The 67,121-nt window shown below is 46.1% G+C and overlaps 3 protein-coding genes across 4 annotated transcripts in view; all 3 read right to left on the bottom strand.

The window, feature by feature from the left end:
* LOC137868100 (kalirin-like) overlaps positions 1–202 on the bottom strand; it is a 55,143-nt gene extending 54,941 nt beyond the window's left edge. Inside the window, 1 exon segment of the mRNA XM_068704625.1 lies at positions 1–202. This exon segment is cut by the window's left edge and continues 131 nt beyond it. The gene's annotated coding sequence lies outside the window, so the exon portion shown is untranslated.
* A 9,971-nt stretch (positions 203–10,173) lies between these two features.
* On the bottom strand, positions 10,174–41,841 carry LOC137868092 (aryl hydrocarbon receptor-like). Its single transcript, XM_068704617.1, has 11 exons — positions 41,623–41,841; positions 36,595–36,782; positions 22,371–22,495; positions 19,597–19,686; positions 18,720–18,852; positions 17,133–17,266; positions 16,711–16,913; positions 16,402–16,511; positions 14,412–14,553; positions 12,531–14,160; positions 10,174–10,323 (listed from the first exon to the last, which is right to left on the bottom strand). The coding sequence occupies exons 1-11, from the start codon at positions 41,661–41,663 to the stop codon at positions 10,174–10,176; spliced, it is 2,946 nt and encodes a 981-aa protein (XP_068560718.1). The 5' UTR covers positions 41,664–41,841.
* Positions 41,842–48,404: 6,563 nt separating this feature from the next.
* LOC137868111 (aryl hydrocarbon receptor-like) overlaps positions 48,405–67,121 on the bottom strand; it is a 21,491-nt gene continuing 2,774 nt past the window's right edge. The window contains exons 2-11 of one of the 2 annotated variants that reach the window (XM_068704639.1): positions 63,980–64,170; positions 54,720–54,823; positions 53,780–53,869; positions 53,544–53,658; positions 53,319–53,446; positions 53,001–53,197; positions 52,771–52,880; positions 52,525–52,666; positions 50,754–52,431; positions 48,405–50,667 (exon numbers count right to left, since the gene is read on the bottom strand). In XM_068704639.1, the coding sequence (XP_068560740.1) occupies positions 50,590–50,667; positions 50,754–52,431; positions 52,525–52,666; positions 52,771–52,880; positions 53,001–53,197; positions 53,319–53,446; positions 53,544–53,658; positions 53,780–53,869; positions 54,720–54,823; positions 63,980–64,170 (2,833 nt within the window). In that variant the 3' untranslated portion in view covers positions 48,405–50,589. Of the gene's footprint in view, positions 50,671–50,753; positions 52,432–52,524; positions 52,667–52,770; positions 52,881–53,000; positions 53,198–53,318; positions 53,447–53,543; positions 53,659–53,779; positions 53,870–54,719; positions 54,824–63,979; positions 64,171–67,121 lie in introns of both variants that reach the window. The other variant, XM_068704638.1, reaches the window with a different exon arrangement.

The raw sequence follows: 67,121 nt of genomic DNA on the forward strand, positions 1-67,121 counted from the left end.
GGTCCGAGGGGGAAAAAATAAAACCCTGGCGTCTCGTTGTCTTATTCCTCACATGTTCTCCGTTCGCCTCTCTCTCCCTCCATCCCCCCCTCGCCGGGCTTCGCTTTCTTTCTGTCGCCCTCTCGGTTTGTTTGGTGTTTCAGGGGCTGGCTTCGTCTCCCTCTATTGTTCCCGGTCCAACCTCCCTCTCTGCTGCTGTCCGCCAGGGTCTCTCTACCTCCCTCCCTCTCCCCCCGTACCTCCCCTCCCTCTGGCTCTCTCTCTCTCTCTCTCTCTCTCTCTCTCTCTCTCTCTCTCTCTCTCTCTCAATTCCATTCATTGAGCTGTATTGGCAAAAAAATAAACGTTGTTGTTGTTAAAGGATATATACGTTATTGTCAAACCATAATTAGTATTTTTAATAATAAAATACATCTAAATAAATAAAGTATTATTTATTTATGTATATATTTTTTATTTTATTTATATATTCATTGATATATTTATTTATTTATATATATTTTTTTTATTTATTTGCTTGCTTATTTATTTATTTTATTTATGTATTTATTTATATATTTATTTATTCATTTATATATTTCTTTATTTATTTGCTTGCTTATTTATTTATTTATGTATTTATTTATTCATTTATATATTTATTTATTTATTGACATGTTTTCCTGATGGTGGCACTACAGGAAATAAAGGTGCCCAGATAATAAGGGTTCATCCTCTGGGGAGCATCAGAACATTCATTCTTGTGTACAAACACAAATTGTCCTCCTACATGTCGCCGTGTTTGTTCATACATACGTGTCCATGCATCATGTGTGTTGTCAATATATATTACTCATTCATTTTATATCATGTTCATCACAAAATAGCATGTTTTCTGGTAATGCGATGACGGACCACATGGTTTTTGTGTACTCCTGTGTGAAGTAAGTACTCGACAAATGATAAATACTGAGTATTTTCTCATTTAGTTAAGAAATTCAGTGTCAAATATTTACATTTTTCAGAGAAAGTTGAGTTAGCACGTGCTTTTTATGATCAGTTTAGACGAGGTCATTCTTTGTTCCACCGTCACATGTTCTGATCCAAACAACATGAGACACAGAATACCTCTGTGCGTTCTCTCCTCTGTTGTTCTTCCACTCAACGCTGTTCCTCATCAGAACCGAGGTTCTAGAGACACAGTAGATGCTGCGCATAGAAGAACGCCTCTGAAAACAATCGCCGTGATTCTGGGCTGTAAAAGTAACCGTGACTGAAAATGGAAACATCCTCTGGAGACCATGACCATATTAAACAGTATCGTTCTCTGCTGATTACAGCTGCTGTGGAGTAAACATAAAATGTGAATCTCATCGGTATATAATCATAATCATATCAAATATATAGTAATAATAGTAAGAAGAATAATACTGAGAATGAAATCAATAATAACAATAAATAATTCATAGATTAGAAGACATAATAGCGTGACATTTAGAAATGTCAGCTATTGTAGGATGGGGGGGGGGGGGGTCCCTGCAGGGCTGGAGATATAACATGTAACGGCCCGAGGAGGCGGAGTCACTGGGGCTCTTACTGGGTGTGTCCACGTCAGCCTGTTGGTGTGTTTTACACAGGTGGGCCAGTCAGTCAGATGTCTCCCCCCCCTTGTATTCGGACCACGGTGAAGAGCGTCCACATCATCGACGGTTCTTATGACCTTTGACGCCCAATAATCAATACGCGATCAATAAATCAAGTGAAAGGAGGATTGTTAGAGGGACTAACTTACAGATGGTGATTACCAAAGTCTGCACTTTTACCGAGCTACATCTTTAGCATCTTTTGAGGGAAGCGTTTTGCTTTTACAGCACATTTACTATCGAACACCCATTAAACCCACAGCTCCAGTAAATCAACGTTATGCTTCCTGCCAGCAGCAGCAGCAGCAGCAGCAGCAGCAGCAGCACACAAACAAAGGAATCAGTGAAGACCACACCAGAGCTGCCGGGTCATCTGCAAACAACACACATGCTGTAATCTGTACCGCCTCATGGATACAGGATAATGGGTGCTAACATGTTGAACCTAAGCAAAGTTGTAAATGGAGAATGTATGTTATAGGATATGAATATGCAATCATTTGGCACAACGAAAGCAGAGTGGATGAAGAGGAGCTTCAGTCAGGAGGAGGAGGAGGAGGCCTGTGTGTTCATTGTTGAACGTGTCCCTTTAACTCCCCTTTGACCCTCCTCCTCCTCCTCCTCCTCTTCCTCCGGTGTACCTGCCGGCGTGGGCTTCTCCTCCTCTCCCTTGAACACATCACCTTGTAAAGGCCTCCTTGTAAAAAAGCTGCTCCAGTGTCCTGGCTCCTCTCGCTGTGTGCTGCTGCCACCTAGTGGACAGCGCTGCACATGACCTCTCTAGTTCCAGAGAGGCCCCGTTAATAAAAGCCCTGCTCAGGCCACTTTTAATGGATGGCTTTTTGGGGCTTTTCAAAATAATAGACTTCTTGCACGCTGGCTCGTTCACATGACACAATCACAAACCCCCAATCTGTCCTCCCCCGCTCTTTGTTTACTGATGTCGTCTTTACATTAGGGAATATACACGGTGGTAGTAGCTAACAGCCAGAAGCAGCTGTGTGTTTAGAGAGTAGAGAAGAAGGGAAGGTGGGCGATGATGACCTCATGTAGTACTTGTGCACAGGGCATTTGAGGACAGGAGGCGTTTAGAGAGCCGGTGTAGTACCCACAGTGAACCACTGAGGGAGACTCAGACCACTGATTCAACCTGCTTCACATGCAGACGTGTTCCCAGTGCAATTACTTAAAGCTGCTACAAGGAACCTTCATGCTGGGTTGATTTTGGCGGTCCCTGTGGACGACAGTGGTAGTGTCTCAGAGCACCAGACTCCCTTTAGAAAAACTCTCATTTTATCGCAGCAGGATCTGACAGTCTGCTCCTCTCAGTCCTGGTTCTCCGGTGCCTCCCTTCCCTCCAGCGGGTCCAGCACAATACGTCCTGGGTCTCCAGCAGAGAGGAGAAGCTCTGCTCCTGGAGGAGGAGGAGGAGGAGGAGGAGGAGGAGGAGGAGACGCTGCTGCTGCTGCCAGGAGCTGAGCTCTCCTCCGCCCTCCGGAGCTCCAACTGCAGGTCCAAGGCTGCAGGTGAAGCCGGATCTGGTTCTGATCACGGTGGACCAGGTCTCGGCTAGAGGATCTGGGTCTGTCCACAGTGGACCTGTCTCTGCTGGAGGATCTGGGTCTGTCCACTGGTGGACCAGGTCTCTGCTGGAGGATCTGGGTCTGTCCACGATGGACCTGTCTCTGCTGGAGGATCTGGGTCTGTCCACAGTGGACCAGGTCTCTGCTGGAGGATCTGGGTCTGTCCACTGGTGGACCTGTCTCTGCTGGAGGATCTGGGTCTGTCCACTGGTGGACCTGGTCTCTGCTGGAGGATCTGAGTCTGTCCACTGGTGGACCTGTCTCTGCTGGAGGATCTGGGTCTGTCCACGGTGGAACAGGTCTCTGCTGGAGGATCTGGGTCTGTCCACTGGTGGACCTGTCTTTGCTGGAGGATCTGGGTCTGTCCGTCTGGCCCCGTTGACGCATGATGTCATCTGGTTTCAGAGGACTCATTTCAGCCCCGAGGCTTTGAGGCAGAAACATTCCTGGTGTATAAGCCTTCAGCGGCGATCATGTGTCTACAGCCAAATGTTTTAAATTCTGTACCTGGACTTGGTACACACACACACACACACACACACACACACACACACACACACACACACACACACACACACAGGTGTTTTCACTTCAGTGCTTGAGATTGGTTGACATCTTCAATCTTCGCTCTCCCGTTAGTTGCGCTGCACCTGTTTTCATGAGCTCATGTAATTCCCGGCAAAGCTCCGCCCCCAAACTGCGACCGCAGCAGAGGTCTGATCGGCCCGCAGTAAGTGGAAACACCTGCGAGGGTCGGCGGGGTTTTTTTTCAACGCACCGACGCTGTACCGTGGCCAACGTTAACGAGGCAAACCCCCGTTTCATGCAGCAAGGCAAATCAAAGCATCTGTACATGAAAACATCAACAGACACAAATGAAATCCAATAGAAAGTAAGAACACGCTGAGGACAGGTGGAAAATACAATTTCCCACATTTTGCATGTGGGAAATTGACTGGTTTAATATATGAAGATGCGTTATGTTTGATAAGCTTATCAAACGTGTTTTTTTTTTATGTAAAAGCTTGAAACTGAAGACTAAAAGGTGCATTAATAGTGCGATATTAGAAGTATAAAGTAGCACGACATGGAAATAACATAAAGAAATACTTTAGCTCTACTTTTTAATTAAGATAAACTGAGACGGACCACACGTCTCTGCAGGATGTTGTTTTCTGTCTGACGTCCGTGGAAACCACAGCGCGGTCTTGTCGGGCTGAGAGAGAGAGAGAGAGAGAGAGAGAGAGAGAGAGAGAGAGAGAGAGAGAGAGAGAGACAGAGAGAGAGAGAGAGAGAGAGAGAGAGAGAGAGAGAGAGAGAGAGAGAGGGGCGATGAGTCACTCGTCCCCCTTCTCCCTTCCACTTCAGAGGGCGACTCTCTAAAAACACTGGGCCGGTTTATTATCTAAATATGTCTGCAGTCATGGCAATGCTCCCGTCTATAACAATACGCCTCGGGCACATTTAGTCCCATTGTTCTCTCTCTAAGGCAGAGATGTCTTTGCATAAACAAGGAGAGGTTATACACCCCCCCCCCCCCCCCCCTCCTCCTCCATCCATCCCCCGCCTTTCCAACCACCATTCAGCCTCACCCTGGAAATAGGCCGCTACACCCACTCAGAGTGACGTTCCCACTGCCGCCTCTCTCTCTCTCTCTCTCTCTCTCTCTCTCTCTCTCTCTGCCTCTTGCCTCTCCACGTATTCATATTAATGTTGCTATAATTGGGTTTGTCTTAAAATCTGCTTATCATCTGTTCACTTTTTGTTGTCTTCTTAGAGACTACCGTGCTGCTGATGTGCAGGCTGCAGTTTGTTCTTGTGTGTTTGTTAGTGAGACACATTTCCAGGAACTCTAAATGAGTCATTCGTTTGTGTTGCAGCTTCGGAGAGACTTTAAACAGAAAGGGTTCCCTACAGGTTGTGTTTCGGGCTGAGCTGTTTACACGTCTTCATACGGAGCAGGTCCTCTTCAGTGGCCCGGAACGGACAAAGCAAACAACATCGGGACACGCTGTTTCTTCTCATCGGTCACTTCGCCTACATTGTTGGCACACAGGAGGTTTCCGTTGTTTGCAATCTGCATTCTCACTAAACCTTTAACGTTGTGAGAGAGAGCGTCCATCATGTTTTAGAAAAGAATTCTCTAAAACAAATACAGAATTTACTTTAATGGACAAAACCGTACGCATGTATCCTTTAAGGTTCTACAACTATATGTATGTGATGCAGGTCTGGAACAACGTCTGTAAATATCAAAAGGTTATTATGAATGCTGTAGATTTTGCAGCCTTCAAATAAACTGAGAACTCTCGAAAGTCTCGAGCATGAACAGGAATCTAGTCATCTTCCTAAAAATCCAGGAATGCATCAAAACACATTAACAGGAAACAGGAAACAGGTAAAAGCGTCATATTTTGTCATTGAAATTGGTGGAATCATTATTATCCCAGAATCCCAGAACGGCCATTTAAAACCTGTGTAATCCTAAAACCAGGGTAGTTTCCTCCTCGGTGGAGTAACACTCGTGAGTTCACCTGTGACAGTGACTTTCCACACAGCTGAACCTCCCGATCTTCTAACAAGTGTCTCCCCTGTGTGGAGGGATCTGGAGAGACACCACACAGCTCCTCAGCACTTTTTTTTAAACTGTGACTTGACACGGCCTCTTCTGCTGCCCCCGCTACGACACGAAGAGCAGCGCGCGCGTGCGTGTGTGCGTGTGTGCGTGTGTGTGTGTGTGTGTGTGTGTGTGTGTGAGACGGAGTGTAAGAAGCCCGCTAACGGTGCGGGGACCATATTGTGACTGCGTGTCCCTCGTCGACCTATTCAGAATGCCAGCGCTGCTCCCCCTCTGGCCGCCCGCAGATCACAAAGCATTACGGTGAGGTCGGCAGGCGTGAAGCGTGGGATGTCAGGCCGAGTCCCGTCAGCAGCCGCTGCGAGGATGCAGGAGTCTCTGCTTGTTTGACGGGGAACGTAAGAGGCTCTTCAAGGAGCAGGGCTGATGCAAACCATCTCACAACTGACTGATGCTGAGGAGGACGACTCTTTGGATTTTCAGCTGGGATGAGCTCCAGTGATTCCTGGACTGACGTCGTGAGCCTTTTGTTGTGAAGCAATAGTTATAAGTGCAGCGTGGATTTAAAAGCCATCAGCAGGAAGTAAAAGTACTAATACTACACTGTACCAATACTGCTTTACTAGTAAAAGTCATGCATTGCAAATGTTACTTCAGTAATAAAGTATAAGCATGAAAGTGTTAAAAGTAAAAGTACTCAATGCAGAAAAATGGCTATTACAACTATAATATAATATGTTGTATCATTAAATTATTATTACTCATGCATTGATGTAAAATCTGGGTTTTTACTGTTATAGTCTTAAATATAAACTTATTTTATGGATTAATCTGCTGATTATTTTCTACATTAAAGGAATATTTAACCCTTAAAATGTCCATTTTGTACATCAATTACTTACCACATGTTACCTTGAATTTTTTAATAAACTTCTTGAATGTCCCCGTGATGAGTGACAACTTTAAATAGCACAGTGAAGTCTTGATGAACTGAAGTAAATGAGGGCTGCGTTTAACAAAACTAAAACACTATATGAAAACATACAGTTTCTGTAAAAAAAAACAACTGAAAATAGCAAATCTAAAAACACAATTACCCAGAGTGCAAAGGGACACCTTCACAATGTTTGTTGTGTCCAAACCTCAACGTTATTTCAACTGAATAAAAAGTATTAAAGCAATCAAAAGGAAAAAGCAGCAAATGGAACGCATGAAAAATTACAATAATTGAATTTAAAGTCAATTAATGAACGTTTCCATATGTTTTGTGTCCAATAATTTGCAACGTAACTAATTAAATAAATGCAGTGGAGACGAAGTACAAGTCCCTAAAATTAGAGCTGTACAGTACGTGAGTAAATGTACTTAGTTACATTCACTCCACTGATGAAGAGCTCTTAGAATGAGCACTGAGCATCTGTGCGCATTGTTTCCAGTTAATCACGCAGACGTGTCACAGTTAATGTGGTAATGATTTATTGATGTTAAAACGCTTCACATAGCACCTTTAACAGGTCAGGAGCCGGTGACACAGGTCGTCCCCCCCCCCCCACCCCACCCCCCCGCTGTTAGCCGTTCATAGAAGACCGGCGCTCTCAGAGACGGAGACGCATGAGATGTTTGTGTTTTTTTTTTATTTTCTTCACTTTTGTGATCGAAGAACTCCTTTTTATTTAAAAAAAAAAAAAAAAAGGAAGAACAAAGAATACATTTGAAACGAGCAGTCAAAGGTCACGGGGTCGAAGCTACGCCGCGTCCCGTTAGCATGTTAGCGTTACCGTGGCTAAACCAAAAGACAGAATTAAAACTCTCCGACGTCGCAGCCTTTCGGGCGAGCCTCAGCGGTATGGCACCATGTTTCAGGCTGTCATAGAGTCCAGTGTTTCGTGACGAGAGTACTATTTACAATTTAAAAAACAAAAGAAGACAAATCAACGAAGGAGATTGATAAGCATGTGTTTTTAAAAATAGTGCTCGAAAACGGGTGACTCGACATAAAACTATGTACATACCTGTATTTGTCAAAGCTTGTTCGCTTTTATATACACATCTTCTTCTTCTTTTTTTTTTATCACATCGTCAATAAGTCACATCAATCATATTAAATATAGCAAATGTTTCCGCCCGTAGCAAAAAGAAAGGGAGAGAAACGAGTCGACTCGAATGACATGTAACCACGCGTGTATCACATTTCAACATAAAACATAGAACAGTAATATTAATACCAATAGTCATGACATTATTTCAACAATTAAAATGGAAATCTCTTTTCAGCATCTCTTCGCCATTGAAATAATTCTACTCTGCATCACTTTCCGGTCGCTTTGCTAAATACAAGAAAACATTCAGATCTGTGTCCGTCCAGTAGAGATCTCTCTTCTTCTTCTTCTTCTTCTTCTTCTTCTTCTTCTTCTTCTTCTTCTTTTAAAACATTTGGTTTGTTTTCAGTGTTTCGCCATTCTGTAACTGCTGTAGACCTGAAGCCACCGACCTAATATATATATATATATATATATATATATATATATATCTCGCCAAGCTTTCTGCCATTTAAAAGGAGAAGTGGGACGAGAAGATCGATATAAGTTCATCATGAGTTTGTACATCCACCTTCGTCCTCGTAGACGTCACACTTTTTCCTTTAGTGATCTGGGAATGTCGCTGCGATGGACTCGTTGTTCCGGATTCACCAATTCCCTCGGGAGAGCAAGCGCAGCCGCCGCTCAGCGGAGAGAGGGGCAACGGAGCGGGACATCTTCTTTTTCTTATTTCTGTACGAGAGAACGTCTCGCACGTCGACTTCAGAACAATCAAGAACGCTTCCTTGCTGCAGGAATAAATACAGAAAAAAAAAGGAACTTCTTCTGTTCGAGTCGGTTCAACTTTTAACAAAAAGTAAAAGAAAGAAAACTCATCCAGAGGTCCGACATCATCGATGACAAAATAATAATAATAATAATACTTCAAGTGGAGGAAGATAAAAATGATGACACTAACAATTGTACTGGAAGTGTTTGTGCTTGTGAGGACATTAACCCGTCACCTGAAATGTGCCTCAAAAATAAGAATAAAATAAAAATGCAAACTGGTTCCATGTTGCATCAGTAGCTTCAGAGACAGCGTCCCCGACCACACGTCTGCAGTAAGCGGCTGCTCTTGAAATAAAGTGCAGGATATTTCTAGCCATAATTTCCATCTTCTATACTTAAAAAAAACTAAAAAAACATTTATGGATTAATCTCGTTGTTGACGAGTTCAACGAAGAAAGAAATGAAAGGTTACATTCTCGTGACACGACGGAAAAACTTGTGAGCGATGCTGCCGACTGCCGGAAACCGAAAAACCTGCAGTCACGTTGGGAGTCGTGTGTGTGTGTGTGTGTGTGTGTGTGTGTGTGTGTGTGTGTGTGTGTGTGTGGTTTACGGTGCGTTCAGGTACAAAGTGAACCGAATGACCCTAAAACCAAAACGATGATTGAAAACAGGAAAGTTCTGATGGGAAACAATGAAGTCACAACATTAAAAACTGCATTTGATGCTTCCTCAGATCTTCCTCGGCGACGCTCCTCGGTACATTCATGACGTGGAGATGGACGACCACCTCGCCTTCGCCTCTTTTTGCTTCTCTTTGACTGTTCATATCTCGGGGCTGCAGAATATGCCGACGAAGGAATTCTTCAGACGTCTCGTTCTGTCCAAAACTCAAATATGTCCAATTCCATGTAGGACGAAGAAAAGTCAGCAAATCCGGATCCAGCAGACGCTTTTGCATGAAAAAAAATTACTAAAAATAATAATACATTTTCCCCATTGATCGGCTGATCCCTTCATCTACTAATAAAGTGGTATTTAACAATTTATATTGAGCTTCTACTCATAAACCGATATCCGTCATTTACCCAATAACACACAATATGAACCCGTTACTAATGAATACTTTAGGACACGTCTTCCTTGTGTTATCTTGTGTTTTCACTGCGTACAAAATATAACAAAAAGCCGTGAAACGACAGATCAATAACGTGTGTTAAGACTTAAACACCGGATAACAGAACTATCCTGACTCTAAACTCTGCTTCGTGTTGTATCTGAACGCAGATTTGTGAAAATCATCTTTAAAAAAAACCAACTCATATTTACCTTTTCTGCATTACTTCAAATAAACTGAGCTCTCTCGACTGCATTATTGTAAACAAAGGACTCGTATGATAATATGACTGGAAATACAACAAACACACAACAAAAAAAAATTACAAATTGGAAACAAAATTTAAAAAAAAAAAAAAAAACGAAAACATATAGGCCTACGTTTATTCAGCTTTGTTCGTCGTGTTATCTAGAAGTATAAGGCTGGTCCAGTCACTGTGTGTCTCCTGCTGCGGGGCAGCCGGTCAGAGGTAGAAGCCGGTGGCCGGCGGGTCGGGGAGGCTGGACAAAGTCTCGGGGACGGGCATCTGGACAGCAGGGGGCGCTGCTCCGTTCCTAGTGGGCAGAGCACAGCCTCCTGGGTAAGTACCGGTCAGGAGGCACCCGTTCTCCATCTGCACGAGGCAAGGAGGACGTCATGAACACAGACAGCAGGAAGTGATTCTGTGATATACAGTCATGTGTGGAGGAAGAGGAAGAGGAAGCTCAGGAAACAGGAACCCCCTCAACACCCAGTTCATCATTAAAGTTAAATATATTTAAAACCATGTTTTTATGATAACCACATGGGGGAGGTGTGGTATTAATACAAGAAAAAACTCCAAGATTGAAGTTCTCAGCAGTATAGAGTCCAGTGTTCCGTGATGAGAGTACTATGTACAATTTAAAAAACAACAAAGGGGATTGATAAGCATGTGTTCTTAAAAATAGTGCTCGAAACGGGTGAGCTGACGTAAAACTATGTACAGTACATGCCTGTATTTTTATCACATTGTTAATAAGTCACATCTATTATATTAAATATAGCAAAAGTTTAAAAACAAAAGGAAAAGGAAAGAAACGAGTCAACTATGACATTTCAACATAAAACATAGAACAATAATATTATTAAAGTTGTTCATTTACAAGATGTTTTTTTTTATATTCTCTGAGATTAAAATGTCAAATTACGAGAAGAAAAGTCACAAATTTACGGGGAAAACCTTCTATATTATCTAAGATTAAAGTGGCATATTAAATATATAAAAATGAATTTACAAGAAAAAACACACGATTATTCTCTGAGATTAAAATGTCGTACATTTATGAGGAAAAAGTGCAAAACAACGGTGACGCCAGGCGCCGTCTGAATGTCGTCGTTACGGTCAGGAGCGAGGCGAAGGTCCTGACAGATACATATCTAGTGTTTCCTTTCAGGTCCTCTCTGTGTTCTTTTGTTAACATAATGCTGACATCGGTACTCATCCTCATGTCAGATCTATATTCTGCATCATATTTTGCAATATGATTTATCAGATAAACCCTAAAAGTGTTAAAAATGTTTTTCGATGTCCTCTCTGCCGCTGAGCGAGGTGGAGGTCCTAAAAGATGCATAAACGCTTTTAATCCAAGTGAAGCTATGTGGTCCATTAACACAAACCCCCACTATTTTTCAGACTTTGTTTTCAGGTTGTGACCATAATAACAATATTATAGGAGCAACGGCATTTAGACATTTTCTCCGAAATGACCTTTTAATCAATTTCTTGCAAATTGTTGTTGGTTTTTTTAAGTAAAACTGCCAATTTAATCTCAGAGATTTTCTCCTTTTTTTTCTCGTAAATTTCCGACTTTAATCTTGGAGATTCTGAGTTTTTTCTCCAAAATACTGCAACATATTAAACTGTACTTCTTGCACCATTGTTTCCGTGTTGAGTTGAGAAACTCTGCATCTCGTCTCATTCTGTCCTGCAAAACACTTTCAGTCGCTGCAGAAAATATAAAAAAAAAAACAAGAACAGTGCAGCGCTTCCATCTTTTGCAGGTCACAGCACATCCCGTGTTTTTAACCTCTGAATATGGAGCAGTGACCCGAAATGAACAACACAAACAAGACACAGATGTAGAAAAAAAGACAGCGCTGCTCCTCCTCTCAGGCCTGTTCCTCAGAACTATCGTCTATTCTGGTCATAGACATGTTAGTCCTGATACGCGATGTAGATATTACTCTAATTTGATCCATAAACAGTAAGATTTAATACCTTTTTTAAACTGAATGAATAATGCATGTTATTATATTTACATACACATATTTTACGAGATAAAAGAGAACTATTTTACCCCAAAACCTGGAATCACTGAGTAAATCACGATATTATGCTACGCACAGTTGGAAATTTGAGGTCCACCACTTAAAGGAAAGGTCAGAGTGTGACCAAAGTCATGAGGACTCATCCTCTCATGAATATTCACAAGCACATTTGATAAGAAGTTGCCATTAATTCGCAAAAATGTGAGCTCTTGGTGGAGTTTGATGAAAATTCGGCAGATCACCAAAGTGGTAGAGTTTCGTCGTCTGGGATCATAAAATGCTTGAATCAACATCTCGCTTAAAAGTCCAGATGCAGGCTGAACATCAGACCAAAATAATAATTCCACTATAATATTAGACCAAGAAAAGCAACACATTCTCATATTTGCGATATGATATTGTTTGGTGCGAGATGCAGTTGAAAGCGCCAGAAAGCATACCTTTTGATATTACAGAGCTTTGTTAAACATACGATTCCCAAAACTGCCAAGTTCAAACCGTGACAACATGTCGGCGTTTCAGCATCCTCACCTTATTGGGACCGGGGTTGTGAGGGATCTCAGAGGCCACCATGCCATAGTGGTCCAACTGCCGGCAGGGCTTGCCCACTCCCAGGATCTGCTCCAGGGAGGCGTTGGGGGGAGGGCACTGCGACAGGCTGGAGATGACCTGCGCCAAAGGGACTGGGATCTGCTCCTGCTGCAGTTTGTGGTTCATCCCCTGGAAGGATGAGACTGTGGACTCGGCCCCGCGCCGTTGCCCATTCCTCCCGAACAAACCGCCTCCGCTCATGGTGTAATCCGCATCGTCAATATCAGGCATGCCGTAATCCATGCAAGGGTCCAGCGAGGTGTCTGTCGGGGGTTTTCGGCCGTTCTCTAGGCAGGGGTTGCCTCCCAGACTCTGACTGAATCCGTAGTCCTGCCACTGGGATTTTCCCGCCACGTGCTCCGTGCTGGAGATGCCACACAGTCCGTTGAGGTTGGCTGCCTTCTGATCGGCATGGCACTGCTGTGAGAGGTGGTTCTGCACCCTGGGTTGCTGCAGCTGCAGCTGCTGCTGCTGCTGAAGGTAGCGTTGATGCGTTTGCTGCTGCTGAAGCTCTCCGTCCAGCTCCGAGGCCTTGCCGTTGAAAACAGTCTGTTGCGTTTTATAGTGTTCCAGTTGTATCCCTGCACCGACTAGAATGTCCTGGGCTTTCCATTGTCCGTTGGCGATTGATTGATTTTGCCCCAGCAGCTCTCCGTTAACTACGGTGCTGGCCAAGTGGTTGCTCTGCTGGTTCCAGTCGTGCACCACTTTGTCTGGCCGCATGTTGAGGTGCTGCTGCATCTGCTGGGACAGCTGGAGGATGGGAGCGTGCCCCACCAGGGGAGGCTTATGGTGAGGAAACTGCATTTGAACGTTAGCGTCAGAAGAGGCATTGCTTTCGGGTAGCGACGCTGCGGCGGCGGCTGCCTTCGAGGCAGAGCTGAGAGGCACCTGCCCTCGGTGCTCTGTGGGCTCCGTCTTCCCCTCTATGGAGTCGTAGATGTATGAAAGGATCTCGTCGTTTGTCAGCAGGTCGTCCAAGGTGGGCACGCGCTCGGGGTCCATCTCGACCCTGATCATCCGCTCGTCCAGCAGCAGCAGCTCCAGGTCCTCGGCGCTCAGCCCCAGACCTTCCAGAGCTCCAAACAGATCGCCGTTCGAACAACCCCCCTCTTCCGAATCCACGACCCCTTGGCCCTCCAGAGAGAGGGAATCCAGAGTAGCCAGCAGCGGGTCGAAGCTGTTGCCCAGCTCCGCGAGGCCCGGACCCAGCGCGCCGTTGCTCGGCTCGTCCCAGCTCCTGTGCTGGCCGGAGGGTTCAGAGTCTGAGAAGCCCATTTGTTCTCCAAAGAAGCTATGGAACGTCATTTTGGGCTCCGGGGCGGGCTGGCAAACGTACACCGACTCATCCTGACTCATGAGCGCCCCGAGAAGAGAGCCGGGGTCCAAGCCATCCCTCACCAGCCTTTCAGTCCGGCTCTTCTTTGACTTACTGCCATTTTTCTCATGGCTTCCGTCTCTAAAGGCTGCTATGGGATGGTTGGACTGGTAGAGCAGGGCCTCACCTGTAGCATAGGTGAAGGGTAGATGCATGGAGCGCTTACGCAGGTGTTCTCCTCCCTCTTCATCCCTGTAAAAGACGGAAAACACGATCATTGTCGAGACACAATTCATTTATTTAGGACGCTAGCTTACCCATTAACCCGGTCTGTGTCCCATCATCTATACATGCTTCGACTCATAGTTCACATGACTGAATAACTGAGCTAAATTCCCTGCTTAAATCAGATTAAAACACATGGGAACCCCTAGAAAGTTTTATATCATATCAAGGTTCTTTGGTTGGTTCACAACACAACAGAAACGGACAGTAAAACATACAGGAGAGGCCTCTGGGTGGCGATGATGTAGTCTGGTTTGCCGTTCTTGTACACCAGCCGGGCGTTGGCCTGGACCCATTTCCAGCGATTCTCCTTGGTGAGGAGCCTGAACACCGTCAGACCGCTCTCTCCAGTCTTCATCACTACAGATGCGGGACGCAAAACACACTTAAAATGACTGAACTGTGTGACAAAAATAAATAGAAAGCCGCTGAAAAAAAATTAAAGAGACAAAATGACCATTTGTATATAAATGACTCTTGAAAACTATAACAAAACATACAAACACTAACAGAACTTGTGTACTGTTTGGTAAAATCCAAGTATTATTTATCCAGTCGTATGCTGAAACTTCATTATTTAAAGCACTACCACATAAACGGTCTTGCCTGAACAAGTGAGATGTCAAAGATTTACAAAGTTTTTGGATTTTTCTTTTAGATTAGATTAGATTTCTTTGCATTTCATTGCATGTTATACAACAAAATTTATCATTTAAACAGTCTGTTCTGTTTAGCAGCATATTTACATATAGTAAAAAAAGTAAAAAAACTGTAAAAAGCAACAGTTATTGCACGTTTTAGTCTGGAGGCATGCGAGAAAAACTAAAGTTTTCCTCCAGAATTTAGAGTAACATTCAGTGAATACTTCAAATAAAAACGGTAATTTTGTGGGTGAAGTTTTCCGTTAACGGTAACTAATAAATCAATCAAGAGAAATCCTGTAAATCTTTGGGAACAAGTGGAAGTTTGTGTCTTGCTGAATATCAACCAAAATGTTCATTTAAATCTGTCCAGTAGTTTATGGTTGAAAGTGGACCAACGTGTTGACTGCCGGACATCCTCTCTCGACTTTTTAGGTTTCAGAAATATATTCGGTAATATGCATTCACTGCTTTATATTACAAATAATATAAAAAAAGCTCCTTAAAAGCCGTCTTAAAAGCCGTCTGCCAGAGCCCAGTGTTCTCTTTTCCTTTTGTTTTGTAAAGAAAGTGACTCGAGAGCCACAAAGCTCCCCCTTCAGCAGCGACGACGTCGGGCTGAACGGAGGAACTTCTAGTGGCTTTGACGTCTCGATTAAACCACGGCTAACGGCTGCACTCCCGTTGACCCCTGAAGTGTTTTGTGTGTTGCCGTATGGATCATCTCCGATGCTTCTGCTTTGTGGGCGCTATCCTCTCCTCTGGCAGCTCTGCAGCTTTGCTCAATCTGCTCCGTAATCCAGCGGGATTACTTGCGAAAGCCGTCTGAACTCTCTGACCAGGTTTGGAGCGGCCCTCCTCAACTTTTATCAACGGGACTACGTTTAAAAATAGCAACAACTTTCTGTCAGATATAAACGTCCGAGATTAATGGATTGTTATTTCTAATAAAATCAGCCGAGTGGCTGGATTTGGCATTTTTCGTCCTCGATATTTTGCATGTAAGGAAGATTAATGGTTACAGTGCATTCCAAAGAACTGCCGCCAGACTATCCAAAAAAGGATTTTTATTGACGTTACTCAATAAATTCTTTTCCAACCGAGATTTTATTAGGGTCAATAAATCATTTTGCAAAATGTCCTCATTGAATTTCTTCCAATCTGTAATATCTGCAGAAGAACGAGATAACTCTGCCTGAATGCATCACTTATGAAGTATTTGACACGTGTGTATGTTTTCAATAACACATGTTGTGATTTATTGAACGTATATCTGCTCTACATGGCTGCTTTACCTCCTCAAGGTAATATAAGGTGATGTGGAAATGTCGGTTAAGATGGTCAGGAACATTCACTCTTCTCGTGATTTATAGATATGGCTTGTTGTGAATCGGGTTGTGCTGCTTGAACGCTTTAATAGGAAGCTCTAGTGGAGAGACGAAAGGGGAACGGAGGAGAGAGATTGACGCACTAAAAGCCCTCCGCCAGACTCGAACCCGCGAACGTCGTGGTTCCCGGTCGGCGCCTCGACCCCCATGAACCGCGGTGGCGAGCCGACGCGACTTACTTCTGACGTGGTTCTCCGCGCAGTACAACATGTCCGCTGCATGGATGAACTGATAGCCAGACCCTCGTACCCGCAGTTCAGCCTCTGTGTACCCCAGCACGATCTTCCCCCTGCACAACAAAAAGACCGTGATTACACAAAGACACATCAGTCATGGACCACGACACGTCTTCCATCTCATCTATGATCGTCTTCTAGGAAGTGTCTCCTACAACGGAACGTTAATTTCCTGCTACGATTGTTTCATCGTCCAGTGACAAGAAGATAACAGACATTAGGACATGCATGTTGTTTATGCGTCGGCGTTACTTTGCATCGCAGGCCAAAGGTGTGAAGTCCAGCTTGTGTTTGGTTCTGAAGATCATGTTCTTGGTCCTGATCTCCAGGATGGACGGCGGCTGCAGAGGAGTCGCGATGGCGAAAAGGGCGAGCTGAGGCGGCGCCTTCCCTCCGTTCTCCTGCCGCTGGTTCTGTCCGTGCAGGAACTTCAGTCTGCCCTGGATGTTCAAAGCCTGGAGAGAGAACACAAAACCACAAGATCAGGTCTCCGACGTGTGTTGATGTAGTATTTCTACGATCTATAAGTGAAGAAACAGTGCGGGTGGGAGCAGGTGGAAACGTTGGAAGAGTGGACCCAACAGTCCCCTCGCAGACATTGACTATAAGTCACAATGCCGTCATCCTGCAGCTTCTCTCTCTCTCTCTCTCGCTCGTGTGAACATCTGACCTACCAGGAAGCCCGAGGAGTTGTCCAGGAGGCAGCGGAAGCGACACACGAAGCTCCTCTCCAGGAAGGACGAGTTCTCCGGGGGAAGCTGCTCGGGCTTGTAGGTGACCACGGCCGAGCTGCTGTCCGGTTCCATCTCTGTATTTCCAAAAAAAAAAATATATATATATATATATATTCAGGCACATAACAGAGCCTGAATCTTAAAATGATGTGTGCACCTCTGAAGCAGTGCTTCTTGATTCCTGGAATGCCTAAATAATATTAAACACATTTTTAAAAAACACCTAAAAGCACATTTTAACAGTAAACGTATCATGCCGCCCGCTGCATTTACTCTTGAGCTGGACTTTAATCTTGTCTCATATCATCAGCTGCCCTTCATCACATGAAGCAGAGTTATGTAATGAGGCCTGCAGCGAGCGGTCTCAACACACCAGGTGGCGGAGGGAGGCTGTGAGCGGCTTTCTCGGCGCAGGAGCGGGTGAGTCGAGTCAGAGCCGCGGGTCCCGGTCTAAAACACGCCGCTCAGAACCGCACGGACGTAAGCAACTTAAAGCCCAAATACAGATCTGGGGCCACTTTACCTCCTAAGCCACCACTGAAGATTACAGAGTCATGTGACTTGACCTGAGCGTGGTCTTACGGCTTAAAGCCTGAAACTGTGTTTGCTTACCCGTCTCATATTGATGTCCAAATGTGTGTGTGCTCACACAGGCTGTTGGGCTGCAGCACTATTTTCACACAGAACTTTAGTTGACGATTGGAAGTTTGTAATTAAGCCGTGATAAAGTCCAGATATAGAGTGACTTGTAGGAGGTTGTGACGATGCAAAAAGAGGAATCGATGCGTGTTCAACCAATGCCCGCAAAAGGCCTGCAGACGTTTGTCAGTATCCCCCAATTTCCAGAGAGAGATTAGTGAACGGGCCTAGGGGGCCCCAAAGTGTCAGGGGCCCCTCTGACCTTTTACAAAATATCACTCGAAGAGCCACGCACCGACCAAGAGACGCAAAATGACCAAAACAGAAACATGAGACGACAACAGAGAGAGACTCAGACATCAAAGAGACACAAAACGTAAACAAAGAGACACAAAACGAGCAAAAAAAAAATACACAAAATGACCTCAAAGCAACTCAAAACACTACAAAGAAACAAACACAAATAGACATCAGACACACAAAACGACCGAAAGACACAAAGAGACAGAAAACAACTCCAAAGAGACAGACAACAAAAAAAGACATAAAGTGACCACAAAGACACACTTAATCATGAATAGATGCATGACGACCACAAAGTGACACGAAACATCAACATAAAGAGGCAAAAGCATCACAAAGTCTTCATGTCTTGGGGCCTTTTGCTTGTCATAATGTCAGCAAACTGCACAGATTTAACCGGCCTTCTGGCATTAGATAACCCACTGAGAACACTAACTAGGAGCCACGATGAGACAAAGTAGAACCCTCATCACAACAAACCAACTTCCTTGCAAATACGATATGTTTCCTCTGTGTTCAGTCCCACCAGGACCTCTGGGTTCCTCTTAGTAACGGTCTCACGTGGGAGGAGGGAGGAGTCGTCACCTTGAGGGGAGTCCTGGGCGATGGCCGGCGCGGCGGCAGGAGGAGGATTCAAAGCCCAGTGCAAGTTCCTCCTGAGCTCCTGCTGGTCCTCCGTGTGGACCAGCTCGTACACGCTCTGGTGCATGACATCGGTCTGAGGAACGACAGCGAGAGGAAGAATGAAGACGTTACACGCGGGATGTACGCGGGATTACACACCTGATCCAAAAGCAACAAACCCATCGTAGAAATACAAGTAATACCAGGTTGCATGCTTGCTGGGTTTGGCGTTTAGGGTGTTGCATGATCGTAACTAGTAATCTGAGCGTGCTACTCTCGTGTTTTTGCAGCCACAGAGGTATTAAGGTAGTAGATGTAGCTGCAGCATTAGTGGCGGTACTCCCACACGGGTAAACTCTCTCCGTAGTGTGTACTTCTGGTAAACGCTCAGCCGTCAAACGGGTCTCAGCGTGTCGCCGCTCCGTTTCGCTGCGGCCCCACCGCCGAGACCGCCGGCTCGTGCTAAAGGCTAAGCTATAAATAGGTCAGGTCCTGTTCGCTGGTGTGCGAGCCTCTGACCGCGCACCATGCAGAGAGCAGACCGACGGGTCAAACGAGACCCCCCACCCCCCACCCCCCCCACCCCCGAGCCGCTCCCAGCAGACGCTGCACGCAAGGCTGCCACCCGGACCCGGTCTTCATGGTTTGTAGAACATAAAACAGAGCCTCTGGTTGTTTAAAACGATCAGAAATGTGCATCTACAGGTTCTACAGAGATGACTGTTCCAGAAGACTATTCCTTTCCTTCCCGATACAGATTCCCACACCTGAACTTGTGTATCGTCCGATATTGAGCTCTATTCTTGTACTTCTAGCTCGTGAATTTAGGGGTACCTACCTGGTGGAAGCCCAGGTAGTCCTGGATGGTGTGAGAGGAGTAGAAGATGGTCCCGCCGGCTGTGAGAACCATGACGAAGCCGTTGAGAGCCTGTGAGTCACACGAAGGATGCAGACATTCAGCAGAGGCATTCAATTATTTGAGTTAAGAAAAAGGAAAACATATTGTAAGAAGCTTTGCCTGCGCTTTGTTGTAGTCAGTAATGTTTTTAGGGGCTCTGATCGACCAACATATTATATATGAGGAGGTGGTCTGCAAGTGATCTTGATAAGAAGACACAAAAGACTACAAAGAGACACAAAAACACCACAAAGAGACAGGATGTGCATGTGGTCGGTTCTGCACTTCGATATCAAAGAAGTGAGGAATATTGTCACAAAAGTCTGCATCCAAACTTGTATATTGGAACAATGTTGAGGGTAAATATCTTTAGTTGAGCCTGGATGCAGAACGTTAGTCAATAAAGACGTGATATGAATTATTTAATTTGTGCAAAAGGTAAAAGAATATGTATAAAGTTCCTCAATTTGTTAGTAACAGCTGCAGAGCGGCGGGTCGGGTGTGTAATGTCAGAGTAGATCGGAGCGCTGCGGCAAAATAAAAGCTTGGATCTCAAAAGGAAGTATAGCAGGAAGGAAGGAAGGAAGGACACGAAAGGAGGAGACCAGGAAGGAAAAGGAGGAAGCATGCTAAGTGAAATGGAGCACAATGATTGTTTCTCTTCAAAGGGGAACAGCTGGTGCAACGATTCCACCTCACTAAACGCGCCATGCCCTCCCTCTGTTTACCAAATGTTACCATACAAACACACACACGCACGCACACACACACACACACACACGCACACACACACACGCACAGCCACTGTCCTCACACATCCTCTCAAGCACAGTCATCTTTTTCCTAAATCAGCCCACGCGGTGCAGAGATGACTAATGCTGGAGATGTTATCCTTTTTTGATTCACCACACACACACACACACACACACACACACACATATATACACACAAACATCCAAATGTCATGATTGAGCATTTCACACAAATTCCATCCCATGATATTACTTCTGCACTGACTCGTGTTGCACTAATCTTGCAGCAATCTGAACCTCTCTTGTGTAATTTCCCCACAGTTCAAATTTATGAAAAGAAGAAAATGCTGCTGTCAGCTATTGTCAACAACGACCAATGTTTGTTTTCAATAATGAAGACGGAGTAAACCATAATTAAAACTTTCTGCCGTGTTTCCTCCATTTTCCCGGGCGTGAATAATTGATGCGCTCACATCTCGTCTATAATTCACCAACGTCTGACGTGAAAGAACGGCAAGGAGGCCGACTCAGACTCAGGCTTCCGAAATAAACCTCGCATTCCTCAGCCTGTGACCCGCTCTCATCCCGACTATGAGGAGGAGGAGGAGGAGGAACACTCACTCGCTTTTCCTCCAAATGAGCTTTCATTTCTCATTACCGACAAGCCGGGGAAATGCAGGCTTATCATAATAACGAAAACCTCCCCCCGGTCGGGTCGGGGCGCGGCGGGGCAGGCTGTTTCCTCTCCTTCTCCTGGAATGCCGTCGCGATGCACATTGGGAGGAACTGGACTGGAAAATCGATGACTCCGGCGGATCCCAAAAAGATCTGGCAGCGCAGGGGCGAGCTCGCTCTCCGCTCAGCCCCACGCTGTACGCCGCAGAGATCAGCTGTCGATCGACCTTTTCTTAAAAAAAAAAAGGCTCAACTGTGACCTTGAAGTCTGGCAAAATGTTTGAGATTTTCAAAGAGATGATTTCAAATTATGATTTTTTTTAGAATTATATTACATTATATGCTCATTAAGCATTTTTTTTTTAAATGACAGATTATTAAATATCTGAAGGTCCTTGAACTCATCGTGTGTCATCAAGCGAACGCTTCCGTTAAGCTTAAAATTGTTATTTTTTTTCTTAATGCTTTGTTTAAAATGTCCTCTACATGTCTCATAAAGGACCTTCACCCTGGTCACATGACTTCACGTCGCCACCGTCAAGCTGAAGGCGAACGAGTCGGCGTGAAATGACGTTGAGAAGTGTCAGTTAGCCACTCGCTAGCGACGGAAAAAACACGTAAAAAGCTTCAAAATTCACATTTTAATGTCGTAGAACAAAACCTTAAATCTCTTATTTCAAAAAAGACTTGGAGACGAGGGAACAGGAAGTGACAAACTGCCGACTCAGCTAGCTATTTTACCCCGCTTTCAGTTTGAATGCTAAGCTAAGCTAACCAACTGCGCGTATATCTTCTCATCTATCTGGCAAACTCCCAAAATGTCAAACGATTCCTTTAAATATGAGCACGACGTAACTGACGGGAATCAAGTCAGAAACTACAAAAGTGTGAGAGTTAGGTCGGCAGTGATCGCGAGGACTGACTCTCGTCTTTGAACCACAAACCATGCTCTGCAATGTTCAAAGGAATCCATGTTTAGGCAGATAACTTATCCCAAAAACGCGGAGCTCTTTCAGATTAGGCTCTTTCAGACAGCGCCAGACGTATTGAGCGCTAAGCTGCCCTGAGCCTCTGAGCCTCGCTCATTGGTCTAAATAGATTTTGGGCACTTTGTCAGGAAGACAAAAAAAAAAAAGTGAAAGCACGAGAGCGGTCCAGACACACACAAAGTGAATCAGTGCAACGAATCGCTGTTTTAGGAAATGAAACGTTGATATTTGAACCTTAAAATGTGTAAAAGAGATGATTAAAGATGAATGAATGTGACGTTGATAGAAACTTTAGTACCTGCAGCAACAGTTCGCCTTCAGGAATCTTGGCCTCCACCGCCGCTGCTGCTGCTGCTGCTGCTGCTGCTGCTGTTTTGCTGTCGTCATCGTTCACAACAGCTGGAGTCGCTCCGGTCAGGGTGACTGTAGAGAGGGAGGAGGAGGAGGAGGAGGAGGAGAGACAGACAGGTTTTTAGTCCTGTGATGATGTTTGCAAAGCACCGCTGCGACTGTCAGGGTCGCTTTATGTTCAGCGAGCTAAAGATGCCCCCCAACCCCCCCGACCCCCCCGACCCCCGGCTCCTTAAACATTCATCACGTGCGACCTGAAGGTCTACCTCGCCAAACGCGGAGCTTTTATTTGGTCTGACTCGCTCACATCCTGGTCTTTACGTCAGCGGTGATCTACACCAGAAACAGGGAGACAAATCCTCTTGTTGCTTCTTTCGGGTCTCCTGATGAAGCTCTGCAGCCCTGAAGCTTCACTCACTGAGCACAGTTTGATACAGACTGACTGACAATGTTAGTCTTTTACATCCTCAACACTGGAACTAACTACATAAGTAAATGTAGATTCATTTATCACCACAAATGAATCATTCTGTCCTTTTTTTAAATGGAGTATTAAGTGAGCTTTTTGCTGCTTTTCTTCCAGTAAACTGGACATCTTTGGGGTTTGAACAGACCATCATTGAAGATGATATTATATTTGGTTCTAATATATTCATATTAGAACCAAACAATCATCTGATTGAGAGAATAATAATCAGTGGATGAATCAGTCATGAAAACAGTGATGTACAGGCCTCCAAAACGAACAAAAGAAAACCTCTCTAAACCCAAACGCTCTGACTGAGGTCCAGGAGAAGCATGAAACATGGCTACAATACACACTTCATATGCTCCACACACACACACACACACACACACACACACACACACTGATATGGGATAGTGTTATGCAGCACTACCCCCTCTCCCAAATGCAAAATATGTCAAAAATGTGATTTTCCTTATTGGAGTTTTGTAATCGTTTTCTTTCTGTCGTTCTCAGAGATGAGTCGTCGCCACGCGAGGCGACAGTTCCTTTAAGCGACACGAGATCTGCACTCTACAGCCCCCCCCCCCCCCCCCCCCCCTCCCCCTCCTGCTCCCAGTCCTCCTTCATTGGCTGGTGGCCCCAGCTGTTCTCATCCTAATGGGATTCTCCTTCTTTTTTTCCCAGCGTGACATCACAGCAGTTTTTTTTCCCCGGTGCTCAAGGCGCGTGAAGCGGTTAGCGGGCCGGTGGGTTAAAGTTAATGTGACGAGTTGTTATCTTTGCATTCAGAGCATCAAAAGACCATCATGTGACCTGGAGGATGATTATATGTGCATCAAGTCAATTAAGAAAGATTTCTACACGTCATTTGTAAAGAAAAGACGTTTTTTTTAAATCCTCTTGTTTTGCAATTTTACCCAAATGAGGAGATATTACAATGATATTAAAAAAAGCACTGCACAGTGTTATTCCTCCATGTGCACGTTAAAACTCTGACGACATCCCTTTGTCTTTATTGTAGAGGCGATCTTTGACCACTAGTGGCGCTGCAGAGCGGTCTTTAGCAGCAGCTCTTCGGGTTGTTTGTGTCCCAGCATGCTTCAGGGGATGCAAATGCGAGCCAGCAGCAGCAGGGAGGTGACATGACACAAGTGGGACTAACACACAAGCACCGGGGGTTGATGTTAAACTGGTAAATCTAGGATAATGTTTTTTAGGAAAATGTCCCAGCTGAGAGTCCAGAAGAGGAAGAGGATTCTCTATTTGAATGGTTTTCTTAACTCGTTTGCTTTTCTACCAAAGTGTAATTGGTGCCAAAGAGTTATCTGGAGAGCTTTGCTGAGAAAACACTGAACAGTGACTTCAGTCCAGGTTTAAGTGGATTCCAGAGAACTCAGGAAAAGCCTCTTCTTGGAGCGGATCCCTGAACACCAGCCGCACGTATCTATGAATGAAAGGTGCTCAATTTTTACAATCTGACGGCCAAATGAAGAGTAGAAGAAGACTGCAAATGTAAACAACGTGCGTTTAAAATGTTAGTTCCACAATGAAACATCCGGATTCACAAAACAGGAATGCTTTCAGTTCAGATTTAGAACATTTAAAGGGAGCGGTGTGCTTCAGCCTCTAGTGGCCAAGATCAGTATTACAACAACAAACAAGAAATACGTTGTTTTTTCCCACTTTTTTAAGCAGATAAAAATTTAAAAAACTAAGAAACATGATCCTGTTCTTTAGCTGTTCTTAAGTCATAAACACAGGAATGAATATTTACATCAGATAATGGATCACCAAGTACATTTTCCTCCCTTGCCTCTCAGGTCTCCCGTATTTAACAAAAACTAAATATAAAATGTAAAGTGGACCTAATAAGCTGCAGACTCCGTCTATTAAATTAATTTTGTTCAGTAATAACTGCAGCGGAGTTATCTCCACTCTTTTGTCTCATTGGTACCGTAGAGGATGTTTAGACTTATAAGACAATAATTTACTTTTGCAACAAATATCCCAACATCGATTACTCGAACGACAGTCCAAACGACCGATTGTGTCTCCAGCGGGAACATTTGCTGCTCTTCTGTGAGTGGAGGACTTTCGGGCAGTTGGTCGGACACTTGGCTGATTCATGACGATCAAGCAAATCGTTAGTTGCAGCTGATCTCATCGGCATCATTCGCCCGTTTCTCTAACGTGAGACGATGAGTGTGTGTGTGTGTGTGTGTGTGTGTGTGTGTGTGTGTGTGTGTGTGTGTGTGTGTGTGTGTGTCGGCCACGTTAATCTCTGACCCCCGCGGGAGCGCCGTGCTGCGACCCGCGATCACCTTTGACCCCCGAGGGTGGTGTATGGCATGATTGGGTGACTGGGTTCTGGGTCAGATCTTTTGTTGTCTGCCAAAAAATGGGGGGTTTAACACGGAGTCCATCGGAGGGGCGGGGGGGCGGTGTTTTCGGAGTGTCGGGGCGGACGCTGGGCACGGCGTACGGGCTTTGTTCGGAGGTCCTCGTACCTTCACACGAGGCACGGCTTTGGCTCGACACCCCTGACCTTATTCCCAAACACCTTGGGTCGACTCTTCGGAGGAGAACAATGCGCGACTTAATCCAAACGCATCGGTGAGGAGATGCCGTGGGCATCGCATATGCTAGATATGTCCTTCAGTTTATTAACAGCACAGGCTTCTTTGTTTGCGTCTCCCTTTGTTCGCCGTCTGTCTCAATTGTCAAATTTTGATTAGTCATTTATCGTAAAACAAAAAAAAAGACGACCATTTGCTGCTTCCAGCTTCTTAAATGTGAGGATCTGTAGCTCAGCGATAAATATTCCATACGTCATATTTCGGAGTATTGCATTGTTGTGTGAAGGCTTAACGTTGGGCTCTTGGAAACTGGAGTGGCCCGTTGCAGCCCAACTGCTTAACGTCTAACTCCTACGTTTTTATAAGCAACAAAAATAAATCATTCAACAATAATAATTCATTGGAAAAATATCGTTAGTTGCCATTTGTTCACCAGTTCAAGTTGCCCTGTAGAAGATTATTTTCTCACTTTTGAATATAAGTATTCATAGATATGTACTCGTGCATCCTTCAGCATTAGCGCAATACTTTGGAGTATATTAACTGTTGTTGTGTACTACCTGCCAAACGTGTATTGTCAACATGTCAACTGCAAATTGTCCCCTTTCATACTACATATTACCGCCATAAGAAACACAGACCTCAGGCATCTATAATGTCCAAAAATAAAAAGTATAGAATCACTTTAGTATGGAAGACTGGAGACGACAAAGACAAGTGTTGTAATGTTTCATTTCCTTGTGATTTCTTGTTTACATAATCACAACATTTTAATTTAATAATCATGACGTTTCATTCCGCTTCTTGTGATTATCATAAAAATAAACCACTTGTGACCCTCTGGTGTGATGAAGATATGAATTGCTTTCTGCCAGAAGTTGATTCATGTGTAATCTCACTAAGTGTTCCCAACCGCAGACATGTCGAGTCTCTAATCATATCACCGCCGCAGGGCCTCGTGTCCGTAATTTGCTCTCACCATCAATCACTAAAGCACGATGGGACATTCGGTTGGGTTGCAGCTCCGGCTTTAATAGCGAAAGGTCAACTTCTGACCGGTGACGTCTGCTTTATTTCAGAGCGTTACATCACCAGCGGTTAAAGGCGAGACGGAAGTGTTTTGTCGTGTCGAAGAAAACAAAAAGGTTATTGCGTCTTGATTGTATGATAACTATTCCCCGATAACAAGAATAGAACAGCTTGGCTTTCCCGAAACGTGCTTCTCTTTGCATAACGGAGCTCCGAAAGTGACTCAAAACACGGAATATGACACGAGCAGGTCGGCGTCCACGACCCGCGTGTCCCAGATGAACCCGTCCTACCTTTGCTTCTACTGTCCCGCCTCATCGTTGCTTTGATTTAACGTCAAACCTTCTCAAAACGGAGCAGGTGGCGCCGTTCAACTGGGTTTTTAAAAAAAAAAAAATCCGTGTTGGATGCGATGGGATCACAAGTAGACGCCGCTAAACTCAGAACGCGAAACTTCTCCGCCCAGGAAAGGCGTTACAGGCAGTAACCACTGTTTGAGGGCTGCCAAGATGAACCAGCCAATGGGTCTCACACACACACACACACACACACACACACACACACACACAGCTTCCATTCACGTGATGGGTACTGGATGAAGTACACTATTGGTGATGATGTCACTTGAAGGGTACCGGTAGAGGCCCTTCTTCTCCAGACGCATAAGGAGACACATTCTAATGCATTAGAGATGCCCCACTTGTGATCGGGTCACCCAGGCGTGTGCAATGGCCATTAGGTCGTCCTCTGTTAATTTGGCTGAGCTGTATCTTCTTGTAACGGTGATGAAGAGGAGGACTTTGCGGGTCTTCTTCTCACTGGGCCCCCCCCCCCCCCCGTGTTTGGCCCTCGGCCTCTGCTCCAGCGTCGTTTTGACAGATCCAACGTGACAAAGGAGCAGTGACCCTGAAAACCAAGACACTTCAGCTGCCTCCGGCTGCTATTTCTTTTTTATTTGCACAGTGTCTCAGCAAGCTTGAACCGAGCTGCATCATATCTATTTCAAGCCAAAGAACGGCGCCGTCAAATCCAAAATACTTCATACTAAATAGCGGGGGTCGATATTTCATATTACAGAACGAGACTTCTCAGAGCGACTGAGTTGCGCCGTTGCAGCGCTCTCCTTCAATACTGGACCAACCAGTATGCTGTCCTCATTAATCTCAAGGTCCTGCACTTTATCGCTCCAGAAGAATGTGACCCTGGGAGGAAAAAAACGTTGCCAGTGGACGTAATCCCAGCAGGAATTTAAGTTTTCTTCCTAGATTATGAATGTTATCTTTTTTTTTTTTTTTTGGAGACAAAGTTTCAGAACGGCGCAGACCTTGCAAAACTAAATGATGTCCAGTTGTCCTGGGACTGTGACCCAGAAGCCAGCTTGGCTCCGGTCCCGGACCTTCATCACGGGGGCCTCCGGCATGAAGCTTACCGACACCGAGAGAGAGAGAGAGCCAGACCTCCTGGGGTTTATCTCACAGGGGGGGGGGGGGGGGCTTTCGCTCCACTGGAGGCTGAGACCCAAAAAAAAAAACCATTTAGCTCGCTACCAAACATTTATCAAATATTTGGCCATTTTCAATTTGTCCCATAATGCTATTTACAACCGGATTAGCGGGGATGTTCTGTGCTTGTGCCGCCTCAATCCCCTGCCCATCCTTACATGCCACCCTGGCCTCTTTCCAGAGCGTCGTTACAGGTCGCCGTGTACCCTCGATGACAACCAAAACACACACACACACACACACACACACACACACACATGACGCTGCCAAAAAGAGACTTAACAAAGCTTTTGCGACCAATCACAGGACAGATCTGGGATAAAGTGTTACTTAACACCGAAGAAGCCGCTGGTAGAACCAACGGCGAGGGATACTTTCTCTTCTCCGCCGCTCGTTACGGAGTTATTTTAAGACCGATGTAGTTCTGACTTTAGTGATATATATCGTTCTTTACATAACTAATCAAATTAAAAAGAACCCGTTTTATCTATCTATCTATCTATCTATCTATCTATCTATCTATCTATCTATCTATCTATCTATCTATCTATATATATATATATACACACTATTCAGTCGGTGACGCGTCAGAATTAACTGGTTTGTTTACGCCACACATTGCACGTCTGTGGTCACATGATGTGACAATAGCAGGAGTCTGAATCATGAAACAGTGCTATATTTGGACAGCATTAACCCAGCGCATTAAGCCCTGTAGAGGGGGGGGGGGGGGGGGGGGGGCACGGTGACAGGGACCCATGGTGTTAATGTTGACGATTAAAGGACACGCCCCCCCCCCCCCCACACACACACATGGCCCATACTATACTGGTTACGTAGTTTGTTTTGGACCCTTGCCAGGACCGATTCAGGCAGAGTAAATCTCCTGCACTGTCTGTCTGCTGGGTTTGCTGTTTCCTCCATATTACTGATGTTTATTCTCTCACTTTTTGTTTTCCTCCTACTTCTATGTGCCTCGATCCTGAACTGCACCTGCAGGAGAGTTTGCATGCTTTACCCGTTTAGGCTACAAAAAATGCATTAACATATTTGACTAACGCGTCATTTCAAGTCAAGTACAATAGAAAATCAACTGTTATTCTCTCTATTATAATAAAACTGGACACTCTGGACCTGATTGGGTGAACGCTTGTATCTGCAGGTCTGTCATTGGTCCATAACTCTCCACAACAAAGGGCCTGCAGCTGCAGAAGCATGCTTCATTTGAGGCCCGCAGCACACTGCCTGCTTTGAGAAGCTGCACATTTGGACAATCGGAGTGACTTGAACACTTGACACAACTGATCAAAACATTGAAGTACAAATCGATCGGTCTTTCCGGAGCCTTTTAAATGGATCGTGTGACTTTGCGTCGGCCCTGTGGGGAAGTAGAAGCAGCAAATAGTCGACGGTTAACGCGGTGCTGGGTCTGACTCTCATCTTTCGGAGCGAGAATGAAGCAAAAAAAAAACGACGGAGAGAGTAGCGCGACGGCGTAACCAGGTGCTTCTTTTAGCATCTCTCCGTAACCAGGAAGTCTCCAGTCACTGCAACACGCTGTAAAACGTGTCCGCTCAGCTCAGGTATTATTAATCTGTAACAAGCTAGCAGCTAATCAGGAAGTGCAGTTCAGAATGCTGACAGCGTGGAGGAAGGCAGATCAAGCTGTGACAAAACTGACGTGCAGTTCGTGGCGCGTTGTCGTTTTTTTTACAGCGCCGTGCTGTTTTTAACTCAACCGGAGCGGAAGTCAACGGGTTCCGAGTTGAACGCTGGAGAACGCTCACAGCTGCTTTTGCTTGCTCAGCAGGTACATTTACTGAAAGTACCGCGCTTAACTACGGCTGTGAGGTATTTGTACTGCAGATGTATGTTGAGTGTTTTCATTTTACTATATTTATCTGACAACTTTAGTTATTTTGCAGATTGAGACTTGATAATGTAAGATAATCAACACATAAATGATGGTGCATTGTTACAGGTTAAGATAACATAAAACTTTATTGATAATGTTTGGGTGGAACATTCACAAACTACCCTCAAGAATATAAAATCATTTTCCACATTTACCATCTGCAATTAGTGATGAACACATTAATGCATGAATAATTACAATATTACCAACATACCTTATGAAATAGGCCATTCTGCGTAATAAGTATGTTGTACTTTTGGGTCTTGAACGTCTATTTTGGATGGACGTACCTTTATGTTTAGTTGGTGAAAGATGTGCCTCCACCTCTGTTCAGCGGTGCTATTTATAGCGGCTATGCTACGGGTAAGTCTACCAACATGTATGACATTGAAGCGCTTTCTGACCCGGAACGTTCCAACGTTCAGAAGAACAAAAAGCTGAGAATTTGTCTGCATCGCAAGAACCCCGTTGTCGTCACGTGACGGAACAGAAGCGTCCGTCGTCTGAAGGTTAACAAGCTACACGGCAGCGATTGTGTTTCTCCATCCCCTCGCTGTGCAGGACCAGCGACTGTGTGCTTCAGCATGTACACACACACACACACACACACACACGCACACACACACACTCATTGTGTGTTAATTATTCTACCAAAGTGTGAATAGCAGGGGAGTAAATATAGAACGTTTCAACTCCTTCACCCCCCAAACACTGCAGTAAATGAACACGCGATGCAAACATACCACCCCCACATCCACTAACATACACATGGATGCACGCAACACACACACACACACACACACACACACATGGCCACACATATAGAGGCTGAACATGAACACGCGGTCACTAATGCAGGAGGGGAAAGCACGCACCCTGTGCTGCGTTCGTGTCTCCCGAGGTTTCTCGATCACATGGTTGCATATTTGCTTATGGGAGGCGAATCCAGATAGGTGGGAGGAGGAGGAGGAGGAGGAGGTGAGGAGTGATGGGATTTGGGGCGGGGTCACTACTGATTACCAGGTTTTCCCCCCTTTGGTGGCCTGCATTCCTCACTGTGCCGTATCGTGATCAGCGGGGCTGGGGGATGGGAGGGTTAAGCCCTGTAGGGGAAGGACGGAGGGAAGGATAGGCAGAGGGAGGGAGCGAGGGAGGGAGCGAGGGAGGGAGGGAGGGAGGGTCGTCATGAAGGGATGACCCGCTGATGATCATGTAACCCAGATAGCTCTGCCTTTCGTTTGTGTGCACATAGATGACCTACAGGAAGGAGGGGGAAGGGGAAGTGGCTTCTTTTTTTTTCCCCAAACAACAAATCATCGCCCTCATTCTGACCAAAACAGAGATGTAGGTATCATGACGTGTCACAAGAGTTTCACAACAGCTTACATAACCAATCCCGGAGCGGCAGCAGCGGCGGCGGCGGCAGCGGCGGCGGCAGCGGCGGCCGGAGCGGCGGCGGCCGGAGCGGCGGCGGCCGTGGCTACATGCTACATGCTACATGCTACAGTATAGAAACACTGCAGATATTTCCAGCTGCGTGTCGTTGGCAGCGATGTACGACGTTCATGTCATGAAGGCGTCAGGCCCGTAGCGACGCGTTCTGCAGAAGAACCCGCGGCGAATTCATTTTGAGTTGATTGACATGAAATTCAGCCGCATTCATTTTTTTTTTCTGCCAATAAAACGTCTCACAAGTTAAATCAATCTACAGCTCCACTCTACCGGGATCAGCGCAGCGTTTTACATAATTCATTTTTCTATATTCATGTCCTGATCCAGCGGGAGTTGTTGCGTAACGCATGCGACGTGATGTGCAGGTCCATGTTTGCCAACTCTGTTAATGGAAGACATTCGAAGCCGGTGCTTTTATAATAGATATGATGGTCTACCTTATGGAAACTTGTGAAAAATTAATGCCTCCTTCTGCTGCCGCTGAAAGGGCCAATGAAACAAAAGAATGAAAAGTGGCTCACGGTCGTTAGGGGAACCCGTATACAAACACACACATATAGAAATATGACTGCAGCTTTACACTCCAGGTGAATAGGGTGGACATTTTAACGAATAGGTATCGCCATGAAACTTCCCCAGTTGACGACTGACAGTAAGACAATTGTTTTTTGTATTACAAGTTTTCTGAAAGTTATGTTTGAATATGCAAATGAAGCATTACCTTATCAAATGATGCGCTACTTTGCATATATTTCCAGAGCTGATATCTGAACTTTGGATGAAGCCAGGTTCAGAATCCTTAGAGTCAAAAGGTTTTTCACAATTTTGCATATTTCCATAACAATAAAGACCAATTTTTCGCCATGTTTTTAGTTATAAAATGTAGTATAAATCAGACTATGAATGATATGTGAACAAACCCGTCTGTAGAAAGCTTCAGAACACAGAGAGGAATGAACGTGTGAAGGTTGGTGAGCTGCTGAAGTGGAGATTTCTGGATCAGACTTAATCTAATATTAACTTTTGTTGACTTTAGGAGAAATCTACAGACACAAACTATTTAAACATTACAGCCTTGTGCTGCATGTTGACATCAAACACGAGTAGGAAAAAAAGTTCTACACCCGGTATTGAGATTCTGGTAAAACCAGAAACAATATTTTTTGACACTATTCAAGCGTTCCACACACTAACCCTGCAGTGTCACACACACACACACACACACACACACACACACACACACACACACACACACACACACACACACACACACACACACACACACAGCCAACACCGAAACCACGGCAGAGTGAATCCCTCTGCAGTCACGGGGATTATTTCTTCTAATCTCCATCTATATTTACAATAGAGTGCATCTCCAAAGAGCTCTCTTTAACAACAGACTCGCCGCTGTGGGAGCATCACAGGGATTAATCACAATGTCATATCCTGTGACCACGGCGATACGCCAAATACAGTGACATCTGACGCTCTGAGCACAATCATGACCTTCTGACAACTGAGAGGAAGAAGAAGAAGAAGAAGAAGAAGAAGAAGAAGAAGAAGGAGGGAGCGAATGAGGACAGGAGGGAAAAGGGACAATCAAGAGGTTTGGCAGCTGCGAATGGCGACTCTTCCAAGAAACCCAGGAGAGTTCTTATTGGCTAATTGTGTCATCCAAGATCCTGTCAGGGTTTTCTCTCCACCGTAAACACCGGAACGATGGAGCGATTCCTCACTACGGAGATGAACCGCTGCTCATCTGCTGGAACTAACAGCTAAGAAATCCATAACGTTCAATGCTGTCGTCCAGCATCTTTTTGAGATAACGCTCAACGCTGTCTTTTAGGGTAAAAATAAGCCACTCCCACCAGTCCTCCCGTTGACTTCCTTGCTCTTCACGTCGCTCTCGCCGTCTCATATCGAAGATGTTGGACTTGCGATGCGTCTCATTCAGACACTAAGAGGTGCCTTTTGTGCTTCGGTGTCAGGCAGCCTACAGGGCCACTGACCAAGCATTGGGTATTCTGAGTTGGGAGTGAGCACAGGTTGGCATCGCAGCTGCTTTTCTATACACACATGGGTATATATATGTATATATATCGTGTATTGGACCTTACCAAGCAAATTGCCTGCAAATGCAACTAGAAGACATCAAAGATTCAGCCTCTGCAGGACATGAATGTACTAAATCAGAGCTTCAATGTGCCACTAGTCTCACCGCTAGTTGTTGAGACGTCTCTCTGGACTAGAGCAACGTTTGACCTCCCTGACAGTAACACACACACACACACACACACACACACACACACACGTCGATACAGAGCAGAGAGCAAACTAGTGCCAAGAAGCATGTCAGTGATTCTCCACACCAAATGATCTGTGACACGCCGCCGCCGCCGCCGGAAAACACCGCATGTGGCCTTTCAGCGCAGAACACCGGTAATGTGGCGCAAAGCTTTTCGGCCAAAAGGGTTTTAGTCTTGCAGGATGTTGACGGTTGCGTGCAAAACGGTCGACGGTGCAAACCGCGGCCACAGGAAACACAAAAATAATTCACTCAGTTTGGCAACCGTTGTGAGAAATGAATGGCGCTGGTTGCCATCAGTGGCATAAGCCATCGTTGGCTCTCCCGGTCTCTCCAGCTGTATGGGAGAGGGGGGTTCAGGTTATCAACAAGCTGATGTTGGTGTCACTTGAGGGACCCACAATGCAACGCTTCAACGCTGAAGGGTCAATGGATCTGTGATGGGAATCTGTTTTTAAAAAGACACAATGCTGCGTTCTATTTCAACTATTAAAAATATGAAGGTGACAAAAAATGGCAACCGTATTTGAAGTTTCAGCAACCTGAAGCTGTTGTCTCCAGCCCAGCAGCCACTTTCAAAACTCTGAACACAAGTTCCCGAGTGGACTCGTCGACTCAGCACCGCCCCCGCCTCTCACGCGTGGAGCGTGAACGACCCAAAAGGCAGACGGCAGCTGCGAAGACGGGTTCTTACGGCCCGAGAGCGGCAGCCTCCGCACCGCAGAGCCGGGGTGATCCCGGGGGTTACCGGTTTTAAGAGAGTTCACGCCCCTCTCCTCAGACTGGCTGAGAGGGACGAGCCCTTTGTCGCTCCCGACAACAACAAAGATGGCAGCTGGGCCGGATAATACGTGACAGCCAGATTAGCCGGGGCTTTTGTGTTCGACACCTACGACGTGTTCAGCTACACGCACGGCCATGAATGACCGCGAGTGTTTTTTTGGGGCCCCTCGCCAAAAAAAAAAAAAAAAAAACCTTGCCGGAAATTTAGCATCCAGCAAAAAGAGCACAAGCAGTTACCAACACATGCTACTGCTGCGTGTAGGTGAGCCCGCCTGAACAGTCCAAACAGAGCCGAGGGTTGAAGCAATGGCAGCGTTCCCAGAGTGTACTGGAGCTAAGTCCTCGCTCCGCAGACCACCCCAACATCTAATACCTCAGACGAACGCGATTCGCTCTGTTTACATGCAGCCAACAATGGCTGACCACGGGAGACGGCCCCCCGGAGCATCAGAGCTCCCCCCCCCCCCCCCTCGGGGTCCGCGGAGCCGCTTCCTTAATGCAAGAGCCCTGAGCTCGTTAATTACTTAGAGACCGTCCAGGAAGTAGGCTAATGCAGTTAGACAAGAGGGCCTGTCTATAGGCCACACTATGACCTATTGGTGCTGAAATCCGTTATCAATAATTTACCCTGACAGGACGAGAGGCCGACGAATTGTTCCATATGTTATTGAAAGGGAGCGATAAACATAACTCGAAATACAGTGGAAAATAGAAAGTGGGCTTCATTTTATGTCCTCAGGGCATCAAAAGCCTCTACGTATACACAACATGTGAACCCAACACACACACACACACACACACACACACACACACACACAATAGAAACACGAAACCGCATTTGCTACATCCGGCGGTATCACCGGCGCTGTATGCCGTCCGTCTCACCCCAAACTGCCATCTCAAAGAAGCCGCTGCCTTAAACAAACATTGCTCTGCCTTTCATTTCATGAATTCTTTAAACTCCGGGGGTTTCTCTCAATTATTCATTCAAGAGCATCCGACGGCCGCATTGCAGCATTCTCCGCGAAAGATCACCGCCTAAAATAACAACGTCTCTTCACTCTGGTGGAGAAGACCGTACAACGGCCATCAGGTCGGCATGCAACTCTCTGTTTTCTCCATGATTTTGCCGCCAAATGGATTTTGCCGCCAAATGGACGCCATGCAGAGCTCCATCTCCTGATCCTAGAATAAGTGATGCCCCCCCCCCCCCCCCCCCCACACACACACACACACACACAGATGCACAGACGTGGGTCTGTATGAAATATTGAGGAGGCCCTTCTCTGGGATGAACTCCTCTGAATGAGGCGGCGGCCGGTTGCTCCTTCTCTCGCCGCGGTGGCGGTCGCCACATCTCTGGTTTGACGAGATGAGCCGTGAGATGTTTGGGGGGAAACAAGCAGAGAGCGAGCAGCTCGGCTGTTGTGACGTTCTCGTAACGCTCGAAGGGACCCGAGCGACGGCTGAGGGCATTTAGGAGCAGCCGCTTCCTGCTTCCTGCGGCAGCGCTTGTGTCACACAGCGTATGTGTGTGTGTGTGTGTGTGTGTGTGTGTGTGTGTTTGTTTACAACTCTCATCTAATGTCATTATTTCCAGCTTTGTGTCTGTAATCTCTGCCCGTCCGGCCCTCCCATCGGTTCGTGGACTGACGTTTTGACGGCTCGAGTTTAGGCATTTTGGCCGTCGCCATCTTGTTTTTGTTCTTTTGCGACCAGACAACAAAACAAGAGGGAGGAGCTAAGTGCAGATGTTTGGTTTTTTTTTTACTTCTGGAATAGAACCCGTAACTATAAACTGTCATCAAGATGAAAGAAGACAACTGTGGGATTACCAGAACATGCATTTGTCCCCCCCCCCCCCCCCCCCCTTATGATAGAGCTAGGCTAGCAGTTTCCACTTGCTTTCAGTTTTTGTGCTAAGCTAGGCTAAACCCTATCGCAGACCTCTCTCTCTCTCTGTGTGTGCTGGACTCACACAGTAGCTCATTAATTTGATATTGATCTTCTCCATGTGACTGCTGTTATGTAAAAAGGACTCAAACCCAAGAGCAAAAACACATTCAGGAGAGCATTGGACCGCGTGACGAGCGATATGAAGCGGCACAGCGGTTCAATACAGATCCAGTGAGTTTACCAGAGAAGAAGTTCTTGGCCCGCAGGTAGCTGACGCTCAGGCGGAGGATGGAGAGTTTGTCCAGACTGGCGGTGACCTCCTCGGGGAACGGCAGCAGGCTGGCCAACCGCTCCAGCTCCCCGTTCAGCCGGTCTCGGTGCCGTTTGGACGGGTTGGACTTGGCCCCTTCGGTCGGCGCCTGCTTCACCCTGACGAGCACGACAAACGGAGAAAGAGGTCAAGTTTGAACGTCGTGGTTTTGGCTCAACATAAGCATGTGCGTTACGTTTTTTTTAAGTCACTGATGGAAACGCAGGCTGTGAGTAAGAAGAGACGTCACCCGTCGGTTCGTGGACGTTATGAGGCCTCGAGTACGGCCGTCGCCATCTTGTTTTTTTTCCCGCAACCAATGAACAGAAGTTACCGTATTTGAACGGCGAAAGAAGCGACGTAGAGACCTGTCAATCACTGTGTAGCCCCGCCCCCTAAAGCGTCCCCTGCTTTATGGTCTGTGTGACTCTAAATGTTCCATAATGTACTAAATGAACATCATGCTGTATTGAAGAAGACTGTAAACTAGAGATTGAGACCATAAACTCATGTTTACAATGTTTACTGAGGGAATAAATCAAGAGAGAAGTAGAGTCATTTTAGACTAGACTTCTATACAACCAGAGGAGTCACCCCCTGGTGGACACTAGGGAGAATGCAGGTTTTAAGACACTTCAGTATCGACTTCACTCGGCAGAACCGGAGGTTTCCGTCTGGATGTAAATTAAAATAAGTCAATATTGACTTTTTGGTTCACACAGGACACAAACAGCGGCCTCCTGAGTGAAAGTCCTGCGACAAAAGCAAAAATGATCGAAACTTAACTGTTTTATGAGAACGTCATTTTTAGGAGACTAGGCTGAATTTTTGGGGGGTAAAGTGACAAACATGATATATTATATTGTTGATGGGGAGAACATAACCTTGATTCCTGTAGAGCGCTGAGTGAGGACACATTCCGTCACAAAGGGATTTTGGATTATTGCAGAAAATAATCTCTGTGGCAAACAAACGTTTATGATACTTAACACATTTTGTTCAGCAAGATAATCTCCAAACACAAACAGCACTTTTATGATTTTTTTTTTTTTTAAAGCCTGAATACAATCTTCTGGAGGTCACATGACTTCACGTCACCACCGCGAGTGTTCTAGTGTTCTAGTGAGGACGCTTGGTCGTCTCATTTAGGCTCTTCTTAGCAACACTCAAACGCTTCACCAGAGAGGTATTTACTGACTTATTTTATATCGTAGAACAAAACGACAAACTCTCTTGCGCTTGTGTTATAACCACAGACCTTATTTCAGGCGTCTAACCAAAAACACGTTAAAAAAAACTCATCGACTTTGAGACGAGGGAAGTGGAAGTGTGCAAAAATGCAGACTCGTTTCTGGGTTTTTAGGACTCATTCTATTTGCTCTATTTGATCCGTCTGACCGGAGTTCCCGAGCAGCGATTGGTCTCTTTTAGAGACTCCTCGGCTCTGATTGGCTGTTTTAGAGACTCCTCGGCTCCGATTGGTCTGTTTTAGAGACTCCTTGGCTCTGATTGGTTGTTTTAGAGACTCCTTGACTCTGATTGGTTGTTTTAGAGACTCCTCGGCTCTGATTGGTTGTTTTAGAGACTCCTCGGCTCTCATTGGTCTGTTTTAGAGACTCCTCGGCTCTGATTGGTTGTTTTAGAGACTCCTCGGCTCTGATTGGTCTGTTTTAGAGACTCCTCGGCTCTGATTGGTCTGTTTTAGAGACTCCTCGGCTCTCATTGGTCTGTTTTAGAGACTCCTCGGCTCTGATTGGTTGTTTTAGAGACTCCTCGGCTCTGATTGGTCTGTTTTAGAGACTCCTCGACTCTGATTGGTTGTTTTAGAGACTCCTCGGCTCTGATTGGTTGTTTTAGAGACTCCTCGGCTCTCATTGGTCTGTTTTAGAGACTCCTCGACTCTGATTGGTTGTTTTAGAGACTCCTCGGCTCTGATTGGTTGTTTTAGAGACTCCTCGGCTCTCATTGGTCTGTTTTAGAGACTCCTCGGCTCTGATTGGTTGTTTTCCGTCGGGGCGGTTACAAATAAGGAGCAATAAAAAAAGAGGCAGATGAACCTGACTTTGACTTTCCGTCTCTTGTACTAATGTCACAATATAAATACAGTTTGAGCTAATATGACAGAAAGCTATTTCTATTAAAGTCACTAAATGTAGCTTAAAGTGAACAGACTTCATGTTTGGCAGATAAAGGTGGAGAAGAATCCAGCGGTGATTAGAGACGCACCGATCAATTGAAACCGTCATTTTGACTTGAATTAATAAAGTTGTTTGAAGGAACAGTTTTCAAAGCATTATTAAATAAATATTAGAGAAGGAATTATGACCTGGTCAGCTTCTTAATCAACACTAGCCATGTGCAACTATATATAAATAATTAAAACTACAAATGCCATATTTTTAAATTAATAGAAAAACTGTGTTTTGTTCTCTATTCGTTTTGAATTGTTTTTATGCAAAAAACTAACTATTATATGACGATAACAAAGTAAAGTAAAACATTTTAAAAACGGTTTATGCTTCATCATGGTTGAAATTATTTTTAGGCCTCGCTGTCAATTAAAGTTCTAAGTAATAAAATCTTAATCGGCAGATCAAACTTTTAAAATAATAAAATCTGACCAAGAATATTACAAAAGGTGCATCAGACTGCATGTCTGTATATTATTATCATTATTGTTTGATCGTTACTTTCCATTTATTATCTTTAACATTAAAAGTATTCTATGGTATTTGACCCTTTTTTTTTCAACAACCACAGGGTTTTAATTGAATTGACAGCTGATACAGACCATAATAAACAGTCCCTCACATGGTCTGAGACCCTGCAAGAGATCTCAACACAAACTGGATGATTTTAACAAGAGCGATAACATCTACTACTTTCTGTTTGTCTTTAACAGTGAACAGCTTCAGCTCCTCGGGGCCGTAAGAAGAGTTTAAACACGTTCATGAGTAGAAGTGCTCACATCCTCTGGGGACCATGAGTCGCACACACACACACACACACACACACACACACACACACACACACACACACACACACACACACACACACACACACACACACACACACACACTGTATGAACACAGAGGGGGTTGTCATCAGACAAAGATTGGTTTAAATGGGTCACAAGCCGAAAAGAGGATGGACTCCACAGCGATGTGGACCAAACACACACTGCTGAGTGTGTGTAACCTGCTTCAGTTGATTCTTTGTAAAAAGATAAAAGAAAAGAGCCTTCATCGATCCACAGGGGACAAAATCAGGTGTAATATATATATATATATATATATATATATATATATATATAATGTTATTACGGGATGATACTTAATATACAAGCCAAATCACAATTTTAACCGCATTAAAACCAAATATATTCACATCATTTAAGCGTTTTCTGTTTCTCAATAGAACAAAATGCAGTGTTGCGTTGTTGTTTACGAACATTACTGATTGGAAAACATTAACAAGTTGGATTTGATTGCTGTCTTTTGAACAACATGATTTGACAGTAGAGTGCAGGTTCATGCGCCTCGACGCTCACGGACACCGACACATGAACATCTGTTTCTGCACCAGTGATGGATGTCGGTGTGTTTGACCCGGTTGGTCTTTTATGTGTGCATGCAACTAGAAGAAGAGCAAATATTGTATCATAATTAATACCCTGATTTTATATTATTTTTTCCCCACTCAGTCTACAAGCTGTCATGTCATTTAAATAAAAGATAAACGTTGGTCAATCTGGAGATTTCAGAGTAAGTCTGTCATTATTTATGAATATGGCTGCTCAGGTGGCAGACAATTTTATTATGGATTTTTTATTATCCATGTATGGATTTTATGGATGAATCAATTGAACCTTGATATGAAAACACACAAAAAAAAGCGCAGAAAAGCAATAATTCTTCAGATTGTGAAATTCTGCAACCAGCGAGCAAATCATCCATCAGTTATCAAAGCAGTCATATGTGTGTGTGTGTGTGTGTGTGTGTGTGTGTGTGTGTGTGTGTGTGTGTGTGTGTGTGTGTGTGTGTGTGTGTGTGTGTGTGTGTGTGTGTGTGTGTGAGAAAAGCCTCGTCATGAACCACACCTCTGCACTGACCCTGCTCTGTAAACCTGAGCTCCTCTGGAACCCAAAGGTGCCTCAGTTCACCACGAGTCCTCCTCATCACAAAAGAAGGAGGATTATGGGTATTTTTCACGAGTCCTACTTTTCACTTTACTCTCTCTCTCTTTTTACAGTCAAGTCAAAGCCTTAAAACGTATAAAAGGCTATTTATTTACAAATTGCGATTTTTAACATTTTAAAGTCAACAAATACGTGTTTTTATTAATAAACGACCGATTATTAAACATCCTAAACCAAATCAAAAATAACCCGACGACGTTAAAAACAATGTCTCTGATCCTCTGAAGGGCGTTTTGACAGAAAATGGCGCAACAACCTGCACGAGGGTCCCAGCGACTCAGAGGCGTTACAACGAAAAAATAAATACAAAATAAAAAAATAAAAAAAAAACGCGCGTGTTCTTTAAATTAATTTGCAGGAGTAATGTTTTGTTTAAACAGCTCTATGAATACTAATGTAAGAGAGGAGTGGTGAAGGTTACAACCAGGCCGCAGTTGCAGGCCTGCAATAATCCGCAGGCATTAAAGGAACCCTGCGCAACGTTCTAACAGAGAACCTCCACCGTATTGTTTTCATCACAGAACATCCCGTCACAAAGCATTAATACGCACCACCCAGCAGGTGCATTGACAGTTATGGAGCAAACGAAACCTGGATGAAAGAAGGGTTCTCTAAAGGTTCTAGAAGAAGTGCTGCAGGCTCGCGGCGGGTTTGTGTATTTAGGAACTAACATCAGAATTCATACAGGCTCTCCGGGGTCGGTGTTTACTATTTAATACTATTTAATCTGGATTTACAATGACATAAATGAACGAACTTACGCTCTCTGGACTGGTTTTCTCCGCTTGCGTCCTGCATACATGACGGCTCTGCTTATATAAGCCTCCGATGAATCAACACACACACAGAGCCTCCGTTCTCCGCTACATGTAAGCCACCAGCAATATTCTGCTATAATCCTCCAGATCAAGACCGCATTCTTCAAAAAATACAACAAAAATAAATCAGAGAAAACGAACCAAAAAAAATTAAAAAAATAGCCAAACGAAATAAGTTATAGGAACAGGACCTCGGGGTTTTTGTTATGGGCCGATGCACTTCGGAGTTAAATCAAAATGTGCAGAAAAAACAACAAGAGATCGGGCAGAAAATTTAAAAATAAACCAAAAAAAAAAGGAGAAAAATAAGGAAACAGTTGCGGTCCCATCGGCCCTCACGGAAAGATGAAGTTGCTCCAAGTAGAAAGACGATGTTGAGTTTTCATCCCCATGAAGAAAAAGATGAAATTATGTGAGAGGAGCCCTCCTCATCCTCCCTCCGGGGTCACAGATACAGCGCGGCAATCTTCAAATAAACGCATAGAAAACTCCAAGTATTTAAATGTTTATAATCTACATCAGCGCTGCACTCCAATTAGCGCCGGACATGAGCTGCAAAGGAGGAGGAGGAGAAGGGGGAGGGGGGGCAGCAGCGAGTGCGCGCATTCCACTGGCGGGCACGCCCGACACAGATTTCCGACGGTTGCGAGCACGAGAAAGCTTCTCATGAAATTTTACAGGACAAGGGGGGAGGGGGGGGGCAGGACGCGACGCGCGTCCACGAGGGAGAGTCTCCTGGAAACACGGGCCCAGCGCGTCCACGCCGGCGCGTTCGCGAGCGGGGCCCCGGCGTCCAATCGGCGCTCAGATCGAGAGCGAGAGATGGAGGTTTATGTTGAGCCTGCGGTGGCCCGTGCTTGAATGTGGGTCAGGGGTTAGACTTTTTAAATAATGTAGCTGAATTCATTCCGACGGTTCGGAGGAACTCTCTGACAAAACAACGATGACTGATCTGCAACAGAAGATATTAGACAAAGGGACTGCAATTTATATATATTTTTTAATAACAATGCAAAGAGCATCATCACCTGATTCAGCCGCTGCTCTTAGCTTTGCTGTCCGGCGACTATCTGGCGAACACAGTGGAGCATTTAGCAGCTAAAGGGACGGATGTTTCCTCTCGTGAGGTGGTGGAGACCAAAAGCAGAGCTAAAAGAGAGACGTTGCGTTCTTCAGGTGGCCACCAGGTCCTCAGGAATACTTCATTTCACCTCGAGAAGATCCCGTCTTTGAGGATTTAGTCATTTTGACATATCAGGACAACATTAGAGATGTGTCATTTTGTCCCATTGTGCTCTCCGGTTCGCAACAGAGTCATCGTCAAATGTTATCAGTTTCACCTGTGCTGCTGCTAGATTCAGCTAATTAGCTGCTCAGCTGCAGCACGTTAACCAGCATGTAAACGACGTCAAACAAGTCAAATGATGGCCCCATTCCATTTAGCTGGGTCAGGGCCCTGGTATTGTGCACGCTGCAGCTCACTGGAATGGCTGTGACACGCTAAATAGCAACATTTATTTTATCAATGACACCTGTTCTTACCCGGACATGTCCACATGGTTGCTGGCAAAAAAAAAAAAGGGCGTGTACTGTGGACTGTATATAAGAAGTGGACGTAGTCGTCGTGACGTCACCCATTGGTTTGTGGACGGACGTTTTGAAGCTATGAGTTCGTCGATTTCAACGTCGCCATCTTGGATTACGGCCGTCGCCATGTTTTTTTTTGCAGCCAAATATTTGGAATGCGGAGGAGTGACGGAGAGACGCAGTATACGTCTCTGGTAGCGCCAGCAACCTGTCAATCACCATGTAGCCCCGCCCCCTAAAGCATCCCCTGCTTTATGGTCTGTTTGACTCTAAATGGAGCATAATGTACTAAATGAACATTATGCTGTATTGAAGAAGACTGTAAACTAGAGATTGAGACCATAAACTCATGTTTACAATGTTTACTGAGGGAATAAATCAAGAGAGAAGTAGAGTCATCTTAGACTAGACTTCTATACAACCAGAGGAGTCGCCCCCTGGTGGACACTAGAGAGAATGCAGCTTTAACACATGAAGCTTTGCCTTTATTCGGCGGAACCGAAGGTTGCCGCCTGGCGTGTGCCTCTAACAACACACTGTGGCCCTTTCTCATTTCTTGATTGTGTGCCTCCTTGTCTCCTCGTTCCTTGAACCTCCAGCTTGTGACCCGGCTATCTTAAAACAACGTCAAAATTCCTAAAATTGATTTTCTCGAGGGTTGAGGAGGCTTGCATGAGGAGCTATAAGCAAGGAAACACCTGTGTAACCTTTGCGGAAGCCTTTTTTTTGGCACCTGTGACGTACAAAAGGGGGCATGACCGTAGACCGTATATAAAAAGTGGGCATCGTCATCTTGACGTGTGGTTTGTGGATCGATGTTTAAAAGCCTCGAGTTTGGCGATTTAGCCGTCGCCATCTTGGATTACGACCGTCGCCATCTTGGATTACGGCCGTCGCCATGTTGTTGTTTTTTGCAGCCAATGAACGGAAGTGACCATATTAGGAATGCGGAGGAGTGGCGTGGAGACGATGTATATGGATCTGGTGTTATGAAGTCTCTTTCATGAAAAGCGTCATGGTCGTCCAACAGAGATCATAAAATGCAGCGCTGTAACAAAGCAATGGACAGCTGATGCAGCTGTTCCATAGGTCATGTTTAATTTAAGTCGCTTTAAAATGACGCCTCCGAGGACGTCGCATTGCTAAACGCTCGTTGCCTCGGCTCCTCTCTCCTTGAGTCTCCTTCGCTCGCGTCTCCTGTGGGCGGGACAAAGACACACGGGGAGGGAGGAGGCAAGGAAAGGAATCGAGGGTGTACAAAACTGGGAAATGAGAAAGGCCCACTCTCTGCCCATTGGTTTGTAAATTGCAGCATTTGTTTTGTTTCTTTTGTGAATTTTCTACTATCAAATCCCTGTTTTTATTTTTATTTGTTAGACCTGAAATATTAAAGAATATCATTTCTTTGATAATAATGGGATCAAGTGTTCAATACCAACGTTTGATGCACACATATTCATAGTTGCAGACATATTTCAGTCAGATCAGATTGTATTGTCAGTTATTTTGGAGACTTTTAATCCAATGAGTCTCCGGCGTTGAAGAGAAACAGCATTTAAACCGATTTGACGGGAAACGACTTTTACAGAAAATATAATTGAACAGTTTACAGAGTAAAAGAAATATGAATAATTCAGATGTTGCCTCGGGGGAGACTTGGACTCACGACTTGTCAGACTGCGTGTAAACAGCTGCGGTGGTTTAAACACGATTGTGTGTTTTGACAGCAGACAAAGACAGATATGTCGAGTTGTTCGTGCTATATGGAAATACATAGGCCTATACGTTGAGTCACATGACCACATCAGACCCCCTCTGGGCACTGAAGACCCCCACGGAACGTAGAGAAAGAAAACTAGGCCAACATGCTGGTTGTATTGTAGCGGACTCTATTATCTTTCATTTGTTAAGCATCAGAACTCCCCTGCTTTTCAGGATGACTTATATTTCTATTTTTGCATAAAGGACACTAACTGTCTATTGGTCGGTCAAAGGCCTTCGTCCAGAGTGTTTACTGGATATTCAAGGTTCCCAGAGGATTGATTTTGGACACTACATGGCCTTTTTTTCCAGTTTCATCCTCTCAACAAAATGCCAGCTATGCACGAAATGTACCTATAATCTAAAATATTACATTTTCTGAGCAGGTTCATGTTCCCCTGAGGATAGGCCCGGTGACTGTAAAGGCCGTAAAAGCATCTGCATTTGTTACGTTTCTCCACTCCTTTATTCACGTCTTTTCCTTTAGTTCGTCCCCCGTCTGCAGTTGGTTTATCAAGGATTCAAGGATCATTTATTGTCATTATGCAACACAGGGATGCACAACGACATGCAGATGTAGCCCATTTGTAACACAACAAACAAAACAAAACAGAAAACAGCTGTACTGTTCCTGCAGTGCATTTTTTGAATTTGCTTCATCAGGAATGTAAACAGCATGCCACAAAAATACAATTCTCTGGGCAGATAATACGGTCGACATCTTTACGTTAAAAATTCAACGTGAGGAAAAAAACACATGGTCCATCTACTGTGACTGTGTTTGAGCACCAAAGCATCAAGATGTGAACACAGAGTCCACCTCTTTTGACTTTGAATTGGGTGTATTTCTGTGTATATTCTGCAGCGATGTGGCCTGTACACCCACTGCAGAAATTCGTAGGCACTTGCCCTTCATGCTTCCAGGAGCTTGTGTGTTTGTTTAGACACTCGTGTGTCCCACGGGACGGCATCGCCGCGGCTGTAAATGTGTTTTTCATGCTCCGAGCCCAAGAGGGCGAGGAGAAAAGAGAGCTTGTGGTCTTTTTTAAGTCTTGTCTGCCAGTCAAGGTTGTCCTGTCGGCCTGCGTCGTGTTCTGTAACCGGTGTAGCATGATGGCGGGATTGGCAAGCTAGCAGACTAGCCAGCTGTAACCATGAGACTGTATATAAGAAGATGACGTAATCGTCGTGTCGTCACCCATTGGTCTGTTTGACTCTAAATGGAGCATAATGTACTAAATGAACATCATGCTGTATTGAAGAAGACTTGAAACTAGAGATTGAGACCATAAACTCATGTTTACAATGTTTACTGAGGGAATAAATCAAGAGAGAAGAAGAGTCATTTTCTCATAGAGCCGCCCCCTGATGGACATTTGAGAGAATGCACGTTTTATGACCCTTCCGCATCAGCTTCACTCAGCAGAACATGGCGGAATTAGCAAGCTAGCTAACTAGCCAGCTGTCCACTAGCTAGCTAGCTAGCTAGCAGAGCTGTCCACTAGCGAGCTAGCTAGCTAGCCAGCTGTCCACTACCTAGCTAGCTAGCTAGCAGAACTGTCCACTAGCGAGCTAGCTAGCTAGCCAGCTTCCTAATTCCAGAAAACTCAAATGCTTCAATGTTTTCAGAAAACGAGCCGAACGTCTTCACTTATCTGGCGATAGCAATGTGCTTTCCTAAACTGCGACGAGACAAATAAATACAGATTAGCAGAACTGCGATGTTAGCATGAATCCTACTAGTAATATCATATGCTAACGTGTTAGCATGGGACCTAAACAATATGCAGGTAGTGCAAAAATGGGCAAATGATACAGCCCTGTATCTATCAAACATGGCAGTACAAACAATCACTCAAGCCTTCAACCTGTTACGCTCTTACGACAGGGAAAGGCCGTCAGAGAGAAGTGGGATATCACATCCTACAATGAGTTGTATATAATAATATATCAGTATGCAGCCTCTTTGTCCTCAAACATTAAAATGTGCGTTTGCAGTGGAAAACAAAATAAACTACTGAACAATGTCCGTGGTTTGTGGCTTTGTAAGTCATCAGATGAACTGTGGCTTGGGGCCCCTGAGGAGGAAAAAAGGGGGCCGGTTATTAATTTACAGCTTTAAAGAATATACAAACTAATAACTTTGGCAAGTTGTTTTTTGCAGTAAAAAAAATAGCATTATTTCATCTCACTCAGTAAAGAAAAACTACATGTAGAATGAATACAGGCCACAAATATTTCTCTTTCTGAATAAAACCACAAACACTTCCTGGTTTGAAAGACTTAAAGTGTTTTTTTAAGATATGTAAGATAAGCTAATGAAGATTCCTTCACATCAGTTGACGATAAGAGAAGGACGTTAGGGGCTTCTACTGATACTGAGCATCAAGAACAAACATGTGTTACTGTAGTACAGATATCATGATGTCTTTATGCATGTTCCTTTGTTGTGCTACAAACGTAAAGTAAAAGTTAATGTCTGACATAGAAGACATTGCATTTAAAAAAAAAAAGATAACCTGAAAGTTATTTAAATAATGTAAATATCAGAAAAAATAAGAAAAAGGATGTCCAAAATCTAAATCTATGTATAATACATGCAATTCAAAACAATATTCTCAGCTAAATTCTAATGAAATTAACTTATAAAAGTATATATTTTAAATTGATTCACTGTTGAATTCAACCTGCTGTCACTCTCAAGCTGATGAACTGGTCTTTTAACACACCTAATGAGTTGATAATGCTTCCCAAATTGAATTAAATGCCTGTTTGAATCAGAATTGTTTGTAAATGTAGATTAATTCAATAAAACATGTAGTCTTTCTGTAGTTTGCAGAGCACAGCTTCCACATCCTGACCGTCAGGTTACCAGATTAAAGCAGGCTGAGTGGAAATAAGCTTTAAAACGTGATTATTTTCGGTGAAAATTACACAATTTTATATTATGATCCGACTGAATGCCGTGTTTGCTCGAGCCAAGAGAAGTTTAACATTTATATATATATATAGGCTACTTATAACCTTATTCATATTGTAATATTGATGGATGTGTGAACCCAGACTCATTCAAAGGTTTCAGGGTCTCTGTTAAACGTTAGTGCTGCTTCCATGAGGCACTGACGGGGGAGCGTGAGCCCTCTGGTGGACAGAGCCAGCATTGCTCTCTACAAAATAATACAAAATAATCTCTCACCAGTGCTGTGAGCTCCCTCTCAAAACCCTCCCCTTTATTTCTATTATATATTTTTTTCATTTTACCGTATTTTGTTTTATTCATCTATTTTATTTACCAACGTATCAGGAAACATAAAAAAAGAAGAAATAAAAACACGTTAGTTGCCCTTTAACATGGATTTTTTTTTTAGAAACAAATGAGCCAACACACATTTTTTTAATCATTGCACACATATTTATGAAAAAGCATTTAACAGTAGACAAAGGCTGGTTATTTGTTCAACATATATTATGATATAGATACTATAACTACTTGGCTAAATATAAGTGGATTATAATGACACTGATTTCTGTCAAAAAAAAAACAGAAATATGGCAAGGCACATGTTAGCATGAACACATCGACGCGGCTGTGAATAACACATTTGGCTCCTGGGTTTGACAGTGGCTACAGTCGTGACACTGTCTGTATTAAAGTTCAATATCAGAGGTGATTGTTTACTGTGTCCTGAGACCTTTTAGGCTAATCTTAGGGTAAAAAACACACTGAGTGATTTCACCACAGTGCAGCAGAAATACGATAAGAGCTGCCATGTTTTCTCCTAACTCAGGTTAATCCAGAACCATTTCTTGTAGTGTCTGAGACAAAAGACCTGGACAGAGGAGCGGATATAACAAGGAGCCACAAACGAAGAGGAGGAACAAAGTTAAAATATGAACCAGAGTGCATGGTTGGAACCTGTTCACTCATCGACGCGAGAAAGCTTACCATCTCTACGGAGACAGGTCACGTTGAGTATCTTCCCTTGTTTCCATTGAGGACGTTTTAGTTTTTCTGTGTGACGGAGAGCCTTGAAATGCACTTTAAGGATAAAAAAACCCTTTTTACTTTACAGTGAACACACTGCCTCCCCCCTACGGACACGGCTTCCCTTATATTAGTGCAGCTCTTGGCCTTAGAAAATAATATGTTACTATACAAGAAGGCACAGAGACATTTACACGAAGACACGGTTTGTTTTTATTAAGCTGCCCACTCGGGGAAAAAAAACCGAAAGGCACGAGGAGGCCATTTGGGATCGCATCCTTTGTGAAGTTGTGCGTTTGATTTATAAAACAAGTCGCATGAAGGCTGCAGGTAAAAAAGGCGTGATAGTGATTTACGTTCTGGGGGGTTTTAAGCACGTCGTCGTCCATTTTGAGGGCAGGTTTTGTTGTATTTTTTTTTTTTTGGGACTGAAGAGCGCCTGAAGGCACCGTCGGTTTTGGTAACTGTTGGGAAGAGGCCCGTGTGCATCGTTCTCACGAGACGGGTTTGTCGGAGCGACCTTTTGAGGAAAAACTCCCTCACTGTTCTGTCTGACGAGGAATAATCAGGGAGACTGTGACTCCGCTGTGACTCATGTCAGACAATCACTGAGCGCTCTGTCGAGATGAGCGCACGGTTACTTCCAGTTTTACTTTAAGCTCCACTACTGAAGATAATAAGGTGCATCTCAAAAAAACCCCACCCTCGAGTACAACGTCTACACCAGCAGCGGTGCATTCGAGAGGACTCAACTGCAGCTGTGCGGTAGTCGTTCCCCGACTGCTCTGCTTCTTTCGCGGTCACTGTCGGCCTTACGTTTCATGGGTTTCATGGGACAAAATCTCTGCAGCGTTTCTCCACAGAGGCACATTCACACCGGCGGTCATGACGTATGTGACCCTCCGTACATCTTGAAGAGTCGAACGCGAGGCTCTTTGGGTGAAACAGACTGTGGTCGCATCGACCACATTTAAGGGTTTCGTTTTTTAAAACACGCACAGATTATTTGATCTGCAGTGACGTCACGGCTGTGCTTTCAGGTCGCTGTCACTTTAAGTGATTTATTGTCACCGTGATGATGACGACATCTTTCAGAAAGGTCATCATCGACATTTAGAATGATTTTATATATATATATATATATATATATATATATAAATGTATAAAAACCAGCATGGTCCGTTTTCTTTTTTCTTATAGTATTTTAGGTATTCATAATTGGGGGATGAGTAATTGTCCCGGGCTGAAAGCGAGGACCCGGCTTCCCTTATAAAGACCTATTTCTTTGGCTGTTTTGGATCTACTTGACCAATCCTCCGAGCTGGCTCAAGCTCCATCCTGGTAAACGCTCCCGTGGCTTCATACTTCATCGTTACTATAGTGTGTCTTCACTGACAACTGACGAGCAACAGCTTGTTTAAAAAGACACAGACTGGACAGAGTATAAACGATATATATATATATATAAAACATTATGACAATGAGGGGGTAAGCATGAGAGTCTGTGGATGAGCGCTGATACAGGCCAACGATACTGAAGTTTTGTCCTCCGGAAGAAATAGCGACCCGGCGTGACTCTACTCCGTCAGGTACACGCCTACGTCCCGAGCAGGAGTGGCAAAAATCCCATTGAGCTCAGCAGAGACTCTTTCATCCTGCTGGAGACAATTACAAAAATTACAGAATTGCCAATAAAGATGTATTTAATCGTTCATTTACGTCTCTTTGCCGATGGGTTCACCTGAGTCTGTCGGTGGCATTCCAGGTAGTGCTGAATGTTGAGCGAGTGCTCCGAGTGGGCGCTCATGCTGGGCGGACTGATGCTGGTCTTCTCCTGGCTGGCGGCGGACGTGCCCACCGCCGACTCCCCTCGGCTCCACTGGAAGTAGCAGGGTCCCTGAGGAGGACTCAGATCCAGGGACGCGTCGGCGCCCCTCAGGCCCGAGGAGCCGGCGAGCGCCTGGACGTCGCCTCCTGCTGGACTGGAAGAAAAGTGCTGGTCGAACATGCAGCTGCTGTGAGCGGACGCCCGGCCGCACGTCAGCCCTCCCGGCTGAGCGTGGTTCAGTCCGCCGCCGCGCGGGAGCGCTTGGCTTTCGGGAGTTTGGCCGTGGCGCGCCGGCGTCGGCTCGTGTCCGTTCTGCACGAGGCCGGCGTGAGGCGGCTTCTGCTGCCGGCTCTGGGGCCACTGCTGGACCTGTTCGAATGAGGGGCTTCCTTGTAGACACGCTGTGGCAAAGGGGACGGGAATAGTGGGTGCGCCGATGGAACCGAAGGCGTCGCAAGGAATCAGGGGGGGCAAAATGTCCATCACGCCGGGCGCGACGCTGTTCGGTTGCCGAGCAGAGCTCTGCAGCAGCTGTACGTTTGGTGCGATTGCGGGAGCCGGGAAGCTGTCTTGAGGACGGCGCAGAAGCTGACCGGGCTGCGTCTGCGAGACCCCCAGAGGACCGCCCACGTGGCCGACAGGTGCCCGCCCACAGGACGGGAAAGGGGCTGAGGCGTCGGGGACGGTGAGCTCTGGGAGCTCTATAGACGGGCTGAAAATGTCCCGGAGCTGCAGCTGTTGAACAGCAGGCAGGTCGGGGGCAGCCTGAGCAACGAGGGGGCCGAGGTGGGAGAGTTTCTGGGTGAACATCTGAGCGGACTCCGCAATCACGGGGCCGCTCACCGCTTCCTGCCGGCGGGCGTAGAGGCCGTTCATCGGAGAGTACGTGCGACCGGGGCTCGGCGCGTCAAACGGCCGCGGCTCTCCGAGTCCGGCCGGGGTGAAGGGGTTCTGCTGGTTGTTGTTGGCCGCTGTGAGGCAGCTGGGATGGCCGGCGTCTCCCTTCTCCTTGAACAAAACGGTGTCGATGAAGTCGAAGATGTCGTTGGTGAGGATGCTGTCCAGGTCGGACTTGACGTTGCTCTGCTGGTCCCCGTCCTGACTTAATCTCTTCAGGGTGTTTTCCCACTCCATCAGCTCCACGTCGCTGACGTCCAGATCCTGCAGAGCCGCGCAAAAGTTCCCGTCTTGAGCCATTTTCTCCAGGTTGTCGATCACGGCCATCACCGAGTGCTTGGCCTCCTCTTTCACGACGACGGCGTCGCCCGACGCGGACGCGTCCCCGCTCTCCCGCCACGCGTCCCCGGCCACGCTGACCAGCGCCTGGCTGTCCATGAACACCTGATCCACGGGCAGAGGGGTGTCCGGCGTCTGCATGTACACCGACTGGTCCTGACTCAGGAAGCAGTCCAGCAAAGAGCCGGGGGTCACGTCCTTATTCATGTCCTCCACGCCGCCGAACATTTTATTGAACTGAAACTGCGCGACGTCCACCGCGGGGCCCGTGTTGTAGAGGACGCCCTCTCCCGTGGTGAAGCTGAAGGGGAGCTGCAGCCTCCTCTGGCGCTGAAACTCCTCGCCCTCCGCGTTGCTGAAACGGACCAAAACGGCACGCGTTACATTACCGACTAAAGGTCATCACCGTAACCAAATCGAGCCCCTTATGAAGGATGAAAAGACTCACACTAAGGCTCTCTGATATGCGATGATGAATTCGGGTCTTCCTCCTTTGTAGATCAGCTTGGCGTTGGACTTCACCCACACCCAGCCACCGGACTTAGTCAGGAGCCTGAACACAGTCAGACCGCTCTCTCCCGTTTTGATCACTGCGACATGAAGACACACAATGAGAGTCCAGTAAAGTAGCAGGAAAACGTGCAGCCAGGGCAGCAATTCCACCAAAATGTGCAAGTCAAAATGGCCGACGTACTGCGGATGTGGTTGTCGGCGCAGTGCATCATGTCGGCCGCGTGGATGAACTGGTAGCCGGAGCCTTTCATACACAGCTCGATCTCTGAGTAGCCCAGGATGATCTTCCCCCTGGAGGGACAACAGAAGACGAACATCAGGTGTTGTTAAACAGACGGCGGGAAAGTGGAGCGTCTACAAGTTTATTTAACTCAATTTAAGAAACGGAGAGAACGGAAGGATGTGTAGCACCTGCTGTCAACGCCCAGGGGTGTGAAGTCCAGCTTGTGCTTGGTTTGAAAGAGCAGCATTTTGGCTCTGATCTCCACGATGGTGGGAGGCTGGACGGGCACGGCGATGGCGAAGAGCGCCAGCTGAGGTTTGTTACAGTTGCCGTTGGTAACCTTCTGGCCGTGGAGGTACTTCAGGCGGCCCTGGAACTTCAGCGCCTGGTTTTGGGGCGAAAGAACACGGAGGAGTTACGGCAAAACATCCGGACACCGAACCGCAGATGTTTTCGGCGTTCCGCCTCCGTGTTTTGACAATCAGAACCAGAAACATGGTACTGACCAGGAAGCCCGAGGAGTTGTCCAGGAGGCAGCGGAAGCGACACACGAAGCTCCTCTCCAGGAAGGACGAGTTCTCCGGGGGGAGCTGCTCGGGACTGTACATCACCGTGCTGCCGACGCTCTGCAACGCTGAGAGCACAACGAGGCAGAGGTTAAACGTGACCGCGGACCCGGAAAAACCCCCCCCCACCCGTTTTACACGTTCTGGTCCACACGCAGGTCTTACCGTCTCCGCCCGCGGCAGCAGACGGGGGGTTCAGGGCAAAGTGGAGCTGCTGTCTGAACAAGGAGCGGTCGTCGGTGTGGATGAGCTCGAACACACTCTGGTGAACCACGTCCGACTGTCAACAGTGGAGAGAACATTTAGACTCAGGATCCTACCGGCGCCGGTTTGACTAATTCAAAACGAGACCGACAGCGTTAAGACGATTCTTTATTGTTCTGTTAAAAGCGTCATCTCACCTGATGAAAGCCCAGGTAGTCCTTGACGGTGGAGGAGACGTAAAACACCGATCCGTCCGACGTGACCACGATCACGAACCCGTTCAACGCCTGCACGGGGAACAGACAGTCAGCCGACACACACACACACACACACACACACACACACACATTCACCATTAAGTTGCGGTCTCTGCTGTTACCAGAGGACAGTAGAGCAGGTTTACAGTAAACCAGAAACTACAGACTGTATGATTGAACTTAAACGTACGTACAGATTAAATCTCATTCTGTCAAAATAAAATCCCGCTGCCTTGTTGATAATCCCAAAATAACTCCCCCAGCTGCCGAGTGTCAAAAGGCCCTTTTGTGTTTCACAATCACAGGCCGGTGTGTTGACGAGGAAGAACAAGAGTGTGACGGTGTGGCTGACAGGCGGGCCTCGGTAAACAAGGCGCAGCAGGGCTCTCGACGAAGTGCTGGTTTTGTCAGGGAGCCGCAGAGCGTGGCCCGGGCTTTTTTGGCAGGAGGCTCCCGAGACGAGCGGCCCCACCTGTCAAAACTTCCTCCGGCGTGGAAAGACCTGGATTAGCTCCACACAACGCGGACTACGGCGCCCAAATAAACAACGGCCGCCCGGGCATTTGTGCACCGGCAAGCCTCGGGACGTTCACTTATTCATCGGACCGTGGGACTTTTTTCATTCTGCGCACAGCAGCAACAACGGTTTAGAGGTTTCTATTGTGTGTGTGTGTGTGTGTGTGTGTGTGTGAGAGGTCGAGTGCTGCTCTCTCCTACAGTCATCTGACCTGGCTTCATGACCACTCTTTAAAATGGTTAGCGATGGAGAACAGGCCTTTCTTTCAGGGATGGGGAATTCCTCTTTCTACATGTCAAATGACATCGAGTTTAGGCAGCTGCTACAGGAGAACAGTCACCATAACTGCAGCTAGCGTCTCACCTGGAGCAGCAGGTCTCCCTCGGAGAAGCCGGAGGTGTCCACGATGTCCCCGCTCTGCCCGTTCACTCCGGAGAACATCAGACTGCTGCTGGAGTTCATAGTGGCTGCAGGAGAAAGGAGACAGGATGGAGGAGGAGGGGTCAGCAGAGGAAACAACACTAGAGGTTCGACCCGAAACACTCGGGCTAAAAGAACTCATTTGTATATTTTATATATATATATATTCTTCTTTTTCTCCCCAGCCACGTTACTGTCACTGCTGATATCACAAATCCACATTTTAGCAACATTGATCAGCTGTGCCAAACCAGGCGGTTTCTCAACCAGACGGGCTGATCAGTCTTTTGTCAGAGCTTCTTATCAGACAGTTCTCCTAAAGCTGAACACTAAGGGTCCGAAATGTGCCTTTGTAATAACTCCACCATCATAAAGGACATGTTATGGCTTTATTTAAGCTGTAAACTATCGCAGCAAAGTTATAAATCTTCTGGTTGACGGATACAAAAGCGCGTCGTATTAAAAGATGTGCAGTCAGGGTTCAAAATGTCACCGAGCAGCTCGGATAATGCTTCTTTTATACGCTTTACTGTGAAACGCATCACATGGCAGCGGCGTGCATCTGGCCTGAAGACTAGGGTTGGGTACCGAAAACCGGTTCCTTTCGGTGCCGAGGCAAATATGCTCATATTTCTGCAAAAGAATTGCTGAAGTTTATTTATATTTATTTAAGTATACTGTAAACTGTTGTTAACAGTTAATATATTGTTCATAGTTTGAAGTTAAAAAAGCTTGAAGCTGTAGTTTGAAGTGTTTTGTATTTATCTATATTTATAGTATACTTCAAACAGTCCATATATTGTTCAATTTGAAGAAAACAAATTGCCTTGGCAATAAAAAAAAAGCCTTTCTTTAATGTCGTCAATCGTCGTTTTGTGTGTTTTTTTTTTAAAGTATCGGTTCAGGCACTGTTTAGCACCGGTATCGTTTTAAAAGTATCGTTTTATCACCGGTACCGGAAAAAAACCCAAACGACACCCATCCCTCCTGAAGACACCGTCCGTAGAGGGCTCCACTGATAAAAAAAGAAAGAAAAAAGAAGCCTTCAGCATGAGGCCCAGAGAGGCCCGTCCACCAATCGCACACGTGACCGGGCTCAAAACCGGTTCGCGGCTCCTGGCACATCGATCGGCATTCAACCTGAGCCAGTTTAGACAACCCACTTCCAGGTGAGGGATTACAGAGAGACGCTTGGCACTTCTCTCGCTTTCTATATCAGGGAGAGTTTTAAATAAAAGAAGGGGCAGGAGTTGCATCACGGCGTCACTCCTCGGCTCCGCTGTTTGCCTTGGCTTCGCGTCGGGCGGAGTGACTCAGCCTTCTCACTGCTCGCCATTGTTCTCCGGGCAGCCCCGCCGTGTCCCGTCATGTTTCAAAACGCTCACAAGAACTCACAAGAGGCGTGCTATTGTTCTGAGAGATGTTGACACGGGGGGGGGGGGGGGGGGGGGAGAATCGTTTTTGCATGTGTATAGTAGAAACGTGCTTCATGCCAGGATACCATGCAAAAAAATATAAATATACAAATCTATGTGATCTGTGGGGATCAGGATGAAGGGGCTATTTATGATCCACATGTTTCCCCCTTTGTTGTGCGTTTTAATGGATTCATGCACTGGAGTCTGCAGGAGACAGGTTCTCTCATTGCTGGAGAACTGATCTGGCAGCTTGCATATCTGCACACACACACACACACACAGACATAACACACACACACACACACACACACACACACACACACACACACACACACTCGGGCCTCTCTTGCATCTGTCCCTGGGGTTTTATTTTTGTAAGCGATAGCCGACAAGAGCGCTTCCCTTATCTGGAGCGCCACTCCAGGAAAGTCCAAGGATACAGCCTCTCCCGACCCGCCCGTCCAGCGCTGTCACGCTAGGAGGGGGGGGGGGGGGGGGGGCCCTGAACGCTCAACCACTTTTCAGGAGAACTCTCTGTGTTAACACAAAACAACACGACCCACACGAGCCCGACAAAGAGAGCTGCAGGTCTGACACACAACTTATCAGCATGAAATCATAGAAGTAACACACACACACACACACACACACACACACACACACACACACACACACACACACACACACACACACAGAGTGAATTATCAGTGCTTCGGTCCAAACACAGATCATGCCACTTTGCCGAGTCCAAAGTTTCTCTCTCTGCTGGGTGATTGCGTGAGTGAGCGGGCCTCTTTATGGCCGCTCTGCTTGTTTTTCATTCCAGACACTCTTCCAGTGGTGGGCTCAATGCTAACAGCTCTGCAGTTGTTCTCCATGCAGCTGCAGAGGGAAGTATGTTCCAGGGAAGACACACACACACACACACACACACACACACACACACACACACACACACACACACACAGTTTTATTACTTACATGCAATGTTATACTTGTAAGGTTTATCCTATAAGATGTGTGCTCATGTTCTGACATTTCCAGAACAGGAATCTGAACGTTGGATGAAGACGGGTTCAATGATGTTGTTTCATTTTGTTGACATATTTAGAGTCAAAGGATTTTTACAGAAATCAGAAAATACTGTCAATAACCCTAAAAAAAACAAAGACTTTTCGCCATGTTTTTTGTAATAAAATGTATAAATGTTTAGTTTTGAAGACTCTACAGGTGAATAGGGTAAAAACAACATAACTAACAGATATCAGCATGAAACTCTTTCCTCGTTCTCTTTCCTTGGGATTTGAACCCATGCACAGCAGCAAGTCTTGTCTGTGATATCTGATAAGTACTAAACAGCGACTCTACGAAACATTTAACAGATGCCCGAAAAGCTCCTTCCAATACTTTAAAAAAAAAAAAAAAAAAAGTGTAACCTGACACCAAGGGGGGGGGGGGGGGGGGGGTCACTTTTCGAGCATCAAAACACGGCCGCTTCCTGTTCCAGAAAGCAAGCCATTATAGGACTGGTTGAGTGCAGAGCGTGCCTTTGATGCAGGATCCACTCTAGGCAAACAGGACCTGTCACTCAGGGAGTCGGGGGGGGCGGGCTTTAACAGGACTCAACGTCTTTTTCGTCGTGCGGTAATTAAGTGAAATCCAAAGAACCGCGAGGAGCAGAGGAGGAGCTTCTTTTTTTTTTTTTTTTTTTTTTTTTAAGAAACGCGATCCAGTCGGACCGCTCGGGGGAAACGAGTTAAAAACAAGTCAGAGTGTGAAGTAGAGACGGGGAAGAATGAAGCACTGGAAAGAGAGAATAAAACACACAGCTCACTCTAGAGGGACTCAAATATTGAGTCTATACTAAAGCAGAAAACCAGCGGTGTGCACAGGGTCTGTCTGAGAGTGCTAGCATGTGTTCTGGAGTCGAAGCTGTGGAGAGGAAAAAAAAAAAAAAAAAAGGGGAAATGTTGTCACGGGTTGGACGTCTGCCAGATCCAGAGAGAGAGTATAAAGCATGCCGGCAACGCATAGGGGAATACTATCTTGATTCGAAAACATTTAGCTCCAGCAGATCCTGTACAGAGATCGGCCGTTCTCACGCGGATGTGCAGGAAAGGGGGGCGGGTTCAACCTCCCATTAGCCCTCTAGGTGAATGTCCCTGTTTACAACAATGACCGTAGGGGAAGGAAACGGCCTCGGCCTTTTCATGATCAGACGAGAATGTCATCGAGGCATGTCGAGGGGGAAAGAAGAGTTATTATAGCTATGGATATGTTCTGTAATTTAACAACAAAAAAGAACAGGAATTTGTTGAAAAAAGGCCTGAATGTTAGTTTAAAACGTTCAGACTCACTGTTGTGATGAACTGTCTTTAGTCCCTGTGTTGTGTTGCAGAGATGTCTACTTGAAACGAGCGCGCTAACCAGCTGTCGCGTAATACCACTCGTGCCTCTAGAGGGCGATAGCGAGTCGAGTCACCGTGAGAGGAAGAAGAAGTAGATCACACTGAAAGCGCAGAATGAAATTGACCGACTCTGAGTTTCATCAGTTTGCTTCCCTTTAGATCGTACGGACGATGCAGTTTTTGTTTTGGAGGTGGTGGCCACTCCTTACACATTGGCCCTTTTTTAAACGCTGCTGTTTCGGGGGGGGGGGGGGGGGGGCATAAGCTCTCTTGAGTGGACCCTGCAGGTTTTTGTAAAAGGCTTTGTGTGCTGCAAAAAACCCTGATTATGTACCATTCAGGACACAATGTGTTTAGCTGGTGGCGGCGGTGGCGGTGGTGGTGGTGGTGGTGGTGGGGGGGGGACTCTGGGTGCATCTGTTCTTTTAATCAACGCACACTTGAGAGCTATTTCGGGGCGGTCTGGGCTCCTGTCATCGGCTTCGGGACCGGGCGCAGACGCAGAAAGAGAAAAACAAAAGCAGAGTGTTCAGGTTGCTGCGATGGGCGCGCCTCGCATATCGCATCGCTGAGATGATTCCGATCTAGTGTTGTGCGGGCGGCCATCGGAGCTCTGAGGGGAGGAGTTTGAAGCCTCCTGCAAGACGTCTAAAGAGCTCTTGGACGTTGAAGCTGTCGGAAATATATGCAAATCGCATTAAAAGCTAATTTACGCTCCTGGGTGAAAATATTTATATCATCAAATTCCTTCCCGAAACCCTGAAAGATTGTAATGAATTATAAATGAAATAATGCGTCTTCTGTGTTTCTGATGCCCCCCCCCACCCCCCTCCTCCCCCAACCAAACTGTGAGTGGGGAAGACGGCCCATAAACAAACACGAGCACTTTTTTTTGGAAGACTCTAAATGTCACAGAAAGCCTTGGTGGGCGAGCTCGGCTCCGGAGCCAACATCGAAAAACCAGGAAGAGAAAAAAAGAAAAAGCAGTCTGGGTACAACGAGTGATGTAGCGCTGTGGTTTCTAGAGCCGGAGAGACGGAGAACAAACCTTCCAGAGAATGGAAATTGGGGGAAAAAAAATAAAAAATGAAAACATGATTAAATCTGTCTCCCAGCGGTTGCTTGCATTCTCACGACATACTGAAAGGCGAGTCATGAATCCAGAGCCAACAGGCGACTCCTTGTCAGCCCAGTGAGACGGCCTCCTCTCGCATGGCATCGCACCGAGATGACGGGTGAACCGCGTCCAGGTTTTAAGTGCATCAGTAGAACACGCGTACTTTTGAGCCCACCGGGATTCAATAACCAACAAGACCGGGCTTCTACCGTCCACTGCAGACCTTCTCCGGGACCTAAAGATGCGGTCCTCCTCACCCCCCCCCCCCCTTTCTTCCTTCCGTTACACTCGTGTCATGTGGATGGTGGATGGGTTTGTTCGGACATGGTTCAGATATCCCAAATACCAAATTACATCAAATTATAGCGCATAGATACGGGATTACCACATCAACCGTGATTGCTCACAGGCCCTGGATGTTTTCAATGGAACTTGGAGAGCGAATGCACATTTTTCGGCAGCAGCGAGCCACAAAAGCCTTTCAAAAATATCCAGCGCTGCCTCATAAAGTCACGCTATGAAGGCCGGCCGGTCCAGTTTTCTTGAAGAAAAAGAAAGAAGAAGAAGAAGAAGAAAAAAAAAGATCTGCCATTTTTAAGGCAGCCATAAATAGCTTGTTTCATTATCGGGTCCTTAAATCTCACTCGTGTCCCCTGAGATTGTTTGATGTTTTGTTCTTTTCTTTTTACCTAACGATTTATGAGATCATTATCTAAACTTCCAGGCATGTCCTGGCTTGAACAGCCATCCCAGGCCCGGTTGAGACCGGGATTAACCCGGAGAGGCAACCGCGGTCCGATCTTCATTTCGACGAGCAGCAAAGAGTCTGTTTAAAACGTTGTGCGCATTCATCTTGTCCAACTTTGATACGACTGAAAGTGGAGCAGAGTTAAGAGAGAACATTTCATGCTCTTTTCCAGGTTCGTACTTGTATTCTGGGTTCCCACAGGAACGTGTTTACATGCTTTAATTAAAGTCCTGAATGCCTCCGATACAGCCTAAAATGTGTCCGTCTACGCAGCGGTCAGATAACACATCTTCACATTATTTATGCTACACAGGAACACCACCGCCGATCCGTACATCCTGCCTACTGAGCGTGTGCAAACTATGCAGTGAAGCATTCTCGTGCGCCCTACTTCCTCCCTGATAACGCGACATTGTGAACAACAAATCTGTGTTGAAATCTGCGGGAGGAGAGCTAAGCTAACGTTAGATGTTAGCAGCCGGTGGGCGGCACAGCTAGCTAGCTAAATAACGCAGCTAGCAGCTAACAGCTAGCAGCTAACGTGCACAGGTTGCACTGAGTTACATTATGAAGCTCTCTTCAGTGACAATAAAATGTTTGTTTTTTTTAAACTTTGAACAGCAGCGAGCGAGTCCGTTAGCGCGTTAGCAGAGCAGCTGTAGCGCCAACGGTTCTGCGCACGTGTTTCAGCTACGGCCGCGCTTACAGGCGCACGACTTATTTGCGACGTCTCAAGAGGAGCCGCGACAAAGACACAATAAGTGATTTGTAAACGAAGCGATCCGAGTGTCTGAGAAATCAACACCCAGTGTTGGAATAAACCAGAAACCCGATCTACTGACGACGACATCAGAGCCGTCTCGATGACAGCAGACAGACGTGATGCTGCAACCCAATATCCCCCCCCTCATAATGAACGACACATTCTTTTGTGTTTTTGGCTTCCACTGTGCACTTGTCAAACAGCTGTGTCTCTCACACACACACACACACACACACACACACACACACACACACACACACACACACACACACACAGTTGGCGTGGCTGACGCTGCATGTCTGCAGGCTGTCTATGAGAAGGCGTTTGACGCCGGTGAAAGCGTTCAGGGGGGCTGTTCTGTTTTAATCCGCACCCTGACGCCTCCTCCCCGCAGCAGACAGGCGTCTCACCCGGCGCTGGACCTGTTCATACGGGTCGACTGTCCCGGGTTCGTCCGTTAGCAGAGACTCCAGTCTCGCTGGGGAGCGCGCTCGCTGCAATTTTACCGCTAAACCGTAGAATTATGTACAATTGCTTAACATAATTACAAGGTAGGTGTGCTCTTTCTCTTGTTCTCTTATCACCCGCACATGGACGCCCGTCCCTCTCTAGACTTTCTTCTGATATCGGTGACAACGGGGCCGATCTATAGAGAGGCCCAAGTCCCTCCCCTTCCAGTGGTACACAGAAAAGGGGCGGGACTTTGGCCTCTCCATTCAATTCAAGTCTACATTTACTAATTCTATTTTTTACTGTATACATTATGTACCGCAAATTTAATTCCCATTTTAGTTTTGACCAGTTTGTCTCACGCGCTTCCCGTTCTTCCAGCTAACTCGTCTTTCTCCTCTCAGAAAACAATGCATGTCTTGAAGTAGAGAGAACCGTAAGCGCTGAAACAGAATGCACAGTAAGCTTCTTTTAAAAACGACAGGATCGGATGCATCAAAACCAGCACGATGCCTCCACGCCCATATTTGCATCAGAGTTTATAGAGTGTCAACCGTCAAGCCCACTTGTTTTCTTTCACACTGGCGTCATTTGAATTGATAGGGGCGTAAACTGCAACACAAACCGATCTTTAGACATTAGATTCTCTCTTAATTCTCACTTTCTTTTTTTTTTACCGTCTGGCACTATGAATACGCACGAGGTGCACACATTCTCCCGTTTACGCATCAACGAAACATCTGGCCCCGGTCGTTTTGATACGGCTCCACCGACGCTCCACATGTGCCGTCTGTCCGCTCATTAATACAGGCGAGGAAAACCCACGTTGAACCTGCCTCGCATGGAAAACTCGGTTTGTATATTTAGACGCCGACTTGACTTGATGAAACCCATACTGCACTTTGATCGACGTAGACGTCACAGTCGTGTTCCCCGGTCTACACCGGCTGCCAGTAGACAAACAGATGTGCACAATGACCTGGAGCAGGTCATCAAAGTCCACAGAGTTTACAGAAGCTGCCGTCTGAAAGGACTACACCACGGCGGGTTCAGCCCACCGAGCAAAGAAAAGTAGGCGAGAGGTTGTGAGGAACACTCAGCGCTGGAATGTCACCGGCGTGACGACGACGACTCGTCCACTCGTCCCGGATGTTCACGCTGCTAATTACAGTCTGCGGCTACACATGCTTAACATGGGCTGTTTTAGGTTTTCCTTTTTGTTACGTTCATCTTGTCACGGGGTTAACATCGCATGTAATAACAGGTTAAACACATCACAGACAGACGACTGCTATAACGTACTGGCACATAAATAAAGACTACAAAAGATGTCTAATCCTGATAATATCACGGCGACATTCTGTGCACATTTAGTCCACTGCTAGGTCCGGGTGTCGGTACTTGATACCTTTTAAGGTATCGACCCAGATAACCCAGCATCCAGCAGTATCGAAACTCAATCGGTTTTGTGCCTCGATCGAAGAACGCTTCAGCCAATCGCTGCGAGCGTTCTTCGATTTAACGCGACCGCGCTAACAGCGCTAACGCCGACAACAGCGCCGAGTGAGTTTTGGTCTAGCGGTGTTAAAAAACTGTGGGGATCCAAAGGGCGGTCCAGCGGGACGGCGGTATCAGCGGTGAACACTAAGCTTGTGCTCTGACTCTACGCAATGGAACGGGTCTCGTGATAGCGGGTCTTGTGATAGCGGGTCTCGTGATAGCGGGACTCGTGATCCAGCCCTAGCCACCACTCCAACGAGCTGGACGCTAAATCCAAGATTCAGCCGGGTTTTTGTTGCTACTACCAGACAGCACAGGCAGAACAATGGACAGGAAATGCACCAAAAAAAAAAAGCAACCGAGACGAGACACAGATATTCTGCTCAGCGGAGCCCCGAGGCGACCGGGCAACTTCCTCCAGGAGCCCGTCTGCCAACACCTCGGCTAACGTGTGTGCTTGAATCGTCTGCGGGTGGCGGACATATTATCTGCGTGACTCATCGCGTAATTGGACTCATCGTTCAAAGCCAGGGCGCCTGCAAGTTTAATGAACTTACAGTGTGGATGTGAATCTTAAGGCAAACAATAGAATACTTTTTTTTTTTTGTAACAGCGGCTATTGTAAGTGTCGCTAACAGAGAGGGTGGGGTGAGGTTACAAGTATCGAGGATGTGTTGTTTCCTAAAACCAGATTCCTGCGTGCTTCGCATTCCTGGCCTCGAGCTGTCAAACGCGCCGCCGCCGGTGCATCCGCAAAAACTCCAGAAAACCAGCTGCCAGCTCCCGACCGGATCCTCACCTTTGAAGTAGCTCTTGACCCTCAGGTAACCCACGCTGAGGCGGAGCACCGACAGCTTGTCCAGGCGAGAGCGCACCTCCCCCAAGAAGGGCAGGAGGTCGGTGAGCCGGTCCAGCTCGCCGTTCAGCCGATCCCGGTGGCGCTTTGAAGGGTTGGACTTGACGACGTCATTGCTCTCGGAGGTCTTCTTCCTGTGGGGGAAAAAAACAACACACACACAGGGTCGGTTATCGAAGGCCCAAAGGAGAAAGCCCCGCGATCGAGATTGTGAATCGGGACTGATTCACTTCAGGCCTGGTTAACCGGCTCTGCCTGAGCATGCCGTCTGTTGTGACACATTCCACGGCAGGCATGAGCCATTTTAGCTCTCAGCAGGCAGCTTTGAACCTACTATTAAAACACGCAGCCATGATTGTGACTCAGAAACCGTGCGGATCAGGTGAGTCAGCAGGACACCAGCTCCTGATGAGCGTTAGATAGAGGAACCAGGTCTTTGGCTGCAGAATGAATTACTCCAGATCCTCGTTTAGCTTGGAAATGAGGATCTGGAGTTTGGTTGGTTGGCTGACGGCTTTAACCGCGGTGCCACAAGCTCAGGAAAATCAACGATTGTTCCGGAAAAATACAAAAGGAAAAGAAACCTTTTTATTGACACGTTACGGAATAAAAGTACTCGTCACACTCGAGTACGTGGATGTTTTCTGACATCAACGTATTGCTGTTCAGCATTAAACAATAAAAACCGGCCTCTTAAACCGTGCTACTGGTGGACTATCTGCGGTTAAAACAACGCCGTCAGCACAACACATCCAGTCCACTTTCTGTCTCCTCCAACAGTGTGTGTGTGTGTGTGTGTGTGTGTTCCTCGAGGACACACTCCTCAGCTCACAATGAATTACACAACAGACACCACAATAGAAGACATGGAAGTCACTGCGTTCACTGCGTATTATACGTCGCTCTGACAGAACCTCCGCTTCCCCCCCCCCCCTTTTTGTGAGACCACCCAACGCTGGCTGGAGATACATGTCATTACTCACAAACCAGACACACATGCTGCACCGGCAGCGAGCCCAAAGTGTGAGCGAGAGCCCCCCCCCCCCCCCCCCCCGCACACCTGCTGGAGGAAAACACTCAAGATATGGAAGCTCACTCCTGCCGGGAAAAGAGAAAACAGGGTGAAGAAGTCCGATGAGTAGCGACTCAAAATGTGTCTCTCATGATGTATTCTCCATCATTTTTTGGAACATTTATTCGAGACGCTCGCGTCCTTAAATGGGTGGGAAAGCGTAGCCGTCTGCTCGCCGGGAGTCAGCCGGGGTAACGAGGTTATTTACCGATGAGGCGTTAATAAAGCGCGAGCCGATCCGCTGCTCAGCTTAACCAAAGTTTAATGAACTAATCCCGACGAGCGCCAAGCCCTCCGCCGCAAACGTGTCTTTAACGCACAAAGGCTTCTCTGTGAGAGACGTTAACGGTGCCAATCATCGGGGGTTAATTGACTTAATTGCAAACTGTTTGCCGTCATTTTATGGTCAGACTAAACATTGACTAGGCCTGGTGAGAGGGCGGAAGAGTCCCCGAGCAGCTGGGTGTGAAGTGTGTGCTGACACTGGACACGCGCTACAAATGTCCTTGATACGATTGCATTAACAGATGAGATATGAACGTATCAATGTGCAGAGTTGTCTGGTTCCTGTTCTGACTGGAGCCACAATTCAAATACAAACAATGCAACAAATATGTTAAAAAAAAAAAGGTTTGTTGCCACCGATGGCAACCGAGAGGCCACAAATCGGTTGCCAATTTTCTCAAGCCCTTGCCGTCGAGCCCTGGTATAAAACAAGAAGCACCGCCGCGTATACGTGGTGCATTATGGGTAACTCTCAAGACACGAGGCTCAGTCCTCGATAAGTCAGAGGTCCTTATTAGGCGGGAGTTTATCAACGGGAGCCAATCAGCGATCGTATCGGCCCGGCACCAAACCCAATCAAATGAAAAGCCTTGGTTCCGGCTCTTGAAAAAGCCCCTCCGCACGTCTCCGGGTCTCTTTCCACCGAAGCGTATCTGCCGGATTTTTTTTCCTTTCTCTTTACCGAAACGTTTGGTTAATGATAGGCTGTAAAACGTCCTCCTGTGCCACTGAAAGGGGGGGGGGGGGGGGCTGAACTTGATTGCTGGCTTCAGACCTGAGCTCTACCCTCTCTACAAACGGAGTCGGGCTGATCTCACTCCCGAGAAATGCCGAGCGGAGACAAAAGCCAGCATTCAGAACCTACCTCCCCCCCCCCCCCCCCCCCCCCCCCTCCACCTTGATTTGCTTATGGGTCACGGGGGTTGAAGCGGCAGACGTCGAGACGTCCGTTCGTAGGTAATAAGCAGATTGTTTTACCTCGTCGCTCGGGTTTCTACCTATTTCAAGAGAGGTCTGAACCCGGTCACCCTGTCGGCTCGCGTCGCACTCGGCCGTAACGACGCTGACACACATTCGCCCGGCAAGATCCAGAGCGATGACCTCAGCAAGCTCTAAAAGAAGGAGGGAGGGGGGGGGGGGGGGGGGGAAGCACGCTTCGCTTTCCTTTACACAGAAAAAAAGAACCAGACTTTCAAATGTGGAAGTAGGATCGTTTACCAACAGCAGGCCGTGGCCTACAAAGAGCCGTCCAGACAGAGGGGCGGAGCTAAAAAAAAAAAAAATAACTTATGCCGCACGGAAATAGTACAAATGAAGGGTTACTGCAGTGAAAGCACTTCTATTTAAGAACATCCTGCAGTCAATCCAAACTTGAGCTTTTCTGGTACTTCATCACTGCATCCAGTGCAGAGGCAACACTCACAGAGCAACGTACGCAACGTTTGATTTGAAGCGTTGTTGCAATGCGGACACACAACTGGAGAAATTGGATGCAGAAGTTTCACAACCACCGTTCCTTCTGAGGCTCACTGGCTGCAGGTCAGGTTTGCACCAAAACTGTTTTTGTTTCTTTTTCTTCTTCTTCTTCTTCTTGGGCTGGAACTGGTTTGGCCAGAGTAAAGCACTCTGGGAAAGAGCCGGTTTCTTTTTGTCCCAATGGGGAGGGGGGGGGGGCGTGCTTCTTATTGTCACGCATTGCAAAGTGGTTTTTTTTTTAAAAAGAAAATA

This window comes from Cebidichthys violaceus, unplaced genomic scaffold, assembly GCF_023349555.1.
Source record: "Cebidichthys violaceus isolate CVI_PGR_0920_01 unplaced genomic scaffold, fCebVio1.0.p SCAF_97, whole genome shotgun sequence".
Taxonomy (NCBI): domain Eukaryota; kingdom Metazoa; phylum Chordata; class Actinopteri; order Perciformes; family Stichaeidae; genus Cebidichthys; species Cebidichthys violaceus.

What these genes read in the sequence shown, in the direction of transcription:
- LOC137868092 (XM_068704617.1), bottom strand. Translation starts at nt 41,663, where the DNA reads ATGTATGCAGGACGCAAGCGGAGAAAACCAGTCCAGAGAGC. An exon ending in GGCCAAGAACTTCTTCTCTG is followed by an intron (nt 22,496 to 36,594) that starts GTAAACTCACTG and finishes CCCTCTCTACAG; the next exon opens with TCACCCTGACCGGAGCGACT. An exon ending in GCCACCCAGAGGCCTCTCCT is followed by an intron (nt 14,161 to 14,411) that starts GTATGTTTTACT and finishes CGTCTTTTACAG; the next exon opens with GGATGAAGAGGGAGGAGAAC.